Source organism: Symsagittifera roscoffensis, chromosome 3 (genome assembly GCF_963678635.1).
Source record: "Symsagittifera roscoffensis chromosome 3, txSymRosc1.1, whole genome shotgun sequence".
In the NCBI taxonomy this organism is placed as follows: domain Eukaryota; kingdom Metazoa; phylum Xenacoelomorpha; order Acoela; family Convolutidae; genus Symsagittifera; species Symsagittifera roscoffensis.
Genome location: NC_087064.1, coordinates 62,776,604 through 62,848,692, shown reverse-complemented (window position 1 = coordinate 62,848,692; position 72,089 = coordinate 62,776,604). Strand labels below are relative to the sequence as shown.

General features: G+C 35.5%; 5 protein-coding genes across 5 annotated transcripts in view; 2 read left to right on the top strand and 3 right to left on the bottom strand.

Annotated features, from left to right (window-relative positions):
- LOC134842375 (uncharacterized) overlaps nucleotides 1–5,726 on the top strand; it is a gene marked incomplete at its 5' end in the record, with an annotated part of 6,487 nt that extends 761 nt beyond the window's left edge. Inside the window, 7 exon segments of the mRNA XM_063858682.1 lie at nucleotide 1; nucleotides 204–408; nucleotides 622–756; nucleotides 3,335–3,616; nucleotides 4,410–4,635; nucleotides 5,017–5,262; nucleotides 5,500–5,726. The exon segment at nucleotide 1 is cut by the window's left edge and continues 118 nt beyond it. Coding sequence (XP_063714752.1) covers nucleotide 1; nucleotides 204–408; nucleotides 622–756; nucleotides 3,335–3,616; nucleotides 4,410–4,635; nucleotides 5,017–5,262; nucleotides 5,500–5,573 — 1,169 coding nt within the window.
- A 5,926-nt stretch (nucleotides 5,727–11,652) lies between these two features.
- Nucleotides 11,653–12,888, top strand: LOC134842645 (uncharacterized). The gene has a single exon (XM_063859081.1). It carries the CDS (start codon nucleotides 11,749–11,751, stop codon nucleotides 12,886–12,888), a length of 1,140 nt encoding a protein of 379 aa, XP_063715151.1. The 5' UTR covers nucleotides 11,653–11,748.
- A 36,505-nt stretch (nucleotides 12,889–49,393) lies between these two features.
- On the bottom strand, nucleotides 49,394–50,131 carry LOC134842424 (histone 24-like). The gene has a single exon (XM_063858752.1). It carries the CDS (start codon nucleotides 50,047–50,049, stop codon nucleotides 49,561–49,563), a length of 489 nt encoding a protein of 162 aa, XP_063714822.1. The 5' UTR covers nucleotides 50,050–50,131; the 3' UTR covers nucleotides 49,394–49,560.
- A 4,705-nt stretch (nucleotides 50,132–54,836) lies between these two features.
- LOC134842279 (histone 24-like) lies at nucleotides 54,837–55,563 on the bottom strand. Its single transcript, XM_063858551.1, has one exon. It carries the CDS (start codon nucleotides 55,490–55,492, stop codon nucleotides 55,004–55,006), a length of 489 nt encoding a protein of 162 aa, XP_063714621.1. The 5' UTR covers nucleotides 55,493–55,563; the 3' UTR covers nucleotides 54,837–55,003.
- Nucleotides 55,564–71,331: 15,768 nt separating this feature from the next.
- LOC134842407 (2-oxoisovalerate dehydrogenase subunit alpha, mitochondrial-like) overlaps nucleotides 71,332–72,089 on the bottom strand; it is a 6,345-nt gene continuing 5,587 nt past the window's right edge. Inside the window, exon 7 of the mRNA XM_063858732.1 lies at nucleotides 71,332–72,089. This exon is cut by the window's right edge and continues 535 nt beyond it. The gene's annotated coding sequence lies outside the window, so the exon portion shown is untranslated.

Below are 72,089 nucleotides of genomic sequence, written 5' to 3'. Positions count from 1 at the left end.
GGTATGTCGTCACTAAATTGCAAACTCATGCTAAGCTCGGGCTTTAGGCTTTTTATAATACTGCTGAAAAATTTCCTAAAGTTTGGGTTAATCTGACTAGACTTAGGTTCTGACCGTATACTAGGCCTTTCTGTACAAAATTGGGATGCTGTTTTAAATTCATTTAAATTTGATAAAAATAATAAACTTAAAATTTATTTCAGCGTGGGAAAATTCCTCTCCTTTGGCACTTCCTTGTGCACCTTAGTACCACTTTACGGGTGGGGCACACAAACAAGCCCCCAAACCCCAAACGATGAAGAAGGGGGAGGGGACTCTAGAGAACCACTGGATCCGGGATCCGACACTAGGTGGGCGTGGCTGTCACTAGGCACGATGGTAGCTTTCCTGCTAAATGTGGGAAGTAAGGTGAGCAATTGTTACCTTAAAGTAAAAAAAAAGAGAAGATAGTGGTCTAGTTTAGATTCACATACAGCAATTTTCAAATTTTCAGTTATATTCTAGTTTGAAATTTGCTAAATTGTAGATGGATGTTTTTGACGATCGGTTAACTCGTTGCGAAAGTAGTATTTTGGACACCTCATTCTCTTTCCTTGAGTTGGTTTTACTGGATTGAATTAGATCCTTCTGGACCGCCTGTACCCTCCGATGAGCAGGAGTGATTCGTATCCCCAGGTGGAGTTGAACAAAGGGGGAGGAGGGGGCAACGGGGAACAGACTCCCATCGTGCAGAGTGCCTTAGATGCAAAACAACAGGTGAGAAGTGCAAAAAATCCAACTTACGCAAGGAACCCCATTGAGGCTATTGTGGTGGGAGCACTTTTCTATAATACTGTTGGATAGTATTACATACTCCTCCTTGCTTTAGAAGCTCATTGATTTTTCAGCGTTTCGTTAAATTGTCATCAAATCAAATTAGACGAGAAAAAATAGCGCTCTGATTATTTAATTGAGTATTGTTATTGTACAGCGAATTGCGTTGACAATAGTACCTGAAGCGTGCACGAGCGCACCAGTTGAGGATCTTGCAACCTTTTTAGCCGATCATTTGGCGGATCTTTTGATGGATGATCGTGGCAACTATATCCCTTTTCTTTGTTGTTGTCTCAGATATACTTTAGATATAGTGTCGAAAATTGCTTTAGGAAACTATTCAAAACAAACCTGTGATTCAAAGGATTGTCGGTGTCTGTGAAAGTAACACCGAATATTCCGACCGCACTGATTTTAAAAAAACTTAAAATCTTGAACATATAAAACAACTAAAAACCACAAATCATAACATTTTTTTAAATTTCAGTTTGTCTGAAATTACTGATAATTTTTGTAGAAAGGACACAAAAAATGCATGCATGTGTGGCAATATTATTTAAGTTGACGTTAATATTTTAGTAGAATTCAATTGAGTAGAATTAAATTGTTCAGTCTCTCACCGCTTGTCTATTGACAAGTTCGTGTCATATAGCGTGAAAAACAGAAGAAAAAAACGAATCGACATTGAACGATTTTTTTTTGGAATCCAACTCACGACTAATACAGCTTCATTATCATACCCCACTTGCTCTCACAAGTTTTCTTTAAGCTAGTCAAAATAGGCAGGAAAAAACAACCTTAAGCCTGATTCCATCCTTTCACTTTATGACGGAACAAAAAAAAACTTTTGCAGGCTTTTCTGAAAAATTCAGTGATACTTCATTAGGTTGTAAAATTTGAATTTAAGAATCTTCTTTGAGAACCAAATTAAGTTTTCTTTTAACTAAGCTAAAAAGCAATAGATAAAAAATTGTGAGCAAACTCGACTGCTTGTATATCAAGGCAAAACCTTGAATGTCCTGACTGCTTTTTAAGGACAATTAAAAAATTCTGTTTAAGAAGAGGGTAAAAAGAACATGAAAAATGTTATGAGAACGCAATTTATTGCGCGTTAATTATCACAAATTGGTCATTTTAGCTATTTTCAAACCTCTATAACTCTATGAAAAATAATCTCAGGTGATATAATTTACCGGACAACAATATCTGTTAAATGGTATAAAAATATCCGTCTAAAACGCTTAGTTAAAAAGTCAAAAGCTACAGAAAAAAAACATCTCCAAGCTTAGCAATTGGAGCAATTAACCCAAACGGAACAATAAAATCGGAACGATAAGCCCGAAATAAAAAAAAAACAGACAAACAAACAAGCAAACTAGATGCATTTCAAGGTGTCATGCAACATAACAGTTTTTGCCACATGTGGCATGCACAAGTATACGTCGTTATGCATGGACTGGCCTAGCCGCGCCAGAGACAGCTTTTTCGTTGACTTGTTGTTCCGACTGTTTCCGAAGAAAATGACGGAATATTTGCGCTCGGGGTGGTTTTTTTCTCCAGACAAATTTCGACTTTTCAACTAGCCGTTTTTGACAAACTTTTTACAATATCAATCGGAAGGTATTGTTATCTTGAGCTCACTGTTCAAAAATTATACATTCCAACACGTAATATTTTTTTGTAAAAATATGGGGATTTGAAGATTACAAATTTGGCCTATTGGGACAATTAACGCTTGATGTATTTCAAGCTATCAATGCGTAAGTGGATATTTGATCCAAGCTCGATTGAGACATGCTCTTGTTTTATCTATTTTGTTGTTATATGCAAAATGTATCTCTTTGTACTATCTATAGCGGGTGGGGGATGATTTTCATTTAAAAAACTCAAAGCGTTTTTTGATTTTTTTTTGAAAATTTTCATCAATTGTCTTAATTCAAACTACTCCGTAGAAGTTTAAATGCAGTCAGCATATTCAGGTATTTTAGTTGTGATATAAAACAGCCGGTTTTAGACATCGTGCATCTACCATTTTATCTTTTGTTTATGATAAGTTTTAAGAAAAAGTCAAGCTCATTAGCTTTCCAAAAAAAAACCTTGAGTTAATGAATTCCAATTCCTTATTCTCTTCGAGTTATGATTGACTGGCCCAAAAATTCTCCAAAACAGTATTTGTTTGAGGCGCCTGAAATCGAGCTGCACTTTTTCACGGCGTTTTCGTGATGAGATTTCATTTGGTTGCAATGTAATAAAATTTACTGTGAATGAATCTATATTGCAAACAACTTGTTATTATGATTAATATTTTCAAAGTTTTTATCCGGCCAGATTGTTTTAAATAGTTTTATTAACCATGTGTCATAATTTATAGCCGGTGTTTTCAATTTGCTGAGAAAGCGAAATTTTATGGAGAAAATATTCGTTCATTTGGTTCGTTGAAAAAAGAAAGATGCAACCTTCTTTGTCCAGTGTTACTTTACTTGCTGGAGCTGACATTGCTAACATCTATTTTGTTTTTCAGGCTCAGTCGTTGCCCCTGTTCGTGTGGGTGTGTCTGATCTCTGTGAGTGCGAGGGGCAGTGCCAGATCCCTGATGGTGTCGATGGGCCCCCTTTTCCTGCAGAGACACTTCTCCCTCTCCCACTCCTCAGTCAGCACCCACTACTTCCTCCCTCTAGTCCTCTCCGCCCTACTCTTCCCCCTCATCTCCCTCACACTCTCTCACAGACATCAACTGCTGGCCGCCAATCTCTTTCTCTGCCTGTCTCTACTTATCTTCCCCTTCTGTCCACAGTTACTAATGGTTAGTTCATTTTGGTCTTCCTATAAAAACCGATCCAACGTTGACTCAATGACTTTTTTAACTCCAGGGGCGGATCTAGGATTTTCTCGATGGGGGGTGGGGATTTTCAAAAGTTTTTGGAAATTTTGTCCACCTTTTTGTTAGGTCGACCAAATTGATTTTTCGAGCTCTCCCAAAGCACTAAAAGGTCTCTGTTTTGGTCTTATTTTCTGCGCTGCAGCAAAACTTTGAAGTTTGCCAAAAAAGGCGTTTTTAAGCACTTTTTGGAAAATTTTGACCAAAAAATCGTATTTTTTTGGCGCGCTTTCCCCCGCGCCAAAAGTTGGTTTAATAACAGAAAAGACATTTCAAAGTTGGTATATATTGGCGCCAAAGGCGCCTTTAGAAAATTTTTTTGTTGGTCAGTCACCAAAAATGGATATCTCAAAATAGTACAAATGGGGACACTTTGCATCGGCAGGAAGTTGCCCCCCCCCCTAAATCCGCCCCTGGACACCTCCATAATTTTTTTTTGCTGGACTTTATGAAGGCAAACTGACCAGTTACAGCAGATATGGATTAGTATCCTAAAGGATTTTTAGCTCAACGAAAGTTCAATCACTTTTATATCCGTTGAAACTTATTCCAAAATTATTCCGAAACTATCAGCAGTTCTCTTAAAACTTGAACACCTGGAATTTTGTTCGAGATTTGGTGACGTCTATGTATTGCAAAACCTTTAGAAATCCAGAGTTGCCAGATCATACCTGAAATGTCTTTACTGTTATTAATTCATCTATATTTTTGGTTGCAGTGCAGTGGCGACCTGTGTCTTTATGGCGTCTGTGCAGCTGTGTTGGAAAGTGTGCGAGTTCCTCTTCTGAAGAGTGTCTTCCCCCACCAGAAGGACTCCCACGTGCACTCCGTCACCAGACTAGTGGGGGCACAACACCTCGTCTACACTCTCTTCTACGCACTCAGTGCCAGCTACTCTGGACTGCTCTATAACATACACTACTGGTTGCCATTCGTCATCGCAGGTTGACAATTTAAAAAATCCCGGCCAAAATAATTAGGTCTTCGCATAAAATTATTCCGTTCCTGAATTCTGGGCTCAAATTTTTATCAAAATTGGTTCCATTTTTTTTTTTAATTACGTAAGCCTCATGGGTGCTATTATACCTGGGATTTTATCCTGAGGGATTTAGTCCGCGAGTGCTATTATAAACTAACTCTGAAAGACAACTAAATCCTGCAGTTTTCCTTGGGTTTCAGCAGTGGTCGAAAATTTAAAAAAGCTCGCCTTAAAAAGAACGTCACTATCTACACCCGACTGCTCCTAACCCCCCCCCCCACCTCTACCTCCTCAGTTCTCATCGAGATACTTGCGCACGTGATCTTAATTAGCTCGTCTGTTTCAGCTGTGGTGCAAAGTGTGTGTGGTTTGGGTGTGGGCTACGCTGGCATAGTCATGTGGGACAGACACTCCCACTCAGAGTCCCAACAACCCCCTCCCCCCTCCCAAGGGGGCGAAGAGGGGCAACTATATGATAACACTCGGACAGGTGTAAATAACAATAAGAGTCAGAACAACAATGGAGTCACAGTAATAGGCAATGGAATGTTCAACAAGCAACGAGGACAATTTGGCTACTCACAATTCTCAGGTAGGATTGGTTGAAGAATTGTCCTTAGACCTGATGGTTACTACAAGTCCTGCATAGGTGCAAGAAAACATCTTTATAAAAAAAACAATTGATAGAGAAGATCTTAAAACTTTACCATCATCAGTAAGCTTCAAAACCAATGCTATCACGGGGTAAAGGAATGGGATAAAATGAACAGAACAGTTTGTTCAAATCTGCTTTAATGCATTGTTAGAATCGATTTCGTACCCACTTTAGACGATGTGGGAGCTACACACGTTGTGCAACCGAATAGCCGAGTGATCAACAACTCTGGTTATGGTTATCAGTGATTCGGGAGCCACCGAGGATTAAAGACGAGAGAAGAACCCGACATCTCAGAACCCCATTTGCCTGATAATTGTTTTTCAATAGATCATGTTGTGCTTACAGGATTCGAGATACGCCTGCTGCCATATTTATTTTATAAAATCCTGCTTAATGGATTGTTGTTATGAAATACAATTTTGAAATACAAAAAAAATTCACATCCCCATGTTTTTAAAGCCGTAAAACTAAGTGACGTATGGCAATTTTATACTTATGTGGTTTTCTGTATTTGGGTAGTGCTGAGTAAAATTATGCCTGGAAACGACTTATTAAAAACTATTAATTAAAGACTAATGCAGATTGTCAGTCAAACCCTGAAACGAGGTTGTGATTCCATCTAATTGCGAAACTGAGCCAGCTTTGCCGTGATTTGAGCATTTTTGATTGACTTTCATTTTGAGCACCCGGGTTGACCAAAAATACTTATCATACAATTCTCATAAATAGGAAATTTTTTTTCAAACAATTTCATACAATTCCATACATACAAAAAACTGTATGAAAACTCTATAATAAACATTCTCCCATAAATGGAAATTGTATAATAGGTGTTCTCTCCATAAACCAAAAAGTTGTTTTTTGTTTCCAAACTTATTTTCTGCAAATTTTTGGGTTGGGTTTGCAGCCGAACACAAGTGTCAAAGACCATGGTTACTGAAAGCACCAAAAGTTGGACGGTCTTGCATTTACAATGCATAAAAAACGACCTGAAATGTCTTCCAAATGTCTTTCACAAATCATATAACAAAAGTAACAAACTTTTAATTTTTGGCAACATTTTTCAGTGATGATTATTTTAAATTTTTGAATTTACAAATTATCAGACATTGATCAAGGCATACATAAACATGCCATATAAAAGAAATAGGATTTTTCAGCGTTTTTGAAAAAAAATTTAGGTGTAAAGAAAAAACTGCCAATATTATTGTATCCAGGACTACGTTATGCACACAAAAAATTAATTTGCATGCAAAAAAATTTTTCTCGAAAAATGTTTGTTTGCGTACAAAATTCAATTTGCGTACAAAATTCAATTTGTGGTTGAAAAGAAAACAAGAAATTTTTGGGGCAAATTTTCAAAATTTTTGTGTCGCCATCAAAAAATGCCAGTCATACAATTTCCATATATGGAAACTGTATGGAAAACATTTTTTCAAAAACAAAATTTTAATTCAGTTTTTTTTGTTACCAGTCTGTTCAAATGTTCTCAAAGAGCTGCAGAAAAGGTTTAATTTTTTTTTCGATTGTTTTGCTATACTTGAGCTGATTCCACAGTTTTGGCATGAAAAGGCTGCGTTTTGTACGAGACAAGGGGTTGCTGACTTCTTTCAAATTAGTACACAATTGAAACAAAATTACTCGTATCAGGGCAAAGACATGAATGTTCCGACTGCTTTTTAAGGTCTATGGAGTAATAATAACAAAAAAATTTGAATGTAATAAAATTGAAAATAAAAAAAATCAGATTTTTTGTAAAAACAACCCCCCACGAGTCATATTAAGTAAAAAGTGAAAAATTTTGCTCCAATCAACAAATCAATTATGGCAAATAAGCTTGTTTCAACCAACTTGGAACGATTTCTAAGATGGATTAAATCTCAGCTTACGCGTTAATCGCGCGAAATGTATCGCGCGTTAATTGTCCCAAATTGGCCAAAATTGCATTTTTTACACACCCATAACTTTACGAAAAATAATCACAGGTGAAATATCTTTTCAAATTTACGCTCAAGACAACAATAGTTTCCGAATGATCTAAAAACAATTCCGTCAAAAATGGCTAGATAAAAGTCAAAATTTGTCTGAAGAAAAAAACTCACCCCGAGCACAAATTTTCCATTACTTTCGTTACGAAAGTCGGAACAACAAAATTGCTCGTATCAGCGAAGCCCTGAGTGTTTTGACTTTTTTTAAGGTCTATGGAGTAGTAACAAAATGGAAAAAAATTTCACGTAATAAAATAAAATGAAAAAAAATCTCTTACTTTGAGATTTTTTGTGAAAACAATCCCCTCACACGCCTTATAAATTTAAGTACAAAGCGATAGATTTTGCTCCTCTTAAAAAATCAATTCTGGCAATTAAGTTTCCTTTAACCAATTTGGAACAATTTCTAAGACGGATTAAAACTCCGCTTACGCGTTAATTGCGCGAAATATATCGCCCGTTAATAGTCCCAAATTGGCCAAAATGGCAATCTTTAAACCCCCATAACTTAAGCAAAATTATCACAGGCGAAATATCTTTTCAGATTTAAGCTCAAGACGACCATACTGGCTTGAGTGATATTTTAAAAATTATGTCAAAAATGGCTCGTTAAAAAGTCGAAACTTGCCGAGCACAAATATTCCGTCACTTTCGTTACGCAAGTTGGAACAACAAAACTGCACGTACCAGGGCAAAACTTTTAACATTCCGACTGCGTTTTAATTTTTAATTTCTATGGAGTCATTTATGATAAATTAATTGATGAAATTTAAACAAAAAAAAACTGAAAAGAAAACATTTTAAAAAACAAAAAAGTTGTTTATTTTTTTTTAAATCATCATTTTTTTGGCAAATTTGTTAAGATATCCTGAGAACTATATGCTCTAAATGACTCTGTTTTCTTCAGTTTTGTGTTAACGGCTCATTTGACTTTAAAAAGCATTATCAGTTCGTAGTGTGCGTCTGGAAAAGTCTGTCGTATTGAAAACGGAAAGAGTAATAAATCATTTAGTCCAACCGCTGCTTTGGTTCAATCCATGAAAACTTTCATCAAACCAAAAACAGCATTGCTCTGTGCTCAAAAATTTCTCTTTCTTCATTTCGATGAACTTTCACCTCGGAATTTTATTGTTTTCAATAGAAAAGCATGAATTTTGAAAAGCTTTTAATTATAGCAATCATAAATAGATATATTTATAAATTGGTGAAGCTATATTGTCAGGTGCTCTTTCGATCTGACGAGTGACGTCTCATCCGGGTAGTTATTCAACATAGCAGTCCTATCTCATAGTTAGAATTTGTTTTAATTTCTGGAAAAAATACTGTAAAATTGAAAGATTATTTGAAGATGAAATACTTTTCATATTAAATTTTTATACGAAGTGAGAAAAAAGTATGAGAAATGTACAAAGAATAAAAAATAATTTTACAAGAAAATTTTAACCAACTGATCCTTACCTCGATTATAGTAATCTCGGAATTCGAGTAGAAACAAGTTTGACTTTTTGCTGTCCAAACCTATCTTTTTCAAAACACAAGGCGCCTCAGGCAAAAAAAAACAAAACTCGAACCCTAGTAGCTAAGTTTTGTATCGATTTGTTCTTAGATTTTTCAATTTCAAGGTTTACTTTCGACTTAGGTTCTGTTATAAGATCCCTCAGGTCATTTCAAAAAATATAGTAACCGTTACATTTATTCAATTGACCCTGAAAATTTTTTTTGTTGATATGTGCAGATGTAGTTTTTTAACAGAACAAAATTTGAATTTGATTTTTTTTATCTGAAGAGACTCTTGTTTTTTGTTTAAAAAAAAATTCTAACTATTTTTTGTGACCGGTATAGTTTCTTTAAAATTAGTTGTAGCAGTTTATCCGTATATTAGGACCCCATATTGGATGCAAGCTTGAATGTGTATCTTATATAGTCTCACTAAGTCCCTGGCTCAAGAAATAATTTGAACCTATATATGTTTACTGTTATTAATTTCAGTGTTTTTGAAGTCCAGCTACATCTGTATCTATTTTTAGTTTTTGATCGAAGCAAATACTCTAATTGATCTAATGAAAAAGTAATGAAAAAGTATTAATTCCGAGATTAAATTATTGACGGAAAAAGTATTTAATTATTGACTTTTTTTCTATTTTTTTGAGTGTTTCCGCCGATTCTATTTTTTGGTTGAAAATTGTATGCAGGTGGTTGCATCATCATTTAAAATTTGTTAATTTCGGTGATTCAATTAAGACTTTATTCCAAAGCACAACAGTATTTACTAAAAATATTACTTCCATAGATGTTCGTTTCATCGGCAAATGTTTTTATTTCAGTAGTTTCACAATTTTAGGAACGTCGCTAATATAAACAAATAAAACAGCTCGTATCAGGGCGAAGCCCTGAATGTTCCGGCTGCCTTTTAAGGTTTATGGAGCAGTAATAACATTTAAAAAAATTTAATGAAATAAAATAAAAAGAACTTTTTGTTCTAATATTTGAAATTTTGTATAAAAATCATCCCCCCACACGCCATATAAAGTAGAAAAGGATAGATTTCGTTGCTTGTACCAAATCAATTATGGCAAATAAGCTTCGTTCAACCATTTTGGAACGATTTCTAAGACGGATTAAATCTCCGCTTACGCGTTAATAGCGCGAATTATATCGCGCGTTAATTGTCCCAAATTGGTCAAAATGGCCGAAATGGCAACCTTTAAACCCCCATAAATTAACGAAAAATGATCACAGGTGAAATATCTTTTTCAATTTAAGCTCAAAAGAACAATAGCTTTTGAATGATATAAAAAAACTCCGTCAAAAATGGCTAGTTAAAAAATCGAAATTTGTCTGAAGAAAAAAAACCCACCCCGAGCACAAATATTCCGTTACTTTCGTATCGAAAGTCGTAACAAAAACAAAATTGATCCCAAAAAAGCTTTGGAGCACTCCGTATTTAATTGTTTTGAATGCTGAAACGGTCTCGTTAACGCTAACACATTAGGCTCCGTTTGTTAAAAATAATCTCAATAGTTCAACTGCAAGAGCATATGTTGCGCATAAATTAATAATTGAAAAACACAAAACCCGTTAATGATGCCAAAAAGTTTTTACAAAAACAAATTATCAGTTTGGTTTTTTCTGTTATACGGCTCAATAGCGTGTATATTAATTGAAAGTCCAGATTTCAATTCACTGGATTTTTTTAAACAATTAGTTTCGAGAATTTTGATGCAATTTTGAAAGCAACAAGAAGATCAGTTCGTAAAACAGAAAAGATCTATAATTTATTATGAGTAACCAAAAGACATGAACTTTTGTAGTAATAATTAATTTGAAAAAGGAAAGATTAAAAACATTTAAAAAAAAGAATAAAACTTGCTTGATTGTTCCGAAATTTTAAGAAAATGAGGAATATATATGCTCAGGATTTTTTTATTCAGACCAAATTTTTAAAAGAACTGTTCTTTTGGTGCTTTGTTGCCCCGATTTTCGTTGGCCCTGCCGAGTTCGCATGCCATTATTTTAGCCTGATATCAGTATGATTAAACAGCTCGTGTTATACTATGATGCTGAAAATTTAACGCGCATTATTTACGCGTGGCGATTTATACCGCACTACAACTCGTTCTAAATTTGTTTGAGGCAAGTTAATTGGTCTTAATATTTCCATACGCGAGTCATTTTTTAACACTTGAAGATTGATATCATCAGCCTAAAATCTATAGGTTGTTAATATTTCATTAGCCAAAAATTATTCGAGCACAGCGAAGACCAGCTTTGTCCATATACAAAATGAGCTGAAAGATTGCAAGATCAGCAAGATTGGTTGAGCAAACAGAGTTTTTCCTCGCATTTTGGCATTATTTAGTACCAAGTTTGAGTAATCCTTGCGCGTAAAGAAACGTGATCATTCTCAGTTTGTCAAAAACGTCTTTAAAATGACACTTTGCCTATGTTTAAAAAATCGACTTGGTCGGCAACAAATAAACACTCGTCAAAGTAATTGCGAAAATATGTGAAATCAAGTTCTGCGTCAAGATACATTTGACTACCATTTGATAAATGTTTTCAGGTAGACCCAATGTTAGAATAACATGTTCCATCAAAGTTGTGTTTTTTATTTGTCTCCATAGTTAATTTGTAGTAGAAATTTCAGTGGACTCAAGTTTAATCATTATTACAGCAAATATCATTCGAATCACACTTTCTGTAAATTTATTAGTCAATCATAAAGTTTTCACCGAATTGAAATCAAGTTTGGTAATTTCACTTTTTTAAACCAAATTATGTCGCAAATCAGCTATTCAAAAACTATGAGTATAAATACTGCCAAACAAAACTTAGAAATTAAATTTTCACTTGATACAAAATTTAAAGTCAAGCAAAATATCTGGAACATCTTGCTCTTTGCTCTTAGAAAAATTCTCTTTGAATACCTAAAATGAGTTCAACAGACCTTGAGGTGCAGTCGCTGGTCATTGACAATGGATCAGGAATGGTGAAAGCCGGATTTGCCGGAGACGATGTTCCCAGAGCAGTTTTTCCCTCAATTGTTGTAATACCTAAATACACCGCTGTCATGCCTGGTATAGTAGCGAAAGATTCATACGTTGGCGATGAAGCACAAAATCGACGAGGAATTTTGGCACTGAGACATCCCATAAGTCATGGAATTGTGACCAAGTGGGACGACATGGAGAAGATCTGGCACCACACCTTCTACAACGAACTCCGAGTGGCCCCTGAGGAACACCCGGTACTGTTGACTGAGGCTCCTCTGAACCCCAAGGCCAACAGGGAAAAGATGACTCAGATCATGTTCGAGACGTTTAACGCCCCAGCGATGTATGTTGGAGTCCAAGCGGTGCTATCATTGTACGCCTCCGGAAGAACCACTGGATGCGTTCTGGACATCGGAGACGGAGTTTCTCATACGGTTCCGATTTACGAAGGATACTCGCTACCTCATGCTATTTGGAGAATGGATCTCGCAGGGCGGGATTTGACCGAATATCTTGTCAAGATTCTACACGAGAGAGGCCACAGTTTTGTTTCAAGTGGAGAAAAAGAAATCGTTCGGGAAATCAAGGAAAACTTGTGTTACGCAGCATACGACTTTGATCAGGAAGTGGCTCTTTCGGAAACAAATATTAAGCTGGAGAAAGAGTTTGAACTACCCGATGGTTCTTTGATTCGAATCGGCAACGAGAGGTTTCGATGTCCAGAAGCACTTTTTAAACCACAGCTGATTGGAAGGGAACATGGAGGAGGAGTTCACGACATGACCTACAACGCAATCCAGAAATGCGACGTCGATATTAGACGTGATTTGTTCATGAACACTGTGCTTTCCGGTGGCACTGCGATGTTTCCAGGTCTCGTCAACCGCATGCAGAAGGAACTTATGGGGTTAAACGGAGATCGAACGAGAGTGAAGGTCATTGCGCCAGAGGAGAGGAAGTACAGTGCCTGGATCGGAGGCTCAGTTCTGGCTTCTCTGTCTTCGTTTCAGCAGATGTGGGTCTCAAAGGAGGAATACGACGAGTGTGGACCACAAATTGTTCACAGAAAATGTTTCTAAATGGATTTTTTTTAAAACTATGATGAACTTTTATGCTGCAACTTTGCTATAATGTTAATAAAAAATTGAAATGTTTTTCAGGTATACATTTTATTTTTTCTTCATCTTAGCGTTATCCAGCATTCATGAGTTAGGACCGATGTGGTTAACTCATAGAGTAATTTCGGATAGGGTACACCGTCTGCTCGACACGCTATCTTATTTTCGGCCGGATAGATTCGTGCAACTTCTTAGTCTAATACCGATCCTAATCTTACTCTTATACTATCTAGTCTCAGGTTGTTTAACTAGTCTCTGCTAGGCTCAATAGATCTAGGGTATACTGGTTTATTGCGGCTGCTGAAGTTCTCTTGGAGAGGCAACTAATTTCTAAGTTATATTCAAATCTCTCTGGTGCTGAAATTACAAGTAATTTCAGCACTTACAAATAAGTGGGTTGTTAGTTAGATGAATCATGATTGGTTAATATTAAATACTTTACAGTGGTAAATTATCTAATTTATCCAATCATAAAATATAGTTTAGATCAGGTTCCACCCATCCGGGTTTTACAGAGTTTTTTAGCATTATCTTTCTGCAATTCAAAGGATGGATGATGGACGTTGGTATTTGGCGAACATCGTACTCTTGTCCGGTTTCTCTTGTTAGAGAAGTTCCAGGACGCTGGAGTGAGGGGCATCAATCGTTGGGTCTTCTTATGACAACGATGGTGTTTCCCAATGAAATCAATCTGATTTCAGAATGGTTTGCTATGACGGGTTTTTCTTTTTTATGTAGAGAACTTCTTTTGTGTTCGACCTCGTCTGGGAATGGCGTGGAGATTGTGCGTGGAGGGAATGCCTTGTAACTCGGATCTGTACGTATACTTGAACATCGAAGTGGTCATTGGTCTAGTTCAATGAAGTCCTTTTCTGCGAAGTCAAGTCGTACTCTAAATCCTTTGAGTTTGTGATTGTGGACGGCATATCGGTTTGTGGTTGGCCATTCTTTTTTAAATGTAGTGGGGTCATTTTGTCTTTGGATGTTCGTCTTTGTTGTTGTGTGCTGATCTATATACTGCAAGGTATAGTTTACATTTTATAATTATTTTTATTAGTTCAGTTTTTAATTATGATTTTGGTTAGTTGTTTTCACAAAAGCATTTTGTTTTAGTTCGGTTATTTTGAAGAGTTACTCACCCTTGAATACCTCTTATTAAAAATAGAAGTGTGGTCACAAAGCGTGGATGTAGCGCGGTGGGTTAGGTCGGCTATAGAGCATGCTCAGGACGTCCTCTCTGGTGGGTTAGGCCAGGAGTGGGAGTATGATTTCGTGCGGTTTCTGTGAGAGGTCCTGTTATGTGGTAACATTTTATGTTGGGTTTATGGTGGTTTTTCTTATGTTTCGTTGGTTGTGTCCTTTTAAACTGGGTTAATCCGGTTTGGGTACCGTTGGTTTTCTTTTCTTAGTCATGCTGTTATTCTATGATTTGTGGTGTTTAGTAAGCTGCGTTGGTTAGTTTTGTTTAGCATATAATTCCTTTCCAACCGGGTTAAAGGAAAGTTTTGAAAATTGTTATCGCGTGTTAGAGTTGTTGAGTGTGAAAGCTTGAAACTGAAATTCATTATTTAAACAATTCTTCGTGGGCGAGCTGTGCGAGTTTGGATAGAATTCTTGTGCGAATGAATGAAAATATCAAAAGGTTAGTACTGCATTTTTGTTTTATCAATTTACTACATAGAATTTTAATTTTACTTGCTAGTTTTTTGGGGAAAAATTAAGTTACAAATTTTAATCATTATTAAAATTACTGCTTTTGGGGAAACAATTTATAAATTAACTTACTACATTGGTATGAATTTTATTATATTTAACTAGTGCAAAATATTAATAGAGTTTTAGAAGAATTTTAACAAGTTAATTATTCTTTATTTTTCTTTTCTGTTTTTTGCAGATGATCGTGGGATGAAGACTAAAAATCTAAATGAGACATGAATAAAGAATGGTTAGTATTTATTTCAAATTTATTAGTGAAAAATATGTATAAATTATACTTACCTGTTAGTCGTCGGGGAAAAAACCGTGGGGGAAGATGTCGTGTATTATGTCGGAGTTTGTTAGTAATTTTGCTAGTATGCGAATGATGTTTTTAGTCTGAAGCAGTGGCCAAAGCAATTGAAGTGCTTTAATAGTTTTTAGTTCTTCAGTGCCAACTGCAAACTCATAAGGTGTGTTTTGAATGAGGTTATATAATTTGTGATTGTATTTAGTATTGTGGATGAATTCTAATATTGGGATTTCCATAGGTTGGATAAATTCATGTGGGATAAGGAAGGGTCTGGATTCTTCTGCGTTAAAGGTCTTCGTGATGGGACAAAATATATACATTTGGGTTATGGGATCATAATTGCGGAGGATGCCGTGAAGGTTAGTATCTTTGATGCAATATGTGAAATTAAGAAAAAATGGTGAAGTGTATTTAGAGTTAAGAAACTGAAAACGGTGGTGTGGTTGTCTTGATGGAGTGTGTAGGTCAAAATGATTTTGTATGAAGCGATAATATGTATATGTGTGGGTTTGTTTAGTGCGTAACATAATGTCGTGTGAGCAGTGCAAATCGCGTTCATGTGGTGCAAGGAAGTGCAAGGTTAGTGAAAATAATTGACATTTTTCTTTAAAACTTTCGTAAGCTTGCATGTCGGTTAGTGCTTCAGAAATGATGTGGTCGAATTTGCGATCAAGTATATTGAGTGTAAATACATATGGTGTTTTGATGAAGAATTTTTCTGTTAGTTGTGGGTTAGCGAAGCGATCATCATCTAAAAATTGGTCTTGGTTAGTTCGTATGATGTTATGATCGTAATATTCTAGCGTAAATTCGTTAGCTCGGGGTGCAGTGAATGTTTTTAGTGATTTTTTATATCCTATATAAGTAAATTGTCTATGTGTGAGTGATGTGGTGAGTCGATATAGCATATCTTGATTTCTTTCTATATCGATGTGAGTATTAGATAAAGGTAGGCAATGGGGATTAGTAAATTGATAATATGATGTCCAATGAAGTGTAGGCATTAAAACATGTTCATCTACAAAACTACGTGTGTCGTTAGTGTCGTTGGGGTTGTTTAAAGTATATTGTGGAAATGAAGGTAAGGTGATTGCTAGAAAATCTTTCGTGTTAGTGTGATGTGGATGATTAATATATTCACGGGCTGTTCCTGGTTTGGTTGGGAATGGATGGTTTGGGAATTTTCTTTTAAAAGTGCGATAAGCTCTATTAGTGCTTGTTGATGAACTGGTTCTAGTGGTTCAGATAAGCGAGCGTGTCGTTCTTCAAAGGTATATGGGTTATCTTGGAAAGAAATTCGTGTAGATGTTTGGGGGTTTTGGGTAGTTGTAGGTGGTGTCGGGTTTTCTTGGGATGATGTCGGTGAAGAATGACTGTGTGATTGTTGGTTAGCAATTTTTGAGGGTTTTTTATTGATTTCTTTTAGTGAAAAAATTTATGTTTATTGTAGTATTCTTCTAGAAAAAGGATTAAAAGGATTGTTGCTAAGGCGAATGTTATGACTGCCTTCTTTATACATTTGCATATTGTCAAGATGAGGGATGATAAAAATGTTATAAAAATTACAAATAGTAAAAAAATATCTGTTCTACTAAAAATGGTTCGTATCATTTAGATAATTTTTGTGTTTCGTACCTGTGAATATGGTCAATGGCTTTTGAGAGTTGGAGGTATAGTTCAAATATGGAATAGAAAATTTAAAAAATATTGCAAAAAATGATTAAGATTATTACAAAAGCTTCAAAGGTATCAAAAAGAAATATGAATAAAAGTTTAAATATTGTTAAAAAGTTTATGAAAATGTTGAGTATTAAGTTGACTGATCGAGAGAAGAGCATTGAAAAAATGGCTTCTTGATCGAATATTTTTTGTTATTTGGGGCAATTTTCAAGTGTGGTCGAATTATTTATTGGTTTTTTGACAAGTGGGTTGAGTTTTGTGAAAAATTGTTGGGGGCGAATTTTATGGTGTTCGGGAGGTCTTCTTTTACTTTATTTTTTATTTGTCAAGTGATCTGGGGTATTTTTGAAATTTTTATACTTAAGGCTAGTTTAATAGGGTCGTTCTTTTACTTTAGGCTAATTTAACATTTTTGTTTGGGGGGTATTTGAGGTCTGAGTTGGGGAAATATTGTTGATCTTTGGGTTATTAGATAAGGGAGGGTTATGATATTGTGGTGATATTTATTTTAGTTGTCAAGTTGGAGTGGTTTGCTTATTTTTGACCTGGAGGTCGTAAAGTTATAGTTATAGATATGCCTGGAGTTTAATAGCTTTCGTCTAATTGGTTTGTGTTAGAGTTATAGGAGGTGGCGGATTGAATGAATCTTATTGGCTAATTTTGAACTAGAATTGCTGCGTGTTTGTCAGCATGTTATTTTGAAAAATGAAAGTTTAAAATGTTTCAGAGGTGCAAAGATTATTGATTGTAAAATTAAAGTTGTTTTTGAAATTCAACTTTTTTAAATATTTCAGATTGTGGAATGATTGTTTTGTAGTTTTTGCGTGGTTGATTTCTAACTCGTGATGACTCTCTAGGTTCTGATTTCTCTAATTGTTCTTGGGGTATAATTTTTTCTGTCATTTTTCTATTTTTTCTTTCTTTTTGATGTTTATTTTGATCTAGCTTTTTTGTATTGTTTTTCGTTGTAGTTGATTTTTTATTTTGGTTTTCGAGGTGAATGTCATGTTGTTCTTTTGTTTCATTTTCCGTATGTGGATTATTTTGGATAACTTTTAAACCTGTGAAAGAATATAATTTCTTTTTGGTCTGAGTCAGTGATTTTATATGTTACGTCAGTGGGTTTGGCAATTATTTGGTATGGTCCTTTACGAAGGGGTTGTAATTTTTTAGAAATTCCTTTTTGAGTGTTAAAATTAGGTATTAAAACAAGTGTTCCAATTTTTAAATCAAATGCTGGTGTAAAGCGTGAATTTATTTGTTCATTAATATTTTGCCTTTGTAACAACTTTTTTGTTACTTTTTGGTAAATTTCATTGTGTTTTTTATCTCTATTTAAAATCCATTCGGTGTGTGTACCGGAGGCTAATTTAAGAATTTGTGGGTGATGAAAATGATCTTCGTCATGTGTGTGTAAAGGTAGGTTATAACAAATTGAGTCTTTATTCGGTTGACAATGACTTTGTGCATTTTTATAAGAGTTTGCTGTAAACATAATTGGTTTGCGTGGCTTTTGATTAAAAACCATTTCATATGGTGACATTCCTAGAGTTGTCGTGATTTGTGAATTATATGCTAAGGGAAATAGTTTTACATCTGCTGACCATTCGGTGTATCTTGTGTCATTTCCATTTATGATACATCTAAGTTATTCTTGTAGTGAACGGTTCATACATTCGACTAAGCCGTTTGTCCAAGGTGCATGAGATGTACGTGGTTTGTGTTTGATGTTATATAAATGACATAGTGGGATGATTTCATTATTTATGAATTCTGTACCGTTGTCTGTAACTAAAATTTCGGGTAGTCCGAACTTGGCTATCCAGTGTTCATAAAGTGTTGTGCGTCAACAATTACCATAATGTAGGAGTTTCCTTCAGATGATGGTGAAATTGGTCCTTTTGTATCGAATGAGATGCGATGGTTAAAGTATAAACTTTGTCCTTTAAAATCTTGTTTTTGTGCTATTTGTTTTTGATTTGGATAGGGTTTATTTAGCTGACATACTATACAAGCATTGCATAGTACTTTTATCCAGATTGGTGCATTTGGGAAATGGAAATTTTGTATAAAATTTGAATATGTTTTCTCTGATCCAGAGTGTCCTTTAATGTTTTGTGTATGTGAAATGTAAAAAGCTATGAGAATCATACTTAAGGGGAGACAAGGAACTGTAGATTCATTTAATTGGTATTCTAGAAGGTCTGTGTTTTCATTAATTGTTGTATTATTAAATTTTCGAAAATATCGGAGGAGTGTTTTATTTCCTAAAATTGTGGTATCTGCCTTTACGGGTTTAGTTTTATATTTGTGCCATGATTTTAGTTGTCTAATTATTGGGTCAAGATTTTGATATTGCTTCAAGGTGTTAATTGTAATTTTATCTGTTGGGGGGAGAAAAATGTTTTCAATTTCTAATTGAGATAAAGGAATTGTGTCAAGTGGGTCATGGAGGTCAAAAACTTGATTTATTGTGTATTTTGAATCGTTTGTTTGTGGTCCTGATAAATTTATTTTATCAGTTAAATTTTCTTTTTCAATTAACGGAAAAAGGTCTTTTTTATGCGAGTGTTGTTTTATTCTTTTTTGCTGGGTGTTATTTTTTATCCATTGTGAGTATGGAATTGGTTTGAAAGTTGATGTTCCGAGTAGATCAACTTCGTAGTGGTTATTTTGGCAATCTAAGTAAAGTGGGAAGTGTTGTAGGTTATTTATCTGTGATTGTTCAACGTCGGTTTTTACTGCATATTTGCATTCTAGTCGGGGTGATGTTTCGTTTTCTGCACGGTAAAATTTTATATTTTTGGGTATTTCAACTGTAGTTTTACGTGTAAGTAATTCAGGTGGTGTATTTCGACTTAATGTATCTGGTAATGCAAGATTTTTTCCTGCTGTCCAAACTATATATAAGTTTGGAAATTTCATTAGAATTAATTGAAATCTATAAACTCGGTGATTTGGGTTTGACTTTTGTGTAAAGATAAAAATGATTGGTTTGTGATCTGTGAATAGAACTGTTGGATGTTTTGATCCAAGTATCAGAAATTCATATTCTGTAATTGTATAAATTATAGCTGTACATTCTCTCATTAAAGTTGAGAGTCGTAGCTCTGCTTGAGTAAATAATTGGGAATTTGCTGATATAAGGTTCATTTTATTTGTACCATTGTGTGATTGTAATAATGCTGCGCCGATGCCAAAATTTGAAACATCGCACATTGCATAGAATGGTTGATTTGGATCTGGAATTGTATTTGAAATTTGTTCAGTTAGAAGTTTTTTAATTTCATCAAATCGTGTTTGATCTTCTGTATTCCATTCAATATTATTTTGTTGTCTGAGGATATTATAGAATGGTCTTAAATATAATTGCATTTTATAAACGTATTTGCTTAAAAAATTTAACATTCCAAGGAATTCTTGGATTTTCTTTTTGTTTGTTGGTGGTTGAAGTTTTTGAATAGCATCAATGCGTGATTTTAATGGAATTATTGTCTTTCTTTCTATATTATGTCCTAAGAATTTAACTCGTGTTAAAAAGAAGTGTGACTTGTCGGGGGCGGCCTTCAGATTTTCGTTCTGAAGTATTTTGTGATAGTGTTCTAAAACTGTAAACATTTCTTCTTTTGTCTGTGATTGCATAAAAACATCGTCTAAATAGGTGATTGCATTTTTCTTAAGTATTAGTGGTCTAAAAATTTTACTCATAAAAGCTGAAAATGCTGCTGGTCCTATGGATATTCCATAGAATAGGCGGTTGAATTCATATTGTTGATTTCCAATAACAAATTGTGTTAAGCGTCGCGATTGTTCATCTAGTGGCATTTGATTGTATGCACTATTCATATCTGCGATTGTAAAGTATTTTCCGTTTATTTTTGTTAAAATAACTTGTATTGGCTCAATAGGCCAATTGCATTTTGATTCGTCTATTAGTGAATTAAGATATCTAGCGTCTAGAACTATTTTTATTGATTCTCCTTTTGCTAGGATGATAACAGGGTTGATAAATGTGTTGCCCTTTGGTTGTTCTTCTTTGTTTACCGGTGAGATAATTTTGTATTGTTCTAAAATATCGAGTAATCTGTTCACTTTATCGTGTAGATGAATTGGTATTTTACTTGCTCTTTGTTTTTTGAAAACTGCGTCAGGTTTTAATGGGAGATGTAGGGATGAACTAATTTTGCCAAGATCAAATTTGGATGTTGCATAAACTGATGAATATTTTATTAGCTGTTTGGCTAACTTGTGAAATTCGTCTTGTGTTATTTGTGAATGTTGTTGAAAGTTAAACATTGTTAAAAATTTCTGTTGATCCTCTGTATAGTTATTTATGTTGAATGTAGGTTTGAAATATGGGGTTTTTGTGAAATAATCTGTATTTCTTTTTTCATTACTTATTATAATATTTATGGATAGTTCTTCGTTAAGAATTGTGGATTGACAAATATCTAATAATTGGAGTATATTATTTACGCGGTATGCTTTTTCATGTGTTGGTGATATTGTAGCGTTGGTTTTGCAATATCCTGAAATTCCTAAGGGTAATGTTACTTGATACGGTGTATTGTTGTATACATGTAACGAAATGATATCTGAATTCGTTTTTTTTTCAAATATTTTATGGATGAAATTGTGATTTTGAAAAACTTATGGATAGGTTTGAATTCAAAGTCTGACATATACAGTTGTTGTTTGTTTTGATTTTTATCATATTGATGAACTTGTTTTATTGAAAAGTTATATATGTTTCCTGATAGTGGTTTCAGGTGTTTTCGTTGTTGGTTATAAATTGGATAAAATTTTGAAAAGAATGGTGGTTGTTTATTTAATCTTTGAAAAAATGTTAAGGCTGTATTTTTTGTTTTTGTGTACTTATCTTTGATTAGTATTTTACTATTCAAGATGTTGATTGTTGGTATATATTTAGAGAGAAATGGTATTCCAATGATATTGTGTTTAATATCAGTGATATGAAATATTTGTTTAAATGGTTTGTTTAAAATTTTATTTTGCTCCATTGTTCTTGTGGGGAGAAAAAATAATTGAACTTTTCCATAGTTTACTAATGTTGATCCTTGTGCTGTTGCTAGTTTACTGGAGGTTGCAAAAGGCGTTAATTTTGGGTGTAATGTTTTGATTTCATTCCATGTGGGAATGTTAATTATATTTGATTCTGCTCCTGAATCAATTAAAAAATCAATTTCAAGATCTGGTGGTTGAAATTCTTTGTTTCTTGGACTTTCTAAAAGAAATAGTATTGTCCAAATTTTTTCTTTGGGTTGTTTTTTGTGTACGTTTTGGTAGATGTGATTTGTATTCAAGCATTTTGTTTTGTCATTTTCATTGGTTTTATTTACAGTGTCGATTTCGTTAGCTTCTTGTGCCGTTTGTGTAGTATGGATGGGTTCAATATAATAATTGTGAAGGAGTTCTAATTGATTTTCATATATATGTGATGAAAAAGGTTGTTCATATATAATAGGTTCGTAGTCATTTTCGACTGCTATCATATTTATGGAGAGAGTGTTTTCTGTATCACTTTCTGTGTCTGATGATCCACAGTTTATTTGATTTAGTTGTAGTTCGTTATTTCCTGTGTCGTCAATACCTGGGGGGTCTGATGTTGTTTCTTCATTTGATTGTACTTGATTAATATGTCTTTGATGTTTGGGTGAACTACTTCTGTGGCGATGTTTAGAATTATTATAATGGTTATTATTTCTATGTGGTGATTGAGAATAATTTCTATATCGATTATTATAACTTGAATGTCGATTTTGTGAATTGTTTCGTGATCTGTTTTGATAATTATTGTTTGATCTGTGATAGTTTGATCTGTTATATGAGTTATTTCTTGATCGATTGTTCGGGTAATTCTGATTTCGGTTGTTCGAATAACTTCTATTTCGATTATTTGAATAGTTTCTATTTCTATTATATGATGAGTTTCGTGATTGATTGTTTGAATAGTATTTATTTCTTGTGTTTGATTGAGAATTAGATCTAGAAACAAATTGTGTTGTATTTGAATTTGATCTGGAGTAGTTATTTTGACTAATTGGTCGATTGTAATGATTTTGTGAAAAATTCTGTGCATTTCTTCGTTCTGGTGATCTTCCTCTATAACTTGAGTTATATGGTGATTGATTTCTCGTGTAGTTGGTATTGTTCGGAAGTGGTTTTCCTGAACTGTTGTTGCTGTATACATTTTTGTTTGGTAGATTTTGATCTTTCTTCATGTATTGATAGAATGATTTAGTTGGTTCTTTATATTTTTGAGGTTTGTTTTGGTTATCCTGTTGTTTTTGTCTACATTCAGAAATACTATGTCCGTATCGTCGGCAATATTTACACCATTTTTTGAAAGATGGTTTGCCTTTAAAATTTGGATGTTTTTCATAAATATTTAGTATTTCAGTGATTTTTTCAACGAGGTCTGTATCTGATTCCTGTATGTTATTGATATTTGTGGTATTTGTTTCAATTCGATTAACATATTGTAACTTCAGATTTTCTGTTTCTTCAAGTTTCATTGTGATTTCCGCTTGCTCTAGTTTGTCTACTAAATTTCGAAAATCTAAATCGGGTTCTCGAATTGAGGAAGGATGAGATGCTCTCTTTTTTAATGCTATTTTCCTTAATTGAGGTGTTAAGGTCATCATTAAAATTTCTGTCATCTTTGTGTTTTTGTAGTCATGTGTATTTAACGAATATGCTTTTCGAACTAGTGTTTCGATACGTACTGCTAGTTGTTTGATGGTTTCATTTGGTAATCTACGAATTTCATTACATAAAACTCTTTGGTGTTGTTTATTTCTTTCGGAGTCAAACATTTTTGAAAATTCTTGTGTAAATCTTTTCCAATTTGATTTTATTTCTATTGGCAATACTGAAAACCATTTTTGGGCTGCGCCATCTAAGGTTGTTTGTATCAACGCTGTGCGTCGATGTATCCAATTTTGATGTAGTGGTGTATTAATTGGTTCAGGTCCTATATTTAAAATTAAATTTGCTGTTACTGCATTTAAATAATCTTCTACAGAATATTCAGGGTCTGTTCCTGTGAATACCATTAATGGTTTGTTTGATGTTATTGATGATCCACCCATAAGGTATGGATTCATTGTCATTTGTAGTGATTCTGCGGCATTTGGCATTTGTGAAAAATTTGAAAGTTGATTTTTCCTTATTTCGTGTTGTTGAAGGTAATATGGGAGTGGTATTTCATTTTGCATTTGAGTTGGTTGATACGAGTGTGTGATCATTGGGTTTTGTGGCTGAATTGGTTGAAAAGATTGTGTATTAGTTGGGTTTTGCATTTGTATTGGTTGTTGATTTTGTGTATCTGTTGGATGTGGAGAAAAAATTCTATGATATGTATGTGGTTTTTGCACTCCTTGTCCGCGATATTCTTGAGTATATGGTGCAAATATATCTGGTTGTAAATAATCATCATCGGAGGATAATTAATCCGAATGATGAGGTGCTTGCTTTTTATTTTTATTTTGTTGAAAGAAAGGGTAATTTTCACTACGATCCTGTGGAGGATGTGAGTTAGTTTGAAAATTTACTGAGTTGGTTGTTGCCATTGGGTTATCCCAATATTGAGATCTTATCTGATTATTATTTTTTTTCGTGGGGGATAGTTTGTTTTTGATGAATGTGCGTAATTATGATTGTGTTCTGCAAAAGTGTTTCTTGTGAACGTTCTTCGTAATTTTGACGGTACTGTCATAGGTCTATATGTTTGATAAACCATTTGTGAATATTTTGGAGCAACCGAAGGTTTAACGGTTGATTGTAAGGTTACTTGTGCTAGTGAAGTGTTTGTATTTTTTGGTGTTGTTAAATTTGGACGTATCGGTGAAATACTTTGTTGTGTAGTTGTTGTTGTTTGGACGATTTCTTCATTTATGAAGTGTGATGGTGTTTGAATATCTTGTTGTGTAAGATTCCTAGTTCCATTAAGGTTTTCATTGTGTATGACGGTTGAATTTAAACTGTTATTTCGCGTATCAGGTAAAAATGTATTGTAGTTTAATGGTGTTGCATCAATGGTTAAAGGTACTACTCTTACATAATCTCTTGTATAAGATATTGTACTTATTGCTTGACTTGAAATTGATTGTGGGATATTTATGAATGCATGATGAGACCATTCGGGGTCCCAAACGTAGTCTGATTGTTCTGTGACGGCGGTATCATCGTTTGAATTTTGAGGTCTGAAATTTTTTCTTGCTTGTGAAATTAAATCTATATTATGTGTGAAATAATCTATTGTAAACCATGCCAAATTTTTTTTAAGTCATGTTTTGTATGTTGTGAAACTTCGTCTTTAGTGAAATTTTCTTTAATTATATGTAGGAAAGTTGAAAACAGTGTGATTTCATGTCGTACCCTTATATGTTTGGATGTCTCTGTCAGTGAGACATTTGGGATTGGGATTTCATTTTCTAATATTGAAATATAACTATATATTATTGCAAAAACTTCATTAGTAAATATGGAGTTTGCTCTTTGTGAGTTATGATATTGTATGCTTTTTATATATTCTAAGAATACTTTTGAAAATTCTAAGTCAAGATCGTCTGTTTGAATTACATATTTGCGGTGATTCGGGTTTGGTGTACTGAAATCTATGGTGTAGATTCCGTATTGTTGTGTTAAATTACATATATCTTTCAGGTAATGATCAATAATCTGTCTTTTGATTTTTACATCTGGGAACTCTGCTTTACATGGGCTAATTCCGGGTTCAAACAAATTTAGGAGTAAATTCTTGCAAAAGTCATGCTGCCCTCTATTATCGGGTGCGTCTACGAGGAAGGGGTAGATATCGTCGTCATCTGGACTATCTTCACTTGGAGTGTGTGTTTGGCTCATTTTTTCGTTTAATGACTGTTAATAGGTAATTATCGATGTGTCTAATTGGTTGATTCCAGTTATATAAGTGTACTGGTTTGTGTTTATATTGCTTTTTATTCTTCTTTTTCCTCTTTTTGATGAATTTGAAGTTGTTTCTGAGTCGGAAAAATATAATTGATCGTGAATGGGACAATTTTTATCAATTGATTCTTTTAATTTATAAAGATCATCTAAATTGCTGGCTTCTGATTCTGAAAATGCGTTTCTAATTTTTGAAAATCTTTTTCGTGTGATTTGTTTTGTTTGTTTATTATTTTTCTTTTTATTGTTAGTCGTTTTGTTCTAATATATCCAAATGTTTGTGTATGAGGTGTGATTACAAGATCGTATTTTTTGTTATCTATTTCACAGTTGTGTAAAACAATTGTTTGTTTATTTCCTAGATTTTTAAATGACATAAGGTTTAGGATGAGGGATGCAAAAAGTTGTTAGATGATTTCTATTTTCTTAAACTGTTAGTCCTTACAATTTTTTTGGTTAGCTTAACCTGGGTCTATTTGTTCAGGGTTGGAGAGAAAAGTATATCGATTCCGAAGAATGATTTTTTATTTTCTCGTGGCTAATATAAGCTAAGGTGTTAACTTACTTAATCTTACTTAGGGGTAGTGATTGTGTTCAAGGGTTGGAGAATAGTAAATCGATCCACAAGGTTCAGGTATAATTAGAACGCAAGTAGTTCGTTAGATACTATTTTAAACTTACTAAGTCTAAGATTTATCCTGGGTCTGGTAAGAGGAGGGTTCAAGTGAAGGATGAATAACCGAAGTTCTTCACTGTTTATCCTAATTTGAATGATTAGTTTTGTTCAAAAATTTCTATTAGTCTTAGGTTTTTTGAAAGGGTTGGATAGTGAATCGACGTTTGAGGTCGTTAGACACTTGCTAAGTGAGTGGGGGAGAACAAAATTGTTCTTTTTGATCCAAGGATAGGCCTTGATGATCAAGTTTTAAATTTAGTGAAATAGAAAATTAAATAAGATCCAAGGATAAGCCTTGATCATCTGATTTTAAAATTATGTGAATTTAAGTTTAAGATGGTTTAAGTTTGTTTAAGAAAAAGATTTAGTGTTTTTAAAGATATTAGTGCGCTTATGATTGCGGTTATGTTTAGGTGATGAAGCTGGGACAACTGATGATTTTATGATTACTAACAATTTACAGTCATGCTACTAATTTTTGTTTTGATTTTCAATAAATATTTTCCAAACATGTTTTATATAATACTGCAGAATTTAGGAAAACGATCTGAGATCTTTTTATCAATCGTTATTGTATATTAATAATTTTGTTTAGCGCCTGAAATGATCATGAAGATTGACTTCAAGATTTTATGTTTGCAAATGAAAATCTAAATTCATTGCTAATAAAATTCTAAATATAAAAGTTTGTGTTGGCTTTTGCCGTACTATCATATAACTATATGGTAAGTTTCTACTTTGTCGTGTGTCGTCTCTGGTTCGAGGTCTTCTTACGATTCCGGGTAGTTCTGTTATCGTTCGGAATATTGGCTCTGATCTATTGAGTCGTAGAGACATTTCGATTAAATTATCGTCGTATAACATTTTGAAATTGTTTTGTCTAAATTCTAATCTATTTTTGGTTAATTCTATGCTATTAAGGTCTTGTTGGAGACTTATGGTCGCACCAGATGAGTTAGGACCGATGTGGTTAACTCATAGAGTAATTTCGGATAGGGTACACCGTCTGCTCGTCACGCTATCTTATTTTCGGCCGGATAGATTCGTGCAACTTCTTAGTCTAATACTGATCCTAATCTTACTCTTATACTATCTAGTCTCAGGTTGTTTAACTAGTCTCTGCTAGGCTCAATAGATCTAGGGTATACTGGTTTATTGCGGCTGCTGAAGTTCTCTTGGAGAGGCAACTAATTTCTAAGTTAAATTCAAATCTCTCTGGTGCTGAAATTACAAGTAATTTCAGCACTTACAAATAAGTGGGTTGTTAGTTAGATGGATCATGATTGGTTAATATTAAATACTTTACAGTGGTAAAATATCTAATTTATCCAATCATAAAATATAGTTTAGATCAGGTTCCATTCATCTGAAATAGGATTGAGTTTACAAAAAGAAAATTCAAAACGAAACATAGTTGCAAAAGTATTGAAGTACACATCAAAATATCAATGCAAGCAGGGGCTGGGCTGGCTATACGAAAAAGGCTTAAGTGAACAAAAATTTAACTTTGAATTAGCCTCTAATACCTGTTTCGTGAGAAAAAAAACCTTAATGATTTACTAATTGTTTTTCAAATGACTTCTGAAGTTATACTAAAAGGATTTTTTTGACGCAGCAAATGATTTAGCGCGTTTTATCAGATATTTGTCTTTTCTATGATTTTTTTCCAAATGATTTCTGAGGTTGTACTAAATTGCGTTTTTTGGCGCATCAATTGAGTTTTCACGTTTTATGTGACATTTTTGTTGCATTCTTTAACTCCTTGACTTTTTTTCGGGTAGTTAAAAACTTGCTACTCGACTTGCTCATTTTTTCTTATGATAGTTATCATAATAATCATAATCAGGGGCTGATCTAGGTTTTTTACGAATGGGTGGGGCTAATTTTCAAAAACCTTGAAAAAAATTTTGTCAACTTTTTTAGGTCGACCAAAAATATATTCGCTCCCAGAACACACACTAAAAGGCGCGCTTGCATCGATATTTGTATGCATTGGCGCCAAGATCGCCTTTAGAAAAGTCTCAGGAATGGTTGCCGAAAATGGATGTCAAAAAATTAAACCAAAAGGGGAACACTTTGGTTGGCGAGGGGGTCGAGCCCCTGAGCGACAAGAAGCGTCCGCCCCTGTCCCTGCCCTTCTCCCTAAATCCTCCCATGGTCCGAATAATAGGGTTTAAGCACCTTCACTGTAAAACGACTCTGAAGTGACTCTCCTTCACAAAATTTTGGACTATAAATTTTGTACTAACTTGATATTGCTAGCTATTCGCATGCGTAATTAACGATTTGTGGAAAAGAGAAAAACATCAATCGATACTTTTAATTCAGAACCAATAACCGCCCAACCGGCAGGTACTTAATCAAATCAATCCAGGATCGCAGACAGCACCAATGGCGCCAATGAACAAAACCAACAAACTCAAAACTAAACATTCTATGAAATGTATATATACGACACTCCCTTAAATTTACTAATTTTAAATTGTAATTTAAAATTACACAAAACAAAAATTGGGTTGAGTTTTAGACCCGCAGACCGCCCTCCCCTGGGCACAAATTTGACAGTTTTAGATACGAATCATAGTTACACTCCACTTTTTCCCCGATACCCGATGGCACAACTCTCGCCCCTTCCGCCTTCCTTGGCCCCTTGTTGAAAAATTTAACGATCATTACCCCCACCGAGTTTCGACACCGCCGTTCGTTTCTTGGAACTTTTCCGCGACCCTGCTTTATGGGGTTTTTCGACCCCGCTGCTTCCTCAAACGTCCGACCGCCTTATTTTTGACCCTTTTCCGATCATCGCCGTTCCCTTTTCGTTTACGGTCGGGGCACTGTTTGCTTTTTCCGGTATTCTTGTGCCGCCTTGATAATCGCTCACTTTACTCTGCTGTGGTCCGTCGGCGTTGTTTTTCTTCGTTGGCGTTCCCATGGCCAAGTTGGGAGTGACTACCGCACCGGTTGGGCTTGGTCCAGCCTCCGTCGCGTGTTGCTTCGTTTAAATTTTTTTCTGCTCTTATCGTAACGGCTCGTATTCAGAAGTTGAATCGGAATAGTCATCCTTGCCCCAATTTTGCGATTTCGATCGTGGCTGGCTTTTTGCGGTAGAAAGTGTGGTCTTAGACCGAGCAAGGTAGTCCTTATTTAGCTTTTGCCTAACTTCCTCGACTGTGGGAGGCTTTGTGTACTTCCTTGGGCGATAGTGTCAACGCACGGTTCGCCTTTTCCGCTACTCCGCTTTTCCTAAGCACAGACCCATTTTCTAAAGTCAACGTATGTTGAGATTTTTTAATAACTTTCTGTTTTTTACTAAGTTATACCTTTGATTCCGGTCATTAATCCTTTGGAACAAAAGTTTCGTCCGTTTACATGGTCTGCTTGTCAGGCTTTCAGTACTCTGGGTCTTAGGAGCTAAGGACTTTTAGGACTTTATCGCTTTTGTTATTTTTACAAAACACAACCGACGGCCACCGTGAAAACCGATCCACAGAGATTAGAACGTTTTTATCTTTCTCATTTAGATTTTTAATGTGGCCCCAAAAATCTAACTGTATGCATTAATTCAGCACTTTAGGTTCATATAATTTTCCAATGTCGCCCTTGGCGCACATTGGTTGGAGACTTTTACCTGCAGCAATACACTATTGGCATCCGCCCACGGCGGTCATCAAACTCCGGTGGTTTTACCGGAACCATGCGTCCCTTGCTGGTCAAATATAATCCGCGTCCGTCGTGAAAACTATGATCACAGTTAACCACCGCCATACTAAGGGCATAGGCATGACCAGCCGTTCATCCACCCACAAACAATTCTTTTTAACGTGAAAGTCGTGATGCTTCCAGTGCTCGAAATTTCCGCACTAAATCAGGGTCTTTTGCCTCCGCGAATTCTTTGATCGCTTTCATTTGTGGGTCTCTCTTGTACTTTGCCTCGATAATTTCAGGCTGAAGAGTTCGGGCAGCGCATACTTTTTTTGAATTATTTTACAAACCCCGTGGAATGACCGACATCACTACAATCGCCTGGTAAGCCGGTGGAATTATCCCCCTCCAAACGTCGATGGAATTGAAATTACTGTATTGTATATTACGTCGCTCGATCCCGTAGTCACTACCTCCAATTGCGCATCAACCACCTCGATTTCACTACTGCTTCTACTCGTTATTTCTGGACGTCGTAACAAAAGTGTAATTAATTTTTTCAAATCATTGGTTACCATTGGAAATGTACAATAACTACTAGTTGGAATGGAAATGATTTCTAACCCAATCAAGTGACACTTAGTAGTGGATTTGACTATTTTCGCGCCTTTTTGGTCGTAAAACTCCTATATTCAAATCACTGCTATCTGACTGATTGATGTTTGAGTACAGAATTTCTCGCCCTCATCCGTTGGACTTTTGCACACGAACTTGCATATTGCACTCTTATAAACTGAAACACTCGATATTTATGATTTGGCTTTAACATCTCTGGCAGTATTATTTAATTCAGCGTATTTCTAGGGAAAAATAATTGACCTTATTTTAGCCACCGTGAATGTATTATCGTATACACTAACACGGGTGCCTTGATAAGTAGTTGGCCAGAGCCATTTTGGCCCCAGGCATGTGTCCAATTTTAAAGTCAAATGAAATTATTCTATCAATCCATCATGTTAAACGGCTAAGCATATTTTCCTTTTTCTTGTTATTTTCAATTAACAAATTCACTAGCTCTTTATGATCCGTTACGAAAGTAAAATGCCTACCATTGCTAATATTTCGAATTCGTTTGTAGAGTACTTTTTCTCTGCCGCGTTTAGCAGCCGAGATGCAAAAGACATCGGGCGCCATCCTTTGGGTCCAAGTTGTTCGAGAACGGCTCCTAGCCCATTGTAGCTGGCATCACAGACGATTCGGATACACTCATTTACATCAAAATCCTTCAATTTGACAATGTTCGCTAATTGTATTTTAGTGTTTCGAATGCCATTTGACATTCGTTTGTCCATACGAAGTCGTTGTTCTTACTCAATAAAGGACGTAACGTCGCTGAGTATTCTGCGCTAGCGCCGGAAAGTATTTGTGAAGGCTGTGTAAGGATCCCAAACTAGATTTCAGCTGTGACAAAGATTTCGGGGTGTTTCAGTTATCTATGGGTTCCGTTTTACGGACCAAATGTTTAATGCCGAAAGTCGTTATTCGATGAGCTAACCATTCACACTCTTTTATTGTGTACTTACATTTTTCCAATTTCAGCACTCTATTTTCTTTATCCAGTTTTTTCAGGATTTTCTCGACCAACGCGATATTTTTAGAGCCTTTTGATATTACTAAAATATCATCTATGATAGCATGCGCACAGGGAAATTCGGAGAGTAATGCGTCCATGACACGTTGGAACTCCGCAGGCATCGTTGTCAAATCATAGAAACCCATTTTAAACCGATACGTCCCGATAGATTTTTCTCCGACCAAAACAATTTACAATGTTTTCAGGTGTGGGCGTTTAAGGACAGTTGAACGTATGCATACGTTAAATCCATTGTAGTTAAAAACATATATCTAACTTTTTTCAGTGGTCGTTTGCCATACAATATCCATGAGTTCTTCGATGTTTGGCATCTGGTAGTAAATTTTATGTACTTGCCTGTTCAACTCCGTTGAATCCAATGGGAATTTCACCGAACCGTAATTTTTTGCTGTGATGACGATCGGCGAGACGAAATATTTGACAGAGCACTCTTCCAATTTCATTATGTGGCCATGTGCCAGTAGTTTATCAATTTCATTATCTACTCAACCATGTAGTGTGATGGGCACTGTTCTGCCCTTTTGTTGAATAGGCATTAAGTCTTTGAGTAAATCAGCCTGAACTTTATAGTGATGTATACGCCTTAATCCATAAAAACATTATGAAACTGCCTACTGAAATGTCTCAGTCAGTCATCGAGGTCATCATTCTCGTTTTGAACATCCGGTTGCCCCTGGATGTTGAGATCTTCTTTCTCCGCTGGCGCTTGAATTAGCATCAGTCCCAGTGCTGGCATCAGATCTCTTCCGATGATTGATGGTCGACAGGCCCTAAATTACATATATTGCTGCCCGAGTCGTCCATCCAATGGAGTAAGGGTCGCAACCGGTTTTCCCAACAATTTTAAGGGGTTGTTTCTATATTCCCTGATTTGGTCGCCCTTCGGATCTATTGGCTGGAGGTGCTCGTTCTGCTTTCCTAAGGTACGTTTCTCTCCGTTTTTCTCCGTTGGCGTTCTCATGGCCAAGTTGGGAGTGACTACCGCACCGGTTGAGCTTGGTCCAGCCTACATCGCGTGTTGCTTCGTTTTAATTTTTTCTGCTCTTATCCTAACGGCTCGTATTCAGAAGTTGAATCGGAATCGTCATCCTTGCCCCAATTTTGCGACTTCGATCGTAGCTGGCTTTTTGCGGTAGAATGTGTGGTCTTAGACCGAGCAAGATAGTCCTTATTTAGCTTTTGCCTAACTTCCTCGAGTGTGGAAGGCTTTGTGTACTTCCCTTTGGGCGATAGTGTCAACGCACGGTTCGCCTTTTCCGCTACTCCGCTTTTCCTAAGCACAGACCCATTTTCTAAAGTCGAGTTATGTTCAGATTATTTAATAACTTTCTTATTTACTACTTTATACCTTTGATTCCGGTCTTTAATCCTTTGGAACAAAAGTTTCGTCCGTTTACATGGTCTGCTTGTCAGGCTTTCAGTACTCTGGGTCTTTGGAGCCACCGCCCCTGCCCGCTTTTTTGGAACCATCAACGTCCTCCAATCTACTGACCAACTGGTCGTCCACCAACCTTCTAGGGCAGTATATGTGTTCCAATCCAGTTAGTCTGCGTGGGGTGGGGCATCCGATTTGCGCGTGGGTCTTCAGTATCCAAAGTAGTTGATTTTTATTCCCTCGGTATTACAGAACTTTTATCGCCTTTGACGTACAACTAGACCTTTGGTCCATGTAAAATTCCTCGGCACTCCATGATGCGATATAAAGTTCCTAAGGACTTTTGGGACTTTATCGCTTTTGTTATTATTGCAAAACACAACCGACGGCCACCGTGAAAACCGATCCACCGAGATTAGAACGTTTTTACCTTCCTCATTTAGATAATTAATGTGGCCCCAAAAATCCAACTGTATGCATTCATTTGGCACTTTAGGATCATATACTTTTCCAATGTCGCCCTTGGCGCACATTGGTTGGAGACTTTTACCTGCAGCAATACACTCTTGGCATCCGCCTACGGCGGTCATCAAACTCCGGTGGATTTACGGGAACCATGCGTCCCTTGCTGGCCAAATATGTTCCGCGTCCGTCGTGAAAACTATGATCACAATTAACCACCGCAGTCCTAAGGGCGTAGGCATGACCAGCCATTCTTCCATCTTTAAACAATTCTTTTTAACGTAAAAGTCGTGCGTGTGTTGGCCCAAATATGCTTCCAGTGCTCGAAATTTCCGCACTAAATCAGGGTCTTTTGCCTCCGCCAATTCTTTGATCGCTTTCATTTGTGGGTCTTTCTTGTATTTTGCCTCGATAATTTTAAGCTGAAGAGTTCGCGCAGCGCATACTTTTTTTGAATTATTTTGTAAAACCCGTGGAATGACCTACATCACTACAATCGCCTGGTAAGCCGGTGGAATTATCCCCCTCCAAACGCCGATGTAATTGAAATTACTGCATTGCATATTACGTCGCTCGATCCCGTAGTCACTGCCTCCAATTGCGCATCCACCACCTCGATTTCACTACTGCTCCTCCTCGTTATTTCTGGACGTCGTAACAAAAGTTTAATTAATTTTTTCAAATCATTGGTTACCATTGGAAATGTACAATAACTACTAGTTGGAATAGAAATGATTTCTAACCCAATCAAGTGACACTTAGTAGTGGATTTGACTATTTTCGCGCCTTTTTGGTCGTAAAACTCCTATATGCAAATCACTGCTATCTGACTGATTGATGTTTGAGTACAGAATTTCTCGCCCTCATCCGTTGGACTTTTGCACACGAACTTGCATATTGCACTCTTATAAGCTGAAACACTCGATATTTATGATTTGGCTTTAACATCTCTGGCAGTATTATTTAATTCAGCGTATTTCTAGGGGAAAATAATTGACCTTATTTTAGCCACCGTGAATGTATTATCGTATACACTAACACGGGTGCCTTGATAAGTAGTTGGCCAGAGCCATTTTGGCCCCAGGCATGTGTCCAATTTTAAAGTCAAATGAAATTATTCTATCGATCCATCATGTTAAACGGCTAAACATATTTTCCTTTTTCTTGTTATTTTCAATTAACAAATTCACTAGCTCTTTATGATCCGTTACAAAAGTAAAATGCCTACCACTGCTAACATTTCGAATTCGTTTGTAGAGTACTTTTTCTCTGCCGCGTTTAGGAGCCGAGATGCAAAAGACATCGGACGCCATCCTTTGGGTCCAAGTTGTTCGAGAACGGCTCCTAGCCCATTGTAGCTGGCATCACAGACGATTCAGATACACTCATTTACATCAAAATCCTTCAATTTGTCAATGTTCGCTACTTGTATTTTAGTGTTTCGAATGCCAGTTGGCATTCGTTTGTCCATACGAAATCGTTTTGCTTACTCAATAAAGGACGTAACGTCGCTGAGTATTCTGCGCTAGCGCCGGCAAGTACTTGTGAAGGCTGTGTGTGGATCCCAAAAAAGATTTCAACTGTGACAACGATTTCGGGGTGTTTCAGTTATCTATGGGTTCCGTTTTACGGACCAAATGTATAATGCCGAAAGTCGTTTTTCGATGAGCTAACCATTCACACTCTTTTCTTGTGTACTTACATTTTTCCAATTTCAGCACCCTTTTTTCTTTATCCAGTTTTTTCAGGATTTTCTCGACCAACGCGATATTTTTAGAGCCTTTTGATCTTACTAAAATATCATCTATGATAGCATGCATCTATGACAGGGAAATTCGGAGAGTAATGCGTCCATGACACGTTGGAACTCCGTAGGCATCGTTGTCAAATCATAGAAACCCATTTTAAACCGATACGTCCCGATAGATTTTTCTCCGACCAAAACAATTTACAATGTTTTCAGGTGTGGGCGTTTAAGGACAGTTGAACGTATGCATACGTTAAATCCATTGTAGTTAAAAACATATATCTAACTTTTTTCAGTGGTCGTTTGCCATACAATATCCATGAGTTCTTCGATGTTTGGCATCTGGTAGCAAATTTTATGTACTTGCCTGTTCAACTCCGTTGAATCCAATGGGAATTTCACCGAACCGTAATTTTTTGCTGTGATGACGATCGGCGAGACGAAATATTTGACAGAGCACTCTTCCACTTTCATTATGTGGCCCTGTGCCAGTAGTTTATCAATTTCATTATCTACTCAACCATGTAGTGTGATGGGCACTGTTCTGCCCTTTTGTTGAATAGGCATTAAGTCTTTGAGTAAATCAGCCTGAACTTTATAGTGATGTATACGCCTTACTCCATAAAAAACATTATGAAACTGCTTACTGAAATGTCTCAGTCAGTCATCGAGGTTATCATTCTCGTTTTGAACATCCAGTTGCCCCTGGATGTTGAGATCTTCTTTCTCCGCTGGCGCTTGAATTAGCATCAGTCCCAGTGCTGGCATCAGATCTCTCCGTTTTTCTCCGTTGGCGTTCTCATGGCCAAGTTGGGAGTGACTACCGCACCGGTTGAGCTTGATTCAGCCTCCATCGCGTGTTGCTTCGTTTTAATTTTTTCTGCTCTTATCCTAACGGCTCGTATTCAGAAGTTGAATCGGAATCGTCATCCTTGCCCCAATTTTGCGACTTCGATCGTAGCTGGCTTTTTGCGGTAGAATGTGTGGTCTTAGACCGAGCAAGATAGTCCTTATTTAGCTTTTGCCTAACTTCCTCGAGTGTGGAAGGCTTTGTGTACTTCCCTTTGGGCGATAGTGTCAACGCACGGTTCGCCTTTTCCGCTACTCCGCTTTTCCTAAGCACAGACCCATTTTCTAAAGTCGAGTTATGTTCAGATTATTTAATAACTTTCTTATTTACTACTTTATACCTTTGATTCCGGTCTTTAATCCTTTGGAACAAAAGTTTCGTCCGTTTACATGGTCTGCTTGTCAGGCTTTCAGTACTCTGGGTCTTTGGAGCCACCGCCCCTGCCCGCTTTTTTGGAACCATCAACGTCCTCCAATCTACTGACCAAGTGGTCGTCCTCCAACCTTCTAGGGCAGTACATGTGTTCCAATCCAGTTAGTGGCCCACCATTTCTGCAGTACATGTGGCCCACCATTTCCGCACTAAATCAGGGTCTTTTGCCTCCGCCAATTCTTTGATCGCTTTCATTTGTGGGTCTCTTTTGTACTTTGCCTCGATAATTTCAGGCTGAAGAGTTCGGGCAGCGCATACTTTTTTTGAATTATTTTACAAACCCCGTGGAATGACCGACATCACTACAATCGCCTGGTAAGCCGGTGGAATTATCCCCTCCAAACGCCGATGGAATTGAAATTACTGTATTGTATATTACGTCACTCGATCCCGTAGTCACTACCTCCAATTGCGCATCCACCACCTCGACTTCACTACTGCTCCTACTCGTTATTTCTGGACGTCGTAACAAAGGTTTAATTAATTTGTTCAAATCATTGGTTACCATTGGAAATGTACAATAACTATTAGTTGGAATGTAAATGATTTCTAACCCAATCAAGTGACACTTAGTAGTGGATTTGACTATTTTCGCGCCTTTTTGGTTGTAAAACTCCTATATGCAAATCACTGCTACCAGGCATGTGTCCAATTTTAAAGTCAAATGAAATTATTCTATCGATCCATCATTTTAAACGGCTAAACATATTTTCCTTTTTCTTGTTTTTGTCAATTAACAAATTCACTAGCTCTTTATGATCCGTTACGAAAGTAAAATGCCTACCAATGCTAACATTTGGTAATTTGATAATTTTAAAATATCATCTGCTATCTGACTGATTGATTTTTGAGTACAGAATTTCTCGCCCTTATCCGGTGGACTTTTGCACACGAAACTGCATATTACACTCTTATAAGCTGAAACACTCGATATTTATGATTTGGCTTTTAACATAACTGGCGGTATGTTTTAATTCAGCGTATTTCTAGGGGAAAATAATTGACCTTACTTTAGCCACCGTGAAAGTATTATCGTATACACTAACACGGGTGCCTTGATAAGTAGTTGGCCAGACCCATTTTGGCCCCAGGCATGTGTCCAATTTTAAAGTCAAATGGAATTATTCTATCGATCCATCATATTAAACGGCTAAACATAGTTTCCTTTTTCTTGTTATCTTCAATTAACAAATTCACTAGCTCTTTATGATCCGTTACAAAAGTAAAATGCCTACCACTGCTAACATTTCGAATTCGTTTGTAGAGTACTTTTTCTCTGCCGCGTTTAGGAGCCGAGATGCAAAAGATATCGGGCGCCATCCTTTGGGTCCAAGTTGTTCGAGAACGGCTCCTAGCCCATTGTAGCTGGCATCACAAACGATTCGGATACCCTCAAGTACATCAAAATCCTTCAATTTGACAATGTTCGCTAATTGTATTTTGGTGTTTCGAATGCCAGTTGGCATTCGTTTGTCCATACAAAATTGTTTTTCTTACTCAATAAAGGACGCAACGTCGCTGAGTATTCTGCGCTAACGCCGGCAAGTACTTGTGAAGGCTGTGTATGGATCCCAAAAGAGATTCCAGCTGTGGCAGCGATTTCGGGGTGTTTCAGTTATCTATGCGTTCCGTTTTACGGACCAAATGTATAATCCCGGAAGTCGTTATTCGATGAGCTAACCATTCACACTCTTTTATTGTGTACTTACATTTTTCCAATTTCAGCACTCTATTTTCTTTATCCAGTTTTTTCAGGATTTTCTCGAACAACGCGATATTTTTAGAGCCTTTTGATAATTTTAAAATATCATCTATGATAGCATGCGCACAGGGAAGTTCGGAGAGTAATGAGTCCGTGACACGTTGGAACTCCGCAGGCATCGTTGTCAAACCATAGAAACCCATTTTAAACCGATACGTCCCGATAGATTTTTCTCCGACCAAAACAAGTTACAATGTTTTCAGGTGTGGGCGTTTAAGGACAGTTGACCGTATGCGTACGTTAAATCCATTGTAGTTAAAAACATATACCTATTTTTTTTTCACTGATCGTTTGCCATACAATATCCATGAGTTCTTCGATGTTTGGCATCTGGTAGTTATTTTTATGTACTTGCCTGTTCAATTCCGTTCAGTCAAATGCGAATTTCACCGAACCGTAATTTTTTGCTCTGATGACGATCGGCGAGACGAAATATTTGACAGATCACTCTTCCAATTTCATAATGTGGCACTGCGCCAGTAGTTTATCAACTTCGTTATCTACTTAACCATGTAGTGTGATTGGCACTGTTCTGCCTTTTTGTTGAATGGGCATTAAGTCTTTGAGTAAATCAGCCTGAACTTTATAGTTATGTATACGCCCTACTCTTTAAAAAACATTATGAAACTGCTTACTGAAATGTCTCAGCCAGTGATCGAGGTCATTCTTCTCGTTTTGAACATCCGGTTGCCCCTGGACGTTGAGATCTTCTTTCTCCGCTGGCGCTTGAACTAGCATCAGTGCTGGCATCAGATCTCTTCCGATGATTGATGGTCGGCAGGCCCTGAATTACATATATTGCTGCCCGAGTCGTCCATCCAATGGAGCTTTCCATCAACTTTAACGGGTTGTTTCCATATTCCCTGAATTGGTCGCCCTTCGGATCTATTGGCTGGAGCTGCACGTTCTGCTTTCCCAAGGTACGTTTCAAGTCGCCGATGATGAAAATAGATATAGGCGATCCACTATCAACCCAGAACTGTGTAGAATATCCATTAATTTTAAATGCTAGCTTCGTCCCCGCTACTTCCAACTCCTCCTCCTTCCTCTGTTTGATTGACATAAAAATATTATCAGTTTTGCTATCTGAACCCCAACTGTGGACTTCGACATTCGGGTCGTTCACCCATCCGACGGAGCGAACGCAATGCGATGCTTTATCGTCCTGATCCTGTTGTAGACCTCCCTCGGTGCCGTCCTAATGAATTAGGCTTAGACTCACACGTCCTCTTCCTGCCCCTTGGCGGTCTCGGCATGTGCGCTCGTAAGGTCCGGTTTGCTTACAAAAGATGCAAGCAGCATTTTTCACCGGGCACCTCGCAAAATGATCGTTGTAAAACCGCTCTGGTCGCAATTGGAACATTTGCGGTCCGCTCCACCTCGGTTATTTCTTCTAAAGGCTCCTCTGCCACCCCGTTAAAATGGGCGTCGGTAAAAACCTCGGATTGCCTTAATTGGTTCCGTTTTTATTTGATATGCGGAAAATCCTCCACTGGAAACTTTGTAAGTTTTCGCATACTTATCCCGTTGCTCGTACGATAGGGCAATCCGGTAAACTTGAACCGGCGTCTTTATTGAGCGACAGAGTTCCGTGTGCACCTCCGTCTTGTTAGGCATATTCACTATAAACACATCTCGTAGGATCCTCTGCTCCAGCGCTCCCAGGTCGTACCTCACCGCCAGTCCGCTTAGTACTGAAATAAACATTTCGAATGTTTCCCATCCCCCTGTTTTCTGGATAATAATCGATACGTTTCGAACGTCTTGTTCCTCTCCTTTTTGAACACACACTCGAACTCGTCCAGCCCTCTCGGCTATCGAGACATTGCCAAGTTCAGGTGGGGTTTCCGATTATGGAGCTCATCCTGGTCACGCTCCCCCAAGCAAAGATGCAACTTTGAAATAAGCATTTGCTCTGCCTCCACGCGGTTTTTCCCTTCCACCGCCGCCGGCAGCGCTGCAATTTGGGTTGCCGTCAACGTCCGATCGAAATAAAATGCCGTTGGATTAAACGCATGCTTTGCTATTACCCCCAGATAAAACGAGTGATCCAGTGCTCTCATAGCGTTGGCGCCTCCGTGCGTTTTCTCGGCCAAAATGCCGTAATCTCAAGTGGGTTGTTACCCGTCTCCGCGCCGTATCCTGCTTTCTGCGCCATGAGAAAAACGTCAATCGATACTTTTAATTTAGAATAAATAATCTTCCAACTGCTATTTTAAATCAATATCACTGCAACTGTTTCAGATCACACACAATCACTATATCAAACTGGCAGATACTTAATTAAATCAATCCAGGATCTCAGACAGCACCAATGGCGCCAATAAACAAAATCAACAAACTCAAATACGTTTGACAATAGCTTCTCGGACAACATAAGTTTGGACAAAAGCTTCTCGGTGTCAAAAAAGACATTGAATTTTCATCAACAAACGTTTGCATGCTGTTCATTTTTGGACAAGTCTAAGCCTCTGATTTTGTGCAAACCTAGTTGAATTCTTCGCTATGCATTGTATGCCCGGGTTGACCAAAAATGCTAATCATACAATTTTCATATATGGAAAAATGTTAATCAAACACTTTTCATGCAATTCCATAAATACAAAAAATTGCATGAAAGTTCTAGGATTATTGATTTTTCATATATGGCAATTGTATGACTAGCATTTTTCCATGAACTAAAAAAATTCTTATTTTTTTGTAAAAAACGCAACTGACAAAAATCATGGTTTACTCAAACTAGAGTCACCAAAGCACTGATTGTCTTGCTTTTACAATGCATTGGAAACAACCTGAATTGTCTTTAATTTCCTTGCATAACTCATATACTGAAAGAATCAAATTTTTAAATTTTGGCAAACATTTTTGAACAAGATATTGATCAAGGCATACAGTAATAGGAGCTGATAGCGTTTTTGAAAAAATGCAGAAAAACGGTAAAAATCTAGTTTTTGTGTATCCAGGACTAAGCTATGCACACGAATATGTAAATTTTGCATGCAAAAAGTTTTCTTTGGAAATGTTTGTTTGAGTAAAAAAAATTCATTTTGCGAATTTCAAAACTTTTGTCACCATCAAAAAAATGCTAGTCATAAAATTTTCTTATATTATTTTTAATTAGTACAAAACATCGAATTTTGTGCCGAATCAAGAAAACGTTCTTTGAAAACTTGATGACGCCGTTTTAGCAAAAGGTATGAAACCTGTATGACTAATCTTCATTCTTAGACGTAGCTTATGGAAATGTATGATTAGCATTTTCGGTTTATGGAGGTGAATCCACGTGATTGCTATAAAACAATTTTCATCTTGCTAGACAAGTTTAAAAGAAAACTCACTCACTTGTTTTCTTCGAGTTAATTTTTTAATCACAGATCTTACGTGAAACTTATCCATCCGCCGCGTAACACCTAGCAGATGCTCAGTTATTTTTTTGTTTGTAGAAACTTGTTTTTCCGGCCATTGAAACTGGCCAGAAACTTTTTTCTGGTTTGTTTTAGTTTTTTCTGGGACATCAAGTGTGATATCTTTGAGTCATTCTATAATATTTGAAGTTCAAAATTTCAGTACCAACCAATTTGTTTTATTCAACTAGAAAAAAAAAGATACCGGTTCAAGTACAATATAAATTAGAGCGATTGATTGGAAAAAAAAAGTAGGAAAGTATTTTTTAAATTAGACAAACTTTCAGACGATTGTTTGTTTGCGCCCAATAACATCACGGTGAAAAAAGGTAACTCAAAGAAATCAGCTTTTGATGCAAAACTAAAAAATCAACAAATGTTCAAGAAAAAGTACTAAGTGCCAAAATTGCAAGAAAAAATAGATGAAGTTGGTCAAATTGGACTTAAAAAAAAGTAGATGGGTTTCAGCTCACAGCCCTAGATATTTTTATAGTCAATTGAAACTAGCTGCAGAAACAGCAAAGCAGCGTAATTTTAGGGTTATTAGTGAAAACCCAACTGGTACTGGTTCCTAGAATTTATAATAGTATTGTATCAGGTCGATGCAAATAACCATGAGAAGCTTGTTTTAGAAGTGATGAAAAATCTAAAATAGGAAAAACTAGCGCATAAAAAATCTAAATGTGATTTTTTAGGAGAAGCAATTTCGCTAAGGCATAATTTGACAGCGAGAGGATCACACGAAGTCAATAAAACCGGAGCCATTTTGAAAATAAACCCCCAAAAGAAATGGAAACAGCTATGTCATTTATAGGTAGTAAAAAACACCTATTAAAAACTTTTGCTAACGCAGCGAGTCAAAAAGATAAATTGTGACTATCATCGAAAACAAAACAAGAGAATTGAAAACGTAAGCCTTCCAATGGAAAAAAATAAATCAGGGGATGAGCACACGGCTGTGTCTTAAGAAATAAAAACAGCAGTGACCAAATTTTGTTCTAATTCAAAAAAAATAGGAAAAAAATAGTGATGCGAGTCATAGTAGACCCAGGGCTTCCCTAGAAATAAAATAGATACGGGCCACTGTTTATCCATAACCTTTGCCTCAAGGTCTTAGGAGTGAAAGAAAAAAGAGTCAACCAACAAACTGGAACTATCGACAGTAGCATGGGCAGTCGATCGTTGCAAACACTACTGACTGGGCATGGAAATTATCATCGCAACTAATTGTACAGCCCTCGCCAGCGTATTAGATAGGAAATGTTCAAAAATGACTTTCAGCTCATAGCCGACTTGATAAATTTAATGGTTATTGCTTTATTACAATTAAATCGTACAAAAGTTTTTTCAGTGTTAGCAAAAGGTGTCTGTTAGTCACTACCAGAGTAAATCACCGACTGATGTTGTAATAAGGTGATCTATTGTTCCGAACGATGAATAAGATCATTTTACTCCGACTCTCAAGGAATATGCTAAGAAATTTTTTTTGTTTTTATACCAATTGGAAACATATTTCAACTGCTAACATTTTTAATAAACTAATGAGAATTTGCAAGATGTCAAAGTGAGATAAAGTCATTTCAGAAAACGAAACTTCTAATTTTGACCAACGCGTAACAAATCGAAATCAGAAAACATTTGAATTGAAACAAACTTTTAGCTTAAAAATTTGCATTACAAGCGCACAACTGAGCCCCGCAGCACTTGCAATGCAAAACAAGATTAGCCACTAAAACAGGAAAAAAACTCAAAAAAAAACTTGGAAAAGGGCAGAACAACTAGAACTATCAAAACGAAAACAGCTAGTTTTGAAACTAAAATATTCCGAGTCAAAAAAATGTGACAGTAGCATCTGAATATAAAACTACCAACCGTTTACAAAGTCGAAAAAATATCACAAACAACCACAGGACTTAAGATTTATTTAAAAATTATTGAACTCTCTTCCCTCTCAAAACACACACAAACAAACTCTATTCGCCTTCCGATAAAACAAATATAAGCAATCTCAAGATAATAATCTGAAATGGGCAGCTAGATTTGAATCTGAATATCCTAAAAAGGTGAATTTGCTATATATTTTGCATCTTGCAAAATTTTTTAAACTGAATGAACTATTTCTAATGCCTGAACTCATACATAAAAAAAAACTACAACAAGGATCTGTTTTCAATTGTTGAGTTTCCAAGATGAAGTTTTCAATCAGAAGAAAAGTTGAAGAGATAAAATGGGAGAAAAAATTACTTTCAAGACGTATGTGAACCGTATAAATCAAAAATTTGAATTCTTGAAAAATCCAGTATTAAAATGAAGAATTGTGCATTTAATGTGGGAATTTTACAACATTCGATTTGCAGGTTAAAACCAATGCTAATGGTTACTGGTCTGCGACTCCAATAAGTGTAGAAAAATAGAAAAACTGAGACAAACGTTAGAATATGAAATTTTTTTCTTACAGATCTGGCAATATAAACAAAAAAGATATGAAAAGAAAAGGGCCAACAAGATTTTTAAGAGTCAAGTTTCACAAATACAAAAAGAACATAAAATGTCAATACCTATCAAAGCAATTAGTTTAAATGAACTTAAAATGTCAAATCCGAATATTGCAGGAGAGTTTTGAATTGAATAAATTATGCATGATCGACTTTTGCATGATCGACTTTTGTAAAATTTTTGGCCACTGAAATTTAACTGTTGTCTGCAAACAATTTTGTTTTTATCACGCAATTTGCCTGTAACCAATTTTAATCTCTCTCACTTTCGTCTATTTTCTCACAATTGCAGTTTTGCAATATCGTCTAATTGTTCCGACTTTCGATACGAATATAACGGAATATTCGTGCTCGTGGTGGGGTTTTTTTCTTCAGACAAATTTCGATTTTTTAACTAGCCTTTTTTGACAGATTTTTTTTGTATCACTCAAAAGGTATTGTTGTCTTGAGCTCAAATTTGAAACGATATTTCTTCTGTGATCATTTTTCGTAAAATTATGGGGGTTTAAAGATTGCCATTTTGGCCAACTTGAGACAATTAACGCGCGAATATATTTCGCGCTTTTAACGCGTAAGCGAAGATTTAATCCGTATTAGAAATCGTTTTAAACTGATTCAAGAAAGCTTATATGTCATGGTTTATTCGTTAATAGGGGCAAAACCTATCACTTAGTGCCTAAAAAGGTTTATGGAAGTCAATCCACGTGATTTCTAAAAAACAATTTTCATCTTGCTAGACAAGTTTAAATTAAAACTCACTCACATGTTTTCTTCGAGTTACTTTTTTAATCACCGATCTTACGTGTAACTTATCCATCCGCCGCGTAACACCTAGCAGATGCTCAGTTATTTTTTTGTTTGTAGAAACTTGTTGTTCCGGCCATTGAACCTGGCCAGGAACTTTTTTCGGGTTTGTTTTAGTTTTTTCTGGGGCATCAAAAGTGATATCTTTGAGGCATTCTATCATATTTGAAGTTCAAAATTTCAGTACCAACTAATTTGTTTTATTCAACTAGAAAAAAAAGATACCGGTTCAAGTACGATATAAATTAGAGCGATTTATTGGAAAAAAATAAGTAGGAAAGTATTTTTAACATTATACAAACTTTCAGACGATTGTTTGTTTGCGCCCAATAACATCACTGTGAAAAAAGGCAACTCAAAGAAATTGGCTTTTGATGCAAACTAAAAAATCAAGAAATGTTCAAGAAAAAGTACTAAGTGCCAAAATTGCGTGAAAAAATAGATGAAGTTGTTCAAATTGGACATCAAAGAAGGAAGGTGGGTTTCAGCTCACGGCCTTAGATATTTCTATAGTCAATTGAAACTAGCTGCAGAAACAGCAAAGCAGCGTAATTTTAAGGTTATTAGTGAAAACCCAACTGGTTCCTAGAAATTATAATAGTATTGTATCAGGTCGATGCGAATAACCATGAGAATCTTGTTTTAGAAGTGATGAAAAATCTAAAATAGGAAAAACTAGCGCATAAAAAAAATCTGAATGTGATTTTTTAAGAGAAGAAATTTCGCTAGGGCATAATTTGACAGCGGGAGGATCACACGAAGTCAATAAAACCGGAGCCATTTTGAAAATAAACCCCCAAAAGATATGGAAACAGCTATGTCATTTATAGGTAGTAAAAAACACCTTTTAAAAAATCACCGACTGATTTTGTCATAAGGTGATCTTTTGTTCCTAATGATGAATATATAAAAGGTCGTTTTACTCCGACTCTCAAGGAAAAAGGTAAGAAATCTTTCTTGTATTTAGACCAATTGGAAACATATTTCAACTGCTAACATTTTTAATAAACTTATGAGATTTTGCAAGATGTCAAAGTGAGATAAAGTCATTTACGAAAACGAAACTTCCAATTTTGACCAACGCGTAGCTAATCGAACTCAGAAAACATTTGAATTGAAACTAACTTTTAGCTTGAAATTTTTCATTACAAGCGCACAACTGAGCCCCTTTGCACTTGCAATGCAAAACAAGATTAGCCACTAAATCGGGGAAAAAACCAAGAAAATAACTTGGAAAATGGCAAAAAATTTAGCAATATCAATACGAATACAGCTAGTTTTGAAACTAAAACATGCCAAGCCAAAAAAAAGTGAACGTATCATCTGAAGATAAAATTACCAACCGTTAACAAAGACAAAAATAAAATACCACAAACAACCACAGGACTTAAGATTTATAAAAAAAGTATTAAACTCTCTTCCCTCTCAAAACACACACAAGCAAACTCTATTCGCCTTCCGATTAAATAAATATGAGCGATGTTAAGATACAAATCTAAAATGGGCAGCTAGAATTGAATCTGAATATCCTAAAAAGGTCAATTTGGTCAAATTTGGAAGTTTTCAATCAGAAGAAAAGTTGAAGAGATAAAACGAGAGGAAAAATTACTGTCAAGACTTATGTCGACTGGTGAACCGTATGAATCAAAAATTTGAATTCTTGAAAAAGCCAGTATCAAAAAGAAGAATTGTGCATTTAATGTGGAAATTTTACAACATTTGATTTGCAGATTAAAACCAATGCTTATGGTTACTGTTCTGCGACTGCAACAAGTGTAGAAAAACTGGGACAAATATATTATAGGCCAAAATTTCTTAATCCGAAAAAAACCAAAAAATTCAAAAATTAAGGCTTATAAAAATAATAAATCGCCTCAAATCACACAGCCACCCAAAAATGTTTCCTTTTTCGTTTACGGAAAAAAGACGAAAAAAATACAAGAAAGTTAAAGACTACTAAAAAAAATTAGAAACAAGGGTATCCAGTTTCTATGCAAGAAGCACAGAAAATTCACTCCGCAATTCACTTTTTCATTTTCTGATATAAAATTAGCAAAAAAACGTAATAATCAAGTTAAAACTAAATTGGGAGCCCAGTTCTTGTCATGTCTATTGTTGAATCTGAAAAACGCACACAAAATTCTTTTTTGCTTGTCGAGCGACGCAACTTAGCCGATTTATTGTAGGCAAAAACGTATCAAGCTGAAAACAAGGGATAAAAAAATTTAGCAAATCGAATTTGTAAAGGTACCACCAACATAAAAACCGAATCTCGGTAAGAACAAGTTTCTAAAATGCGAAACAAAAACAAAAATTTGCAAGGGTAATAAGATTGCTTGTATCAGGTCGAAACCCTGAATATTCAGATTGCTTTTTGAAGTCTACGGAGTAGTGATCTTACAAAAAAATGATGGTTTATGCAAAATTTCAAAAAATTTCGAGATTTTTCTTAAAATCATCGCCTCACAAGCTATGTAAAGAACAAAATGATATACTTCGCATAAAGCAAAAAATGAGTGGACCAAATGGCATTTTTAAATTTAATTTTATACGCATGATTTATGAGACGGAATAATTTTCCGCTTACGAGTTAATCGCACGAAAATATATCGCGCGTTAATTGTCCCAAATTGGCGATAACTTTGCAAAAAATGATCAAAGGTGAAACTGATTTACATCTGCTACATCGGCTTACAAACTGGTTTCAATCTGCTTACATTACCTTTTGCGTGACATATGAAAATTTATACGTCACTCAAAAAGTATAAATTGTCATTTTATAGTGTACTTTTTTGTACGCAGAATCCATTGAAATTTTGTCACTGGAATCCAATTACATTTTGGAACATATTTAAAGACTTGTCTCTGAAAGCCAGGAACATACAGACACAAAACTGAGCGCCTATCCAGTGCGCAGTTTGGCCTGGTGATGACAATAGCTATTTGAAAAGTCGAAATTTGTAGGGAGAAAAAAAACGACACCAATCACAAACATTTTGTCATTTTCTTCGAGATCGGATTGATAACAGGTAAAAAGCATATGGCTTTGTAATGTTTTGCGAGTGAATTTCAAAGAAAACATTCGTATACAGTAGCGTTAGTGTGGCGCCACAAAAGTTGTTTTCGTTAACTGCTGAATGTTCCGACTGCCTTTTAAGGTTTATGGAGCATTAATAACATTTAAAAATTGAATGTAATAAAACATAAAGAATTGTTTTTTAATTTGAGGTTTTTTTCTGAAAATCATCCCCACACACGCCATATAAAATACAAAAGGATAGATTTCGCTCCTTGTAACAAATCAATTATGGCAAATAAGCTTCTTTCAATTAATTTAGAACAATTTCTAAGACGGATCAAATCTCCGCTTACTCGTTAATAGCGGGAAATATATCGCGCGTTAATTGTCCCAAATTGTCCAAAATGGCAATCTTTAAAGCCCCGTAACTCTACAAAAAATGATCACAGGTGAAATATCTTTTCAAATTTGAGCTGAGGACAACAAGGCCTTTTGAATGATATAAAATAATCCGTCAAAATTGCTAGTTAAAAAGTCAAAACTTGTCTGAAGAAAAAAACCCACCCCGAGCACAAATATTCCGTTACTTTCCTATCAAAAATCGGACTGTTTTGGCGGAATTTGTTTTATTTCAATCGAAAGCTATTGTAGTCCTGGGCTTAATTTTGAAAAACTATTTCACCTGTGGTCATTTTTCGTAAAGTTATGGGGGTTTAAAGATCGCCATTTTGGCCAGTTTGAGACAATTAACGCGCAATATATTTCACGCTATTAACGCGTAAGCGGTGATCTAATCGGTATTAGAAACCGTTCTAAATTGATTCAAGGAAGCTTATATGTCATAATTGATTTGTTAATAGGAGCAAAATCTATCACTTTGTGCTTAATATGGCGTGTGGGGGATGTTTTCGCAAAAATTCTCAATTTTTTTTTTAAAATTTTTATTATATTCAAACTTTTCATGATCTTGCTGCTCCATAGACTTTAAAAGACAGTCGGAACTGTTTGGCCTCGTAATAACAATGGCAAATTAAAAAATCGAAATTTGTATGGAGAAAAAAACGACACCGATCCCAAATATTTCATTTTCTTCCAGGTCGGATCGAAAACAGGCAAAAGCATTTGGCTTTGTATTGATTTGCGAGTGAATTTCGAAGAAAACATTCGTCTACAGTAGCGTTAGTATGGCGCCGCAATACTTGTTTTCGTGAACTTTTTTTCGTAAAATCCTCGATTCGTGGGAAAGACAAATGTTTGTGGTTTACCAAATTTCATAATTTTATTACAAGTTAAAACAAAACCATGTAGCAGGTTGTGAAATTTTATGTTATTTTCCTGCTACCTTTCAACACAATACTAACATGCAGTTAAGAAATTTTACCACTTGCTGATTTCACTATTAAAAAAATACGAGAACAAAGCATTCGCCGTTCATTTTCTATTTCTTCGGTCGATCTATTCCTTTTAACTCCCTTTTTCGATTGCGAGCTTTTTTTCTAAAAATTGATCATTTCATTTTATTTTAATTCAAAGAAGCATTATACAAATAATAGTTTAGAGACTAATCAGTCTAAAACAAATAATCAACAATGAGAAATAGAAAATTAAATCTCAGTTCAGCTAAATAGCGAGTTTCTAATATTGCGAGATGGAGTTCTTCAAAAGATTCTCTCTTCACTTCTTGGCTGGCTTCTTACCAGCTGCTTTCTTGGCTGGAGACTTCTTGGCCTTGGGTTTAGCCGGACTCTTTGCTTTCTTCGGTGTTGTGGCCTTCTTTGCTGCTGCGGGTTTTGGCGAGGCTAGGGCTTTTTTGACTGGAGACTTCTTTTTCGGGCTAGTCTTCTTGGCTGGCTTCTTTGCTGCCGGCTCTTTCGATGGCAATTTGAAGCTTCCGCTGGCTCCGTGGCTCTTTGTTGAAGCGTGGACCAGTTCTTTTTTGGAGATCATTCTTCGAAGGGCGGTTTTGACATGGTTGGCGGCCTTCTCGTCCACTTTGTAGTTGGCGTTGATGTATTTCATGATGGCAGCTTTGCTCGAGCCCCCCTTCTCGTTCAGTTCTTTCACTGCCTTCTTGATCATCGAGGCGAAGTGTGGGTGCGATGCTGTCTTGGCAGCTGCTGCCTTCTTGGGGGTTGCGGCTTTCTTGGGAGTAGCGGCAGGCATGATTGAATTAGAGTTGAAATTTGGGAAATTTCTGTTTAGAATTCAGCAAGTTAAGCAAGTAGAGCAGAATGATAATAGAACACAATTCAGCTCAGTATTTATATCACAGAGCTCAACCGGAACGAAAACGCTCGCTGCAATAAAGAAATCACATTATTTTAAACGAAAAAAGCAGATTTGTTCAATTTAATTCCTTATTTTCACAATAGCCAGAAGTTTAATCAAAAATTTGAAAAATGGATCGTGTACCCAAGAATATTAGCTACGAGGACCTATAAAACACAGTTATTTTACAAAGCCCCAAAAGATATTGAAACAGCTATGCCATTTATGGGTAGTAAAATCACCTATTAAAAATTTTTGCTAACGCAGCGAGTCAAAAAGATAAATTGTGACTATCATCGAAAAAAAAACAAGAGAATTGAAAACGTAAGCCTTCCAATGGAAAAAAAATGAATCAGGGGATAAGCACACGGCTGTGTTTTAAGAAATGAAAACAGCAGTGGCCAAATTTTTTTCCTGACCCGAAAAAAATAGGAAAAACAAATAGTGATGCGAGTCATAGTGGACCCAGGGCTACCCTAGAAAAAAATAGATACGGGTCACTAGGTACCCATAACCTTTGCCTCAAGGTTTTAGATATGAAAGAAAAAAATCAACCAACAAATTGGAACTATCCCCGTACAGAAATAAAATAAAAATACAGATATGCCCAGGGTTAATCCATTTGTTGTGAGATTGCATATCTGCCCTGAACTGTATCAGACATGTTCAGACCTGGAAGATACAACAATTTTAATGTTACGGAAATAAAATAAAAATACAGATATGCCCAGGTTGAATCCATTTGTTGTGAGACTGCATATCTGTCCTGAACATGGGCAGTCGATCGTTCCAAACACTTCTGACTGGGCATGGAAATTATCATCGCAACTAGTTGTACAGCCCTCACCAGTGTATTAGATAGGAAATGTTCAAAAATGACATTTACCTCATATCCGACTTGATAAATTTAATGGTTATTGCTTTATTACAAGTAAATCGTACTCAAAAGTTGTCTCAAAATTAGCAAAAGGTGCCTGTTAGTCAATACCAGAGTAAATCACTGACTGACTTTGTCATAAAGTTGATCTACTGTTCCGAATGATGAATATATAAAAAATCGTTTTGTTCCGACTCTCAAGGAATAAGCTAGGAAATCTTTTTGGTATTTAGAGCAATTGGAAATATATTTCAACTGCTAACATTTTTAACACACCTATGAGAATTTGCAAGATGTCAAAGTGAGATAGAAGTCATTTCACGAAAACGAAACTTCCAATTTTGACCAACGCGTAGCTAATCGAACTCAGAAAACATTTGAATTGAAACTAACTTTTAGCTTGAAATTTTTCATTACAAGCGCACAACTGAGCCCCTTTGCACTTGCAATGCAAAACAAGATTAGCCACTAAATCGGGAAAAAATCCAAGAAAATAACTTGGAAAATGGCAGAAAATTTAGCAATATCAATACGAATACAGCTAGTTTTGAAACTAAAACATGCCAAGTCAAAAAAAGTGAACGTATCATCTGAAGATAAAATTACCAACCGTTAACAAAGACAAAAATAAAATACCACAAACAACCACAGGACTTAAGATTTATAAAAAAAGTATTAAACTCTCTTCCCTCTCAAAACACACACAAGCAAACTCTATTCGCCTTCCGATTAAATAAATATGAGCGATGTTAAGATACAAATCTAAAATGGGCAGCTAGAATTGAATCTGAATATCCTAAAAAGGTCAATTTGGTCAAATTTGGAAGTTTTCAATCAGAAGAAAAGTTGAAGAGATAAAACGAGAGGAAAAATTACTGTCAAGACTTATGTCGACTGGTGAACCGTATGAATCAAAAATTTGAATTCTTGAAAAAGCCAGTATCAAAAAGAAGAATTGTGCATTTAATGTGGAAATTTTACAACATTTGATTTGCAGATTAAAACCAATGCTTATGGTTACTGTTCTGCGACTGCAACAAGTGTAGAAAAACTGGGACAAATATATTATAGGCCAAAATTTCTTAATCCGAAAAAAACCAAAAAATTCAAAAATTAAGGCTTATAAAAATAATAAATCGCCTCAAATCACACAGCCACCCAAAAATGTTTCCTTTTTCGTTTACGGAAAAAAGACGAAAAAAATACAAGAAAGTTAAAGACTACTAAAAAAAATTAGAAACAAGGGTATCCAGTTTCTATGCAAGAAGCACAGAAAATTCACTCCGCAATTCACTTTTTCATTCCCCCTAAATTTTCTGATATAAAATTAGCAAAAAAACGTAATAATCAAGTTAAAGATAAATTGGGAGCCCAGTTCTTGTCATGTCTATTGTTGAATCTGAAAAACGCACACAAAATTCTTTTTTGCTTGTCGAGCGACGCAACTTAGCCGATTTATTGTAGGCAAAAACGTATCAAGCTGAAAACAAGGGATAAAAGAAATTTAGCAAATCGAATTTGTAAAGGTACAACCAACATAAAAACCGAATCTCGGTAAGAACAAGTTTCTAAAATGCGAAACAAAAACAAAAATTCGCAAGGGTAATAAGATTGCTTGTATCAGGTCGAAACCCTGAATATTCAGATTGCTTTTTAAAGTCTACGGAGTAGTGATCTTACAAAAAAATGATGGTTTATGCAAAATTTCAAAAAGTTTCGAGATTTTTCTTAAAATCATCGCCTCACAAGCTATGTAAAGAACAAAATGATATACTTCGCATAAAGCAAAAAATGAGTGGACCAAATGGCATTTTTAAATTTAATTTTATACGCATGATTTATGAGACGGAATAATTTTCCGCTTACGAGTTAATCGCACGAAAATATATCGCGCGTTAATTGTCCCAAATTGGCAATCATTAAAACCCCATAACTTTGCAAAAAATGATCAAAGGTGAAACTGATTTACATCTGCTACATCGGCTTACAAACTGGTTTCAATCTGCTTACATTACCTTTTGCGTGATGTATGAAAATTTATAAGTCACTCAAAAAGTATAAATTGTCATTTTATAGTGTACTTTTTTGTACGCAGAATCCACTGAAATTTTGTCACTGGAATCCAATTACATTTTGGAACATATTTAAAGACTTGTCTCTGAAAGCCAGGAACATACAGACAAAAAATTGAGCGCCTATCCAGTGCGCAGTTCGGCCTGGTGATGACAATAGCTATTTGAAAAGTCGAAATTTGTAGGGAGAAAAAAAACGATACCAATCACAAATATTTTGTCATTTTCTTCGAGATCGGATTGATAACAGGTAAAAAGCATATGGCTTTGTAATGATTTGCGAGTGAACTTCAAAGAAAACATTCGTATACAGTAGCGTTAGTGTGGCGCCACAAAAGTTGTTTTCGTTAACTGCTGAATGTTCCGACTGCCTTTTAAGGTTTATGGAGCAGTAATAACATTTAAAAATTGAATGTAATAAAACATAAAGAATTGTTTTTTAATTTGAGGTTTTTTGTGAAAATCATCCCCACACGCCATATAAAATACAAAAGGATAGATTTCGCTCCTTGTAACAAATCAATTATGGCAAATAAGCTTCTTTCAATTAATTTAGAACAATTTCTAAGACGGATCAAATCTCCGCTTACTCGTTAATAGCGGGAAATATATCGCGCGTTAATTGTCCCAAATTGTCCAAAATGGCAATCTTTGAAGCCCCGTAACTCTACAAAAAATGATCACAGGTGAAATATCTTTTCAAATTTGAGCTGAGGACAACAAGGCCTTTTGAATGATATAAAATAATCCGTCAAAATTGCTAGTTAAAAAGTCAAAACTTGTCTGAAGAAAAAAACCCACCCCGAGCACAAATATTCCGTTACTTTCCTATCGAAAATCGGACTGTTTTGGCGGAATTTGTTTTATTTCAATCGAAAGCTATTGTAGTCCTGGGCTTAATTTTGAAAAACTATTTCACCTGTGGTCATTTTTCGTAAAGTTATGGGGGTTTAAAGATCGCCATTTTGAGACAATTAACGCGCAATATATTTCACGCTATTAACGCGTAAGCGGTGATCTAATCGGTATTAGAAACCGTTCTAAATTGATTCAAGGAAGCTTATATGTCATAATTGATTTGTTAATAGGAGCAAAATCTATCACTTTGTGCTTAATATGGCGTGTGGGGGATGTTTTCGCAAATTCTCAATTTTTTTTTTTAAATTTTTATTATATTCAAACTTTTCATGATCTTGCTGCTCCATAGACTTTAAAAGACAGTCGGAACTGTTTGGCCTCGTAATAACAATGGCAAATTAAAAAATCGAAATTTGTATGGAGTAAAAAACGACACCGATCACAAATATTTCATTTTCTTCCAGGTCGGATCGAAAACAGGCAAAAGCATTTGGCTTTGTATTGATTTGCGAGTGAATTTCGAAGAAAACATTCGTCTACAGTAGCGTTAGTATGGCGCCGCAATACTTGTTTTCGTGAACTTTTTTTCGTAAAATCCTCGATTCGTGGGAAAGACAAATGTTTGTGGTTTACCAAATTTCATAATTTTATTACAAGTTAAAACAAAACCATGTAGCAGGTTGTGAAATTTTACGTTATTTTCCTGCTACCTTTCAACACAATACTAACATGCAGTTAAGAAATTTTACCACTTGTTGATTTCACTATTAAAAAAATACGAGAACAAAGCATTCGCCGTTCATTTTCTATTTCTTCGGTCGATCTATTCCTTTTAACTCCCTTTTTCGATTGCGAGCTTTTTCTCTAAAAATTGATCATTTCATTTTATTTTAATTCAAAGAAGCATTATACAAATAATAGTTTAGAGACTAAACAGTCTAAAACAAATAATCAACAATGAGAAATAGAAAATTAAATCTCAGTTCAGCTAAATAGCGAGTTTCTAATATTGCGAGATGGAGTTCTTCAAAAGATTCTCTCTTCACTTCTTGGCTGGCTTCTTACCAGCTGCTTTCTTGGCTGGAGACTTCTTGGCCTTGGGTTTAGCCGGACTCTTTGCTTTCTTCGGTGTTGTGGCCTTCTTTGCTGCTGCGGGTTTTGGCGAGGCTGGGGCTTTCTTGACTGGAGACTTCTTTTTCGGGCTAGTCTTCTTGGCTGGCTTCTTTGCTGCCGGCTCTTTTGATGGCAATTTGAAGCTTCCGCTGGCTCCGTGGCTCTTTGTTGAAGCGTGGACCAGTTCTTTTTTGGAGATCATTCTTCGAAGGGCGGTTTTGACATGGTTGGCGGCCTTCTCGTCCACTTTGTAGTTGGCGTTGATGTATTTCATGATGGCAGCTTTGCTCGAGCCCCCCTTCTCGTTCAGTTCTTTCACTGCCTTCTTGATCATCGAGGCGAAGGGTGGGTGCGATGCTGTCTTGGCAGCTGCTGCCTTCTTGGGGGTTGCGGCTTTCTTGGGAGTAGCGGCAGGCATGATTGAATTAGAGTTGAAATTTGGGAAATTTCTGTTTAGAATTCAGCAGGTTAAGCAAGTAGAGCAGAATGATAAAAGAACACAATTCAGCTCAGTATTTATATCACAGAGCTCAACCGGAACGAAAACGCTCGCTGCAATAAAGAAATCACATTATTTTAAACGAAAAAAGCAGATTTGCTCAATTTAATTCCTTATTTTCACAATAGCCAGAAGTTTAATCAAAAATTTGAAAAATGGATCGTGTACCCAAGAATATTAGCTACCAGGACCTATAAAACACAGTTATTTTACAAAGTGTGTGACATAAGATTTTAAGCAAAAACAATAGCAAACAGTTGATCTAAAATAAAAATAACCGACGTTTTGATCAAAAAATTGCGTTTGGTAGCATTTTTGGGGGTTGAACTCTGGATTATATAGATAGTTGAGATTGTTGCGGACCTATTCCGCTCATAACGCCATTTATATGTGCTCGCTACTTTGAGAAATAAGCCATTGATTTCAGGTGTTTCGCTTAAAATGAATTTGTGTAGTGCGGTTTGGTATATTTAGATCTGAAATCGGTTTTTTGCTCTGGTAGATAAATTTATGATTTGAAAAACAGTACGACTGAATTACAGCAGATTTTGATATCATCACTTCTCGAACGAAAACCACAACCTCTAAATCAATCATTATGGCAGTAAAGAGCGAAAGATTTTTTAAAACGGTCACAGAACCTTTCATTTCAAGTATATTCATATGACCTGGGCCCAGGGGTGGATTTTAGAGGGATGCGAACGACTACCCCCTCTGGGATTCGACCCTTGGCCACCCAAAGGGTCACGCTCAGTTACTTCTTTACGATATTCATTTTTGGTCCACGCGAACGCAAAATTTTTTCTACAGGCACTTATGGGCTCCAGTTTCAATCCACACTAATTTTGTCCATTAAATGCTATTTTTTTTGAGGGAGCGCTAGGAAAATTAGTTTGGTCGACCTAAATTTTTTTTTTTCATAGTCTGCTTGATTTCGAATTAAGTGATTTCGAATAAATGGCTGGCCTGGAAAAGATCGACAAAATTCATCAGAAGACCATCTCTAGTAAAAAAAAATCATGCGAACGCCACTGAACAAATGTTCTCGAACAATTTAAGTTAAATCAATTCATTCACTATTTAGATAATTATCTTAAGTTTTCAGCCCAATCCAGTACCTTCAGCTTTGTTGAGACCGCTGCTTCTCAAGAGACGAGAAAGTTTGCATGAGGCCCCGCGGAAAAATTATATGGAGTAAGGGTCCAGCTTTACCGCAAAAGCCGTCAAACAATTTTGTGACTCAGAAGTAATAGATTTAACTTAATTGCCAGTGGAATGATCATCGTGCTACAAAAATGCGAGCGCACAAAAGCAAGTATAAAAAAATTACGTACTAGTTTAGGCCAAAATATCGGGAAAAATTGAAAGCATGGTAGAGCGAGTGTTATGGGTATTCAGGTTCTCAAAAGTTTGCAGCAACCAGAATGTCATCGTTCGAAGCCGACTATGGTTGCCAATTGGACAAAAATTCAGGAGCTCGGCTTGGCTCCCCTTTATAGATCCTACGAAATAGTGCACTTCTGATGAAATCACTCATTGCGCGGGCACTTATCCCCCAATGTTATCTGGAGCTGGAGTTCAAACGCCTGAACGATCAATTGGGCGAAAATTCTCCTATCATTCCATATGGAATATTTTGAAAAGATATAGACTGGTCCAATGTCTTGCACAAAACGCCAATCAGCTTCCATCCCCCTGTCTCTGGAATCAGTTTGAGTGTGCGCGAGATCAAAAGCAAAAGACGAACAATTCTGTGGAAGGTTGGCATCCTGCTTTCCAGATAGTAATGGGCTGTACTATGCACAAGTTTATTGAATTTGTTCGGCGAGAATAAAAACTTAGCTGAGAATAAGCAAGTTAGATTAAGATCCGGAGAGTAGGCATCAAAGAAAGCAAAATACAAAAAAAAACAGTTAAGATTGTCTGAGATATTGAAAAACTATCAGAACAATCGAATTAGTAATATACTACAGGGACTTTCATTTCTGATTTCTGTAATTTTTTTAATGTTTATTTAGCTTCCTATTCATTCTTTCAAATGTTGAACATCCAACAAAACATTGATACGAATTGCCGCTTGGTAAGAATCGTCGCTTGTTACGAAAATTCGCCTTTTCAAAAATTACGAATTGTCGCCTGTTACAAATAGTCGCTTGTTACGAATTGTCGCCCAACCTTGCAAAGCAGATACGGTTCCAAAAAATTTTATGACAAAAACCATCGCTAAAAACATCAATTGTTAAAGAGTAATTTAATGAAAACCTAATCAATTGGATCAATACGATCTGAGGGCGGCGAAGATGCCACATCCAGCCAATACAAGGTGGAACGCGAAGTTGCACGTAGAAGACGAAGTAGAGGTCAAGAGCCATCCAGTCAAACGGTCAGGAGATCAGCTGGTGAAACGGGACACCTGAGGCAAAAAAGGCAAAAGAGGCAGGGCCCATCAGTGAAAACCCCAAGCAGGAGGGGTGATTTCTTCTTTCAACGAATCACTGAGCGAAACAGATGGTATGAGTTAATATAACATAATATAACGTTTTTGTTACTTCTTCATTTGAGTACATAAGCTTGTTTTGAAATCAATTGTAGTCACCTGTGGTGAATCATATCTGCTTTTGGTGCTGCGCCTGACATAGATAGATTGTTTAGCTAGTTCGAGTCTGTCAAGCAGCGGCCACATCCGCGCTTAAACAGTTGCAGCATAAGACAATTGAGACAAGGATTAATGTCTACTGAACCGCAAGTTAACATTGGGATCGTGAGTTTTGAAATTTTCAAACAATTATTCTACAAACTTACAAAGCTTATACACTTTTGAAGTGTTTTTATTTGGATGGATACCAAACGGTAATTTGAAGTTTGTTTTTGATGTTTCGATGGTTTCAAAAGAAATTTAAATAGGATACTGGAAAAACCCGCGCGTTTGCTCGTGGTGAATTTCCATTTTTTCAAACACTTTCTTTCTTTCTTAAAATGTATTTTGTTGGTCTCTTCAGTGTCTTAGTCTTCCAAAACCTATAAGACTAAAATACTACGAAGAAACTCTACGAATCAGAAGCCTGTGAAAACAAATGCGAGGTGCATGACGAAACTGGTGAAAAACATAAAAAAAGGAAAATGGGACGAACAAGAGAAGCAACTTTAGTCTCTTACTCAAGCCAGGACTGGGGAAACTAAGACGAAACATCACCAAGAAGGAGCAATAAAAAGAAAACAACTGTCAAAAATTTGGGTCAGTCACGATAGACATAATTATCCGGGACGAAAAAGAAGCCAATTTGAAAAAAAGGAGGAAAGCATCGAAGAGTAAGGGAACAAACTATGGAGTAGAAACTATTAAAGCTTTTAAACTAAACTGAGCCCAGGGGAGGGGTAGTGCAATGCCTACAACTCATTGTTGTGATTTAAATTTTGAAATATAATTTTAAAATTTATTGCGTTTAACTTTATTGCGTTTCATTTTCGGACATATCTTCGTTTGAGTATATTAGTTTCAGTTTTGAAACTATTTGTAGTCACCTGTGGCGAATCTTATCTGCTTTTGCTGCTGCACCTGACATAGATAGAATGGTTAGCTAGTACGAGTCTGTCGCGCAGTGGACACATCCGCGCTAAAACAGTTGCAGTGTGCGACAATTGAGATAAGGATTAATGTGCGTTTAACCCGATTACTTTAACAATTTAACATTGGGATCGTGAGTCTCAGATTTCCACATAATCGTTTTACAAACTTACAAAATTTGTATTTTTCCATGTTTATTGCGTTGAATAATTAGCAATTTGTTACTTTCAAAATTTTTCGATGATTCCAAATAATTTTCAAAAAGATACTGGAAACGCCCGCGCATTTCCTCATGGCAAGTTTCCATTTTTATCGAAAATTTTCATCACCGTTCTTTGTTTCCTCATTCAATTGTATTTTGTTGGTCTCTTTAATCACTTCTGATTTCAAAACCTCTACGATCATAAATCTACGAAAAAAAAAACGGAAACTTGAGATTTCAAATCTTGTACTGCTGTTGTTTAGCAAAACCGACTAAATTTAAGCTGCTTTGTTGTTGATTTAAGCTCCAAAAAGATTGGTAGTAAAATTGGGATAACCTTGATATGACACTCCGTTTGAGCTTTACTAAACGGCGTATGCGACCTGAAAAATTATTGTTTTAAATAAATTTTGATTTCTTTTTTCATCTAAGGTAATCTAATTTTGCATACAGAGGCGGAGCTTACAAATCATACTTTGCATCACTTACAAAAAAAAAACACTCAAAATGTATGCATCTACTGAATTTCATTATTATAACAGTTTTATAACAATAAATAAAATATTCCCAAAAAAAACCAAGTAGATAACGCAACGTAGTATCTGATAAAGACTTAAGCAAAGTATCAAAACAAAGAAGAAACTCGACAAATTTAACAACTGGTGCAAATTTCAAAACAAAAAACTCACTGCATATAGAAATAAGCAAATTGCTCGGTTGTATCTTCAAATATGAAATAAATTGGGATGAGTTTACCCAGGAAATGTCCCAAGCAGCCACAAACAGAAAAAACCACCTTTTCGTAGATAACTTGAAGATCATTTTGAACAATGAAGACCTACTGAACATAATATACAGCTGAGAAAATAAAAATAACATATCACCAGGTTATTTTTAATATTTCCTCTTTTTTCGTTTTTTTTTTAAAGAAAGCTCGTACTTATTTGAACTTTTTGTGTTATGCTCAAATCCGATGAAAATCGGAGTTAGGTGATTAAGAAAACAATTTAATTTTTCCGCTCAGAGAAATCTGAAAACGGACGAGGTCTCATGACTATCTCTCAGGCTTATTTTTAATGGTTGTATTTGCGGTTTTATAACAAGCACAGCTGGTAGCACACACGATCAATTTCGTGCATAGGGATGAGGTGAAGTTTCCCTCAGATCAGATACGTGAATTAATTGAAAAATTAAAGAATACTAGAAAGAAACATTTTTGAACTTTTCCAAATTCTTTTTTCTAAGAGTTAAGTTGATCGAAAATATATTTATTGTTGTAACGCATTCTGGAAACGTTTTGATGACTCTGAATTATTTTCGGAGTATTTCAAATGAGGCAAAAATTACGATGGCAAAAGAAAAAATTTGATCTGAAAAATTGCTGCCTCTTCCAATGAATGAAACTACATGTTTAACAGAGACTAAGATTCATTTTCCTTAGACGCGAAAAAAAAACGGCTAAATAGAGCTCATAAAAATAAAAAAGCAGAAAGGCAAAAAATTCGGCCTTGAACACCAGATTCAAACGTTAACTTTAAATGCTTAAAAAATTAATTTTAGCAGACAGAATATTTAAATAACAGGAAATTAAATCAACTAGGTAGCCTCATTTCCATTTGGTTCATATCAGTAGAAAAAAGCAAAAATAGCTTTAAAAAGGCCAAAAAGTGAAAAAGGTACTCTAAAACGTGCCGGAATCGTACACTCATAATCACGTCTTGTCGTTTGCGCAATGGTCGCTCAACAGTTGTTTAAAATTAAAGGCCCCGCTTAAGCTGGAGGTACCTGTTTGACAATAATTTTTTACACAGAAACGAAGCTGCGCTTCGCAAACACTAGTGAGAACACGATAAAAGCACTTCTATGAAGTGCAAAAAGAAAAATTAGAAAAAAGATTCGTAATAGTTTGCGTTCCGCTACGTCTGAGATTCGATCTGCGACCTAGAGATTATGATTCTCATGCACTAACCACTCAGCCCCGGACTCTCAATAAATTACAAACACTAGCTATAAATGAGGCAGATAATAGATACTATGAAACTGCCTATGCTACAGATCGTCATTACATCAAAAGTGCCACCAAATGAATGAACAATTTTATTTGCGAATTAGATTAGAAAACGAGAAGGTGTGTACTATTACACTAAGGCTCGCAAGTTGGCTATTGTAAAAATGAACTTGATGTGAACGGTAATGCGTAATTTTCAAAGTGTCAAAATGTCGTGACTTGGCCATTTACCAAGTCCATAGCTAATACCTATCAAAATTGCGGAGAACACGCTTTTAGCAGATGAGATGAAAACATTTCTGAATAATTAAAACATCTTTAATTAATTACTTGATATCAGAATTCAATAGTATATCGTAATGATTCGAAGGAAAAGCGTGACTTTCAAAAATTCGAAAAAAGAACTTTGCAAAAGAGCATAGTGGTTTTTCTACTCAGAACGGAATTAGCTCTAAGCTTATTCTACTCGCTTTTTCAGAGGAGGCTAAAATTACTTTGAAATAAACCCTTAATTTTAGGTTTTGCAGTGTACCTCTCGAAAATCCACCAAATTTCCAAAGAACACGGTCAATATTTCAAATTATGGACTTTTTCTGAATTCAGTAAGGCTTTTTTCCAAATTCTTTTTTCTAAAAGTTAAGTTGATCGAAAATATATTTATTGTTGTAACAAATGCTATAGCATTCTGGAAACGTTTTGATGACTCTGAATTATTTTCGGAGTATTTCAAATGAGGCAAAAATTACGATGGCAGAAGAAAAACTTTGATCTGAAAAATTGCTGCCTCTTCCAATGAATGAAACTACATGTTTAACAGAGACTAAGCTTCATTTTCTTTAGACGCGAAAAAAAAAACGGCTAAATAGAGCTCATAAAAATAAAAAAGCAGAAAGGCAAAAAATTCGGCCTTGAAAACCAGATTCAAATGGTAACTTTAAATGCTTAAAAATTAATTTTAGCAGACAGAATATTCAAATAACAGGAAATTAAATCAACTAGGTAGCCTCATTTTGTTGATATCAGTAGAAAAAAGCAAAAATAGCTTTGAAAAGGCCAAAAAGTGAAAAAGGTACTCTAAAACGTGCCGGAATCGTACACTCATAATCACGTCTTGTCGTTTGCGCAATGGTCGCTCAACAGTTGTTTAAAATTAAAGGCCCCACTTAAGCTGGAGGTACCTGTTTGACAATAACTGTTTACACAGAAACGAAGCTGCGCTTCGCAAACACTAGTGAGAACACGACAAAAGCACTTCTATGAAGTGCAAAAAGAAAAATTAGAAAAAAGATTCGTAATAGTTTGCGTTCCGCTACGTCTGAGATTCGATCTGCGACCTAGAGATTATGATTCTCATGCACTAACCACTCAGCCCCGGACTCAATAAATTACAAACACTAGCTATAAATGAGGCAGATAATAGATACTATGAAACTGCCTATGCTACAGATCGTCATTACATCAAAAGAGCCACCAAATGAATGAACAATTTTATTTGCGAATTAGATTAGAAAACGAGAAGGTCTGTACTATTACACTAAGGCTCGCAAGTTGGCTATTGTAAAAATGAACTTGATGTGAACGGTAATGCGTAATTTTCAAAGTGTCAAAATGTCGTGACTTGGCCATTTACCAAGTCCATAGCTAATACCTATCAAAATTGCGGAGAACACGCTTTTAGCAGATGAGATGAAAACATTTCTGAATAATTAAAACATCTTTAATTAATTACTTGATATCAGAATTCAATAGTATATCGTAATGATTCGAAGGAAAAGCGTGACTTTCAAAAATTCGAAAAAAGAACTTTGCAAAAGAGCATAGTGGTTTTTCTACTCAGAACGGAATAAGCTCTAAGCTAATTCTACTCGCATTTTCAGAGGAGGCTAAAATTACTTTGAAATAAACCCTTAATTTTAGGTTTTGCAGCGTACCTCTCGAAAATTCACCAAATTTCCAAAGAACACGGTCAATATTTCAAATTATGGACTTTTTCTAAATTCAGTAAGGCTTTTTTCCAAATTATTTTTTCTAAAAGTTAAGTTGATCGAAAATATATTTATTGTTGTAACAAATGCTATAGCATTCTGGAAACGTTTTGATGACTCTGAATTATTTTCGGAGTATTTCAAATGAGGCAAAAATTACGATGGCAAAAGAAAAACTTTGATCTGAAAAATTGCTGCCTCTTCCAATGAATGAAACTACATGTTTAACAGAGACTAAGATTCATTTTCCTTAGACGCGAAAAAAAAACGGCTAAATAGAGCTCATAAAAATAAAAAAGCAGAAAGGCAAAAAATTCGGCCTTGAAAACCAGATTCAAACGGTAACTTTAAATGCTTAAAAATTAATTTTAGCGGACAGAATATTTAAATAACAGGAAATTAAATCAACTAGGTAGCCTCATTTCCATTTGGTTCATATCAGTAGAAAAAAGCAAAAATAGCTTTAGAAAGGCCAAAAAGTGAAAAAGGAAAAAGGTACTCTAAAACGTGCCGGAATCGTACACTCATAATCACGTCTTGTCGTTTGCGCAATGGTCGCTCAACAGTTGTTTAAAATTAAAGGCCCCGCTTAAGCTGGAGGTACCTGTTTGACAATAATTTTTTACACAGAAACGAAGCTGCGCTTCGCAAACACTAGTGAGAACACGACAAAAGCACTTCTATGAAGTGCAAAAAGAAAAATTAGAAAAAAGATTCGTAATAGTTTGCGTTCCGCTACGTCTGAGATTCGATCTGCGACCTAGAGATTATGATTCTCATGCACTAACCACTCAGCCCCGGACTCTCAATAAATTACAAACACTAGCTATAAATGAGGCAGATAATAGATACTATGAAACTGCCTATGCTACAGATCGTCATTACATCAAAAGTGCCACCAAATGAATGAACAATTTTATTTGCGAATTAGACTAGAAAACGAGAAGGTCTGTACTATTACACTAAGGCTCGCAAGTTGGCTATTGTGAAAATGAACTTGATGTGAACGGTAATGCGTAATTTTCAAAGTGTCAAAATGTCGTGACTTGGCCATTTACCAAGTCCATAGCTAATACCTATCAAAATTGCGGAGAACACGCTTTTAGCAGATGAGATGAAAACATTTCTGAATAATTAAAACATCTTTAATTAATTACTTGATATCAGAATTCAATAGTATATCGTAATGATTCGAAGGAAAAGCGTGACTATCAAAAATTCGAAAAAAGAACTTTGCAAAAGAGCATAGTGGTTTTTCTACTCAGAACGGAATTAGCTCTAAGCTAATTCTACTCGCATTTTCAGAGGAGGCTAAAATTACTTTGAAATAAACCCTTAATTTTAGGTTTTGCAGCGTACCTCTCGAAAATTCACCAAATTTCCAAAGAACACGGTCAATATTTCAAATTATGGACTTTTTCTAAATTCATTAAGGCTTTTTTCCAAATTCTTTTTTCTAAAAGTTAAGTTGATCGAAAATATATTTATTGTTGTAACAAATGCTATAGCATTCTGGAAACGTTTTGATGACTCTGAATTATTTTCGGAGTATTTCAAATGAGGCAAAAATTACGATGGCAAAAAAAAAACTTTGATCTGAAAAATTGCTGCCTCTTTCAATGATTGAAACTACATGTTTAACAGAGACTTAGCTTCATTTTCCTTAGACGCGAAAAAAAAAACGGCTAAATAGAGCTCATAAAAATAAAAAAGCAGAAAGGCAAAAAATTCGGCCTTGAAAACCAGATTCAAATGGTAACTTTAAATGCTTAAAAATTAATTTTAGCAGACAGAATATTCAAATAACAGGAAATTAAATCAACTAGGTAGCCTCATTTCCATTTGGTTCATATCAGTAGAAAAAAGCAAAAATAGCTTTAAAAAGGCCAAAAAGTGAAAAAGGAAAAAGGTACTCTAAAACGTGCCGGAATCGTACACTCATAATCACGTCTTGTCGTTTGCGCAATGGTCGCTCAGCAGTTGTTTAAAATTAAAGGCCCCACTTAAGCTGGAGGTACATGTTTGACAATAATTTCTTACACAGAAACGAAGCTGCGCTTCGCAAACACTAGTGAGAACACGACAAAAGCACTTCTATGAAGTGCAAAAAGAAAAATTAGAAAAAAGATTCGTAATAGTTTGCGTTCCGCTACGTCTGCGATTCGATCTGCGACCTAGAGATTATGATTCTCATGCACTAACCACTCAGCCCCGGACTCTCAATAAATTACAAACACTAGCTATAAATGAGGCAGATAATAGATACTATGAAACTGCCTATGCTACAGATCGTCATTACATCAAAAGTGCCACCAAATGAATGAACAATTTTATTTGCGAATTAGATTAGAAAACGAGAAGGTCTGTACTATTACACTAAGGCTCGCAAGTTGGCTATTGTAAAAATGAACTTGATGTGAACGGTAATGCGTAATTTTCAAAGTGTCAAAATGTCGTGACTTGGCCATTTACCAAGTCCATAGCTAATACCTATCAAAATTGCGGAGAACACGCTTTTAGCAAATGAGATGAAAACATTTCTGAATAATTAAAACATCTTTAATTAATTACTTGATATCAGAATTCAATAGTATATCGTAATGATTCGAAGGAAAAGCGTGACTTTCAAAAATTCGAAAGAAGAACTTTGCAAAAGAGCATAGTGGTTTTTCTACTCAGAACGGAATTAGCTCTAAGCTAATTCTACTCGCTTTTTCAGAGGAGGCTAAAATTACTTTGAAATAAACCCTTAATTTTAGGTTTTGCAGCGTACCTCTCGAAAATTCACCAAATTTCCAAAGAACACGGTCAATATTTCAAATTATGGACTTTTTCTAAATTCAGTAAGGCTTTTTTCCAAATTCTTTTTTCTAAAAGTTAAGTTGATCGAAAATATATTTATTGTTGTAACAAATGCTATAGCATTCTGGAAACGTTTTGATGACTCTGAATTATTTTCGGAGTATTTCAAATGAGGCAAAAATTACGATGGCAAAAGAAAAACTTTGATCTGAAAAATTGCTGCCTCTTCCAATGATTGAAACTACATGTTTAACAGAGACTAAGCTTCATTTTCCTTAGACGCGAAAAAAAAACGGCTAAATAAAGCTCATAAAAATAAAAAAGCAGAAAGGCAAAAAATTCGGCCTTGAAAACCAGATTCAAATGGTAACTTTAAATGCTTAAAAATTAATTTTAGCAGACAGAATATTCAAATAACAGGAAATTAAATCAACTAGGTAGCCTCATTTCCATTTGGTTCATATCAGTAGAAAAAAGCAAAATAGCTTTAAAAAGGCCAAAAAGTGAAAAAGGAAAAAGGTACTCTAAAACGTGCCGGAATCGTACACTCATAATCACGTCTTGTCGTTTGCGCAATGGTCGCTCAGCAGTTGTTTAAAATTAAAGGCCCCACTTAAGCTGGAGGTACCTGTTTGACAATAATTTTTTACACAGAAACGAAGCTGCGCTTCGCAAACACTAGTGAGAACACGACAAAAGCACTTCTATGAAGTGCAAAAAGAAAAATTAGAAAAAAGATTCGTAATAGTTTGCGTTCCGCTACGTCTGAGATTCGATCTGCGACCTAGAGATTATGATTCTCATGCACTAACCACTCAGCCCCGGACTCTCAATAAATTACAAACACTAGCTATAAATGAGGCAGATAATAGATACTATGAAACTGCCTATGCTACAGATCGTCATTACATCAAAAGGGCCACCAAATGAATGAACAATTTTATTTGCGAATTAGATTAGAAAACGAGAAGGTCTGTACTATTACACTAAGGCTCGCAAGTTGGCTATTGTAAAAATGAACTTGATGTGAACGGTAATGCGTAATTTTCAAAGTGTCAAAATGTCGTGACTTGGCCATTTACCAAGTCCATAGCTAATACCTATCAAAATTGCGGAGAACACGCTTTTAGCAGATGAGATGAAAACATTTCTGAATAATTAAAACATCTTTAATTAATTACTTGATATCAGAATTCAATAGTATATCGTAATGATTCGAAGGAAAAGCGTGACTTTCAAAAATTCGAAAAAAGAACTTTGCAAAAGAGCATAGTGGTTTTTCTACTCAGAACGGAATTAGCTCTAAGCTTATTCTACTCGCTTTTTCAGAGGAGGCTAAAATTACTTTGAAATAAACCCTTAATTTTAGGTTTTGCAGTGTACCTCTCGAAAATCCACCAAATTTCCAAAGAACACGGTCAATATTTCAAATTATGGACTTTTTCTAAATTCAGTAAGGCTTTTTTCCAAATTCTTTTTTCTAAAAGTTAAGTTGATCGAAAATATATTTATTGTTGTAACAAATGCTATAGCATTCTGGAAACGTTTTGATGACTCTGAATTATTTTCGGAGTATTTCAAATGAGGCAAAAATTACGATGGCAAAAGAAAAACTTTGATCTGAAAAATTGCTGCCTCTTCCAATGATTGAAACTACATGTTTAACAGAGACTAAGCTTCATTTTCCTTAGACGCGAAAAAAAAACGGCTAAATAGAGCTCATAAAAATAAAAAAGCAGAAAGGCAAAAAATTCGGCCTTGAAAACCAGATTCAAATGGTAACTTTAAATGCTTAAAAATTAATTTTAGCAGACAGAATATTCAAATAACAGGAAATTAAATCAACTAGGTAGCCTCATTTCCATTTGGTTCATATCAGTAGAAAAAAGCAAAATAGCTTTAAAAAGGCCAAAAAGTGAAAAAGGAAAAAGGTACTCTAAAACGTGCCGGAATCGTACACTCATAATCACGTCTTGTCGTTTGCGCAATGGTCGCTCAGCAGTTGTTTAAAATTAAAGGCCCCACTTAAGCTGGAGGTACCTGTTTGACAATAATTTTTTACACAGAAACGAAGCTGCGCTTCGCAAACACTAGTGAGAACACGACAAAAGCACTTCTATGAAGTGCAAAAAGAAAAATTAGAAAAAAGATTCGTAATAGTTTGCGTTCCGCTACGTCTGAGATTCGATCTGCGACCTAGAGATTATGATTCTCATGCACTAACCACTCAGCCCCGGACTCTCAATAAATTACAAACACTAGCTATAAATGAGGCAGATAATAGATACTATGAAACTGCCTATGCTACAGATCGTCATTACATCAAAAGGGCCACCAAATGAATGAACAATTTTATTTGCGAATTAGATTAGAAAACGAGAAGGTCTGTACTATTACACTAAGGCTCGCAAGTTGGCTATTGTAAAAATGAACTTGATGTGAACGGTAATGCGTAATTTTCAAAGTGTCAAAATGTCGTGACTTGGCCATTTACCAAGTCCATAGCTAATACCTATCAAAATTGCGGAGAACACGCTTTTAGCAGATGAGATGAAAACATTTCTGAATAATTAAAACATCTTTAATTAATTACTTGATATCAGAATTCAATAGTATATCGTAATGATTCGAAGGAAAAGCGTGACTTTCAAAAATTCGAAAAAAGAACTTTGCAAAAGAGCATAGTGGTTTTTCTACTCAGAACGGAATTAGCTCTAAGCTTATTCTACTCGCTTTTTCAGAGGAGGCTAAAATTACTTTGAAATAAACCCTTAATTTTAGGTTTTGCAGTGTACCTCTCGAAAATCCACCAAATTTCCAAAGAACACGGTCAATATTTCAAATTATGGACTTTTTCTGAATTCAGTAAGGCTTTTTTCCAAATTCTTTTTTCTAAAAGTTAAGTTGATCGAAAATATATTTATTGTTGTAACAAATGCTATAGCATTCTGGAAACGTTTTGATGACTCTGAATTATTTTCGGAGTATTTCAAATGAGGCAAAAATTACGATGGCAGAAGAAAAACTTTGATCTGAAAAATTGCTGCCTCTTCCAATGAATGAAACTACATGTTTAACAGAGACTAAGCTTCATTTTCCTTAGACGCGAAAAAAAAACGGCTAAATAGAGCTCATAAAAATAAAAAAGCAGAAAGGCAAAAAATTCGGCCTTGAAAACCAGATTCAAATGGTAACTTTAAATGCTTAAAAATTAATTTTAGCAGACAGAATATTCAAATAACAGGAAATTAAATCAACTAGTCGATCATGTTTTTTACCTTCACACTGTTTTTGTTTCATAGCGTAGTTTGCCTTCCTTTTAACAAAGGAAATGAGCTAAACTTAAAAAACAATTAAAAGCCAAACTGCGCAAAAGGTAAATTAGAGCATGAACAAAATTTAGGACTTTTCCTGAAAACAAAAAAAATATGATAATGATCTATATATAAGTCTGAGCTGCATTGATCGACTTCTAAAAACTGACTTTTTCCAAGCCAAAATTAATTTCAACAAAAATTTAGCAGGTAGCTGCTTCTGAAGAGAAAAAAATCTACTACACGTGTTGGCAATGTAGTTTCCAAGAAAAGTCCAAAATTTTCCACAAAAACGGTGAAATTTCAAACTTGAACCTTCTCTTTGGCCATAAGTATTGTTTGTTCAAAAAGATAGATCGAATCCGCAAGCACAGAAAGTAGTTCGCACAATTTATATTGAGCAGAGTAATTTGAAAAAAAAACTCATTAGAAATATCAGTAAAACTTTCCAACTTGGACAGTTTTTATGACCATAACTTCTTTTCTACAAAAAACTTAAGCGTAGACGTTTATGCATGGAGCTCTCTAAACAGGAAGAGCAAAAAAAATCCCTTGGCCTTTATTAAGACTATGTTTGAAAAAATGATAACAAAACCAAATCCCATATATTTTCATCGGACCATTTTTCTTATCAAATTGGAACAAACCACCAATAAATCAGATATGAAAGATATAATGCTATGCAGCAAAATTAAATCAGATATAATAATGCAGAACGGCCACAAAATAATTTCGCACTTTTATTTGAGCCTTAGTTTAGAAAAAACGTGGATACCGTAATATTTCACTAGAGAAAAAAAGTGGATACAGTAATATTTCAGTTTGAAAAACAATTTTTTTCCGCTGAAAAATCTAAAAAATAAAATTCCTTTTAAAAAAAACCTCTTTCGCGTTGTTTGCATTATTCCTATCCGAGAACCTATTTCTTTTATTCGACAAATAACACTTTGAATTGATCATTAATTAACATCGAATTTATGCGTGAACAAATTTAGAGGAACTACAAAGATATCTTGACTTCTTTCATTCACATTCAATAAACATAGCCAGCAAACAGTGGGACAAGAATCTCAAACTTCAAAGTGAAAAAAGTATCACCTTTAAGTTCTTTGAATTTCGAGAACTAATTCTTATGGGCTTTTTTTTTGCTGGGAAACCTGAAATATTAAATCCACTGCCTACAACTCGCTCTTTCAGTTGAAGTCTTACTTTAGATTCGACGGGTAGTTTTCGAAAAAAAAACAAGAAAATTCCACAAATCGATCAAAGGCTCAAAAATTTGACTTTTCCTAAATCCAAAAACTTTTCTCAACTTAACCATGAGAGTAGCCTCTACTTTCCACACCCTGATTTTTGGATTGAAGACTTTCGCACCCTGTTTTTTAGATTTAACCTTAATATCTTTTAAGTCCGTATCAACCTCTCAACAAAAAAAAAACAGGGTAAAACAGAGTACGCAGAAAAATCCAAGTATCTTGTTAGTTTTAATGAACTATGACACTGAGAATCAGCACATACATTTTGAAAAAATAAATACATTTCTTAGGCCACATTTTTTTTTCAAAACGCAGGGCATAGCCGCTTGTGCAGGTAGATTCGTATAACTGATTTTTGTCTTTGATTTAAAGCCTTAATCTCCGAAAAAATTTTACGAAATCGGAGATATAAGTTAGTGCTCTCCATTAAAACGAAGAACCATTTTGGTAGAACCTGACCAATAGAAAAAATAAATGCACAAAAGGATCAAGAGGAAAAATGGAGGCTTGCCGCAAAACGCTCAAATGCTCGTTTGTCTCTGATCTCCCTGAATTATCCTCATAATTATGGCGATGAACTATCCTCGCAAAGAAGCACTCGCATAGTTGCATATTAAAAAAATGAGTTTTCAACTGAGGTGACCGAAAGTTTTTCAAACACAATAACTAAAAATCTTTTTACAATTACACTTAAACTGCAAAATATTTTAATTCTAAATTACAGCAATTCAAGTGCTCGTGTTCAGATAGTTCACTAGAAGGATCAATTACACAATTTTTCTCAGAATCCAATATTCCTAACTTCTGATTATCACTATTCTTCAGCTGCAGAGAAAACTTCAAGCAAAGAATGTCAATTATTCTCCCGATCTGAAGTCTTCTATTGAAAAAGAAAGGTTCAGTTTGTCCATTTGGAAGAACCACATTGAAATACAATCTTTCTTCGGCAGCTACTTTTGTGTCACCTCTCGCAGTTTGTTTCAACTTCATCAAAGCAATTTTCTTTGCCAAAGCTTCATTTTTAGCACTTTTGGGTACTTTTGCTGGAACTTTTTCAATCTTGGACTCAATTTTATTTTCACTTTTTGAAGACAATGACGTACCAGTTTTTGATTTGTTTTGCAGTCTGTTTCTAAATTCTAAGACTTTGCAAGAATGACTTTCTGCGTGACGATGTGAGACGCAAAATGGAAAGCCACATTCGTTGCATTTTATTTCAAAATTCTCCTTCTTGGAACAAAATGAACACTGAACCACCGGTACCATACTGGAGTTCTCATCTGCAGTAATTTCTGGGGTGAACTTTTCACAGTTGTGTTTGGGCATTGAAGCATGGTCACCGCATAGCTGCTTTTCGCAATGAGGGCACGTGAAAGGCACGAAA

Coding starts and splice junctions, on each gene's coding strand:
- LOC134842645 (XM_063859081.1), top strand. CDS start 11,749: ATGAGTTCAACAGACCTTGAGGTGCAGTCGCTGGTCATTGACAATGGA.
- LOC134842424 (XM_063858752.1), bottom strand. CDS start 50,049: ATGCCTGCCGCTACTCCCAAGAAAGCCGCAACCCCCAAGAAGGCAGCA.
- LOC134842279 (XM_063858551.1), bottom strand. CDS start 55,492: ATGCCTGCCGCTACTCCCAAGAAAGCCGCAACCCCCAAGAAGGCAGCA.